Genomic DNA, 72,089 nt, shown 5'->3' with positions numbered 1-72,089 from the left:
CTGCTGCATTTTACTGAAGAAACCTCAAGAGCAAGAATGTGTATGAAATGTGATAAATATGATTTCTTCTTTGGACTCAATGGAAATTCTTGTTTTTGAATAAAACCTCGGGAAAAACAAAAACCAAGTCATGTACATCTCACCTTAAATTATCTGATTCTGTTTCTCTCAAAATGTTTGTTGTGCTCTCACTTCTCTCGGCAGGTCAGACTAGAGAAACTTTAAAGTGTTTTGTATCTGCCACCCCTGTAAGAGGTTGAATTGTTGCTGTCATAGGATTGTCTAAAAAAACCCACTAAATCTCAGTGAGGAATAAGACAGAAAACAAAAAGAAAAAACAGGCAAGACAGGCAGCAGGCGTAATTGAAATGTGCATATAAATAAAAGAAAAACCTACTCTTTTCCTCTTATCTTCATTTACATGTTTCATACAAATTGCATAACAAACTTTCTTCAACGGTCCCTAGAGACATGAGAAAGAATTGTATAGTTTTTTGGGTTTTTTTTACTTTAAAGTCAACAGATTATTTAAGAAATATTTTTAGTGAATTCATGTGAGGCTCTGAACAAAAATCACAAGAGACCAACCACACTGACGCAAAACCATGAAGATGTCAGATTGACAGACACGGCGGCTATCTCTTTATCCTGACACTCTCCAGAGATGTTTCCCTGTTACTTCCTTTTCAGGTAGAATTTAAGTCTGTTTCATTTATTGATTTTATACAAAGCATATGAGCTGTCATGGTCGTCATACTCAGTAATGTTACCCCTCACTTGATCATATGACATAATCCTTTGTTTCTATTTCATTCTTAGGCCCAGTTTGCCTTACATAAGGGAAAATTCTGCCATTCTGGAATTAAATACCAATTTAACAAAAATTCTCCCACTAGCATAAGTCAAACTCAGGGATGACTTATGCTACAGTTTTATATCCTGTAGTACCAGGAAGTGGAAGTGCACCAATATATGACCCAGTGTCAGCAATTTGATTCGACTATGAGACCTGGCTGCATGTGGTAATCCACACAAATCTCTCTTCAGAAGTCTATTTAAGCTACTCTTTGCTCTTGTTTCGATTTTCTTATGAATTTGTCATCTTTTACTGCATAATAGCTTGAAGATAAAGCTGTAAACAATGACTTGGGTGACTTTAGTTACTGTTGTAAAAGTATTTTGGGTATTTCATCTTTTGTTATTATTGTTTTGGTCATGAAAGTCATCCGAACACTAAAATCAATTCATGCTGGAATCTGATATTTTAAAGCAGTCACGTTTCTTTTAAAGGAGCCTTGGGATGTTTAAAATACAATTAAATGAATAACAGTGTAAATACAACATGATCCCAGAAAGTGGTAATGAACCAGAAAAAACAACCCTGGATGACGCTGGGTGTTATCTGCAGTGAGAAATACTTCCTATTTTCCAGTGTAATCTCTTAAAATATCCACATTATGCACAATAATAATCATTAATAATCAGCATTTCATCCCGAAGCCTTGTAAACATGTTGTTTATGTCACAACAATGTTTCCAGAGTTAAATCCAATTATCTGCATTATCACCAGTCAGGCCTTTAATTTTTCCATCTCAGTGTGCAGATCAGTTGAATATAGAGCAACAGTTGGAATCTTGATTAAAACTAAAAAAAAAAAAAAAAACAGAGCGAAGCATTTGAACAGGAGCAAACAAATGAATGCAGTAAATTACAGATTCCCTCAGGGGTACAACAAACACAAAATGTACAGTATGAGTTATAAAAAATGGTCTCAGTATTAAAGTAAAGAAATAAACACTTGCAAATCGTGATCCAGTTTGTAGTAATTAATTAATGAGCTGCTCCCACACCAGATGGAGAATAATCCCTGTCTGTTGTAGAAGAAAGAATAAAGAGGTATACTGGCTGGAAAGAAAATTCAGTTTTCCTTGAAGTTCCTGCCAAACAATTTGGAACACACTGTGTTATAGAGGAAATCCCAGCTTTAATGATGCATGAAAGCCGACGTACACAAACAAAAAACAGGACTTTGACTCCATATTTTCACATGAAATAAATCATCTCAAAACAAGTCAGAGGTCAATGTCTGATACAGTATATCACAACTTTAGTAATTTAGTAATTATTGAAGCCTTGGAGAAATTAGTGTGACAGAAATGATTTTTTTATATGGCTTGATTTTTATTCAAAATTGAGGCAGAGTTCAAGAAACCTAACAGTGTATGAACCAGTGCAAGCGAGTCTCTTCTATAGGCTATGTGGTGTGCAGAATGTAGACCCACTCGCAGGATTTGGGAAACAGGAATAAACTACAAAATCAGCTTTAATGCTGTAGCCTGACAGTATACAAAAATCCAACACACTTGCAAGTCAGGAGCAGAGAAAGTGAAAACTAGGAGACACAACCGCGAGGAACAAATTTGCCATAGAATGCCAGTATTGGCAGGTCCACCACTGGCACTCTGTGCTTTTCATAGATAAAAGCAGGTTCACATCAAACACACATGACAGATGTGGAAGGGTCTGGAGAAGCTATGGAGAACATTTAGCTTCCTGTAATATCAGTCAGTGTGACCTCCAGGTGTTGGATCAATGATGGTCTGGGGAGGGATATCCATGGAGGACACATAGACCTTTACAGGCTGGGAAAAAGCACCTTGACTGCCTTTAGGTCTTGAGATTAAATCCTTAATACTTAAACCATTGTCAGACTCAATATTGGTGCAGTGGGTCCTGTGTTCCTCTTGGTACATGACAATGCCCAGCCCCTTTTTAGTGAGAGTATGCAGGCAGTTTCTAGAGGATAAAGGAATTGATACCACTGACTGGCCCTTATGGTCGACTGACTAAATCCAACAGAACACCTCTGAGACATTATGCTTTGGTCCAGCGGATGCTGCCAGGTTACCAGTGATGGCTCGGTCTGATCTCAGAGGAGTTCCTGCAGGACTCCTTTTTCCTATTGAGATCAGATGTGTTTTCAAAATGTTCTTTTAATTCTTTTGAGCCGTATATCAAGTTTGCATGTAGATATCAATGTGTTAAGCCCATTTGAACATTAACTTAATGGTATAACCAGTGTAATCCATCAGCATCTCTCATGTCTTAATGACACAGCTGTAAAGTTGCACACTCAGCATTTGTGTCGACCTTCCTTCCCAGTTTCAAAAGGGCTAAACTTTATTAACAGTTTATAACCACCTTCCCCTTCTTAGACTGATTGCTGATGTTAGTTTAAGTGAAGCCTCATAATGGAAAGTATAAGTTGATTCCAATATGTTGAACTTGTCTTATAGTCCAGGTCCCGGTCTACTTTAGAAATATTTATTGTGTGTATTGTTACAGAGATCAATCACTCATGTTTTCTGGTCACACTATTAACCATTTCTGAAGCCTGTCCAGTCACAGGAAGCATTTGTACTGTAAGTTTGTTAGTCTTTGCTCCTTCTTGCTGATAATTTGATGTCTACTCTTCCACCTTCTGCCTGCTTGAATAACCTTCAGTCTTTTACATTTTATCTCAAATGATTTTCTATTACTGTAACTTGCTAAGTAAAGCTAACACAATTCAGACTTGCACATTTAGAGCAAATAATTTAAAACGCACATCAGCAATGTGTCTGACCTGGGTTAGACACATGTCAGATACTGCCAGATTTTATGAAGAGATTTGGAAAATGGAGGGAAAATGATATGATACATTAAATTTATTTTCATTACTGGGAATAAACAGTTAGTGGAAACTGATTAATACGAAGGGGTCAAATGCAGACTGTGTGAAAGGGCCATGGTTTAACGTTTGCTTGAGAAGAATGGAGAATCAGGGATGTTTAAATGTACTTTTGTTTCAAAGAAGGTTTTTACCATAAAAATAAGAAAACAGAGCTTGTGAAAAGCAGGTTCAGGATATTATTTTTCTGAGTAGCCCATAGTTGGCTGCTGAGCAGTACTACAGCTTCTTAAAAGAAGTTAGACTGGTGAGAATAAGAATAGCCATTTACCAATTTGAGCAAGTCAAAGTGCTTTGAATTGAAATGCATGACCCCATCCATTGAGGGATGTTGTTCTACTGTCAGCAGAGTGTGGCTGGATTTAAAGCAGAGCTAGAAAGTGGTGGGTTGATTCATTGTATTCCTCAGCTACAGTACCCCCGAACCCAATAAACCATACTGTGATACCAAATAAGGTCCAGGTTTTTCAGATTTTTACTCTGTTTGCTTGAAGTAATCTCACAGCCTTTAATTAAAAGTTGCCCAGTGATTAAATGCCTGCACACATGCACTCTTACATACAACGTTGCTCTTACACAGTTTCCCTGGTCGACGTTCCTTGACAGAGGCCATTTGCTAAATCCTAATGGAATTCATTAGTTTCTTCATTTGTGTTCCTGGAGGCTGGGAAACCTGATGATGCACAGTTAATCACCTCTCGGGCCTGACCAGCAGTCAGTCTTTGGATTGTGCAAGCAGATATGTAAAAATCAGTTCTTTTTAAAATTTTGAGACGAATTTATTCTGTACATGCATATGGTAAATGTAAAAATACATGCATACACACACTCACATAGTATGCAAACAAAAACAAACAAACCCAAAACTAAAAAATTAGATATGCACTTCTAAAAGCTTTCCAAGAAGAGGGAGACTGGGTCCCCCGCCTGCAGCTGGACCCAGAAGGGGGGCTTGCTGTTGAACATGTGGTGTTTGGCATTGAAAACATTAGGTCAGAACACCAAAAACTTGTAAAACAGATGATTAAAAATGTAGTAGTAAGAAAATGATATCTGGTGGTTTGAGGATCATAAATGTTTTTGGTATTAATAACTAGAAACTGAATACTTTAAGGCTTTGAAATCTGAAATATTCACCCTGACTCTGGTGTGGTAAAACAAATAAATTAAACATTTTTCTCTATTTTCTAATATTTTACCTGACAAAAAAGTGACTGTGAGATTTATTTAAAACTATTCACATCTTTAATATGGGTATCCAGCACTCTAACAGCAGAAAACAAGGACAAACCCTTTCAATCTGATCTTTCTGACTAAGCTAAGAGAGTGATGAAATACATTGTAATAAAAACAATAAGTAATAAAAATTAATCTACTAAGCTCTGAAACTAGACTGCTTGTACACTCTGTACGTATAGTAGACACATGTGCACAGACACACAGGTGTATATGCCTGAGTATATATGCCTGAGTATATTTCCCCATGCTCTCCATCCCTGGTAATTTGTGCAGAGACAGTCTGGCTCCATTTCGGCTGTTTTTATTGCTTTAACTGAGTAAGACTGGACTTCCCATTTAGACTCGAGTATTTCCTGCAGCTTTATTTCTCCTTGGTATTAGAGTGCAGGAGTAACAGCAGACTTCCCTATTGATAATGATAAATCAGTGTGCTCTTGCTAGAACTTTTCTTTTCACAGTAAATGCAGCAAGATTAAAATAAAAAAGTGAAAATGAGTTCTGTTGATGAATTATGCTGTCTTATAGGAACTAATTAAGCCTCTTCTGTATCAGTTGCAATGTTCTTTTTGCTTCCATGTAATGTATGCTGTGTTTTCACTTTCCACCTATTAAAATTTTGAGGTCAAAAAGATCAAAATGAATTCTCTTGTTAGAGATCAGTTCTTAAATCGCTCATGTTTTCTATATTGCTTTTGAATAGAGAGAGTTCTGTGCCAATTTATTTTAATTGGTATATTCTTCCAAGGTAAGTAGTAACTTGTTACGGCCCTGGCCACAATGTATTTTGGTGGCTGTTTCTTTTCCTGTGTCTTTAAGTCTCTGCAGATCCCTGAGTGGATAAGGCAAGGCAAGGCAAGGCAAGTTTATTTGTATAGCACAAGCTGACAAGGATAAGCTGACGGCTGCTGATTGGTCCCCTGAGCACGTGGTCGCTTTCAAAATCCCTCACCAGCAGTTGTCCCGGGGCAGCAACTGACAGCAGCAGCAGACCTGACCCTGGCCTCCAAACTCTGTAACTTGTGATTCTCATGACCAGGTGAACTTGTATATAGTGTGTAAATTAGCTTTCTCTTGTAAATAGCACCTTGTAAATCAGGGGTGTCAAACTCAAATATACAGTGGGCCAAATTTCAAAACTGGAACAAAGTCGCGGGATAACATTAATATTTATTGAAAAAAAAATCTTCCTCCAGATATAAGAATGAATCTTTTCTTATGGACTCAAACACGTTTTGCTGAAAAACTGAATATGGAACAAGCAAAGCTTAATACTAAACAATATATATATTAGCTGTATAATACCAGTAGGCCAGCTCTAATAGTAATTTGGTATGGCTTCGCGGGCCAAATGTAATTAGGCTGCGGGCCAAATCTGGCCCGCGGGCCAGAGTTTGACACCTATGTTGTAAATAGCCACTGAAGCCGAAGGGGTGAGCTGCCTCGTTGTTTTCTGTATTGTTTCCTCCTGTTTATTCAGTTAGGGAGTTAGGTGTAGCATTTGTCTTTTGTTTGTTCTTTTCATCACGTAGGGTTTAGGTAGCACCTCTTTGACTGATTAAGCTGGTTTTGTTTGTTATTTTGGCCTTTGTTCACCCCGGAGTCACGCTTCAGTTTAGACAATAAACCACTGTTCACTAAGAAACTGGTTTTTCTGTGTATGGTTTTGGGGACCAGGGCGGGGTCACTTCCTTTTTTTTGAAGTCTTATGTTGCGTACCGGTACCCCTAGACTGGAGCGTAACATACTGTAGCTCTATATGGATTAGCTATCATTCACGGCTGGTAAAATCTATAAGGAAATACTTATCACACAAAACCTTAAACAAAGATTTAAGCAAAGGATAACATGACAAGAATACTGTAGAAGATTATTTTATATGATAGCAAACGTGTTGGTGTTATAAATATTAACATTACAGAGTCACTGGCCACAAGTAAATATGTAAGCATTATTTTGTCTAAACAAAAATAAAGATAAATGCAAAAAATACAATAAAGGGAATAACTGGACACATACTACGTCTCTACCTCTGATTAAGTGTGTTCTGTACCATGAACCCTCCTGCAATTTTAGACCCCAGTCACACAGGCCTACTGACCTGTTGGCAACGATCTTTCCTTCACAACCACCAGTCAGGAAGGAAAAATTTGTATTCCTCAACTGGTTGGTTGCCAGAGACGTCTGGCAGTCTCTGTGAAATTGATTGCTTAAGCCTTAGTTGCTCAGGACTAGAGATCAGTCAGTCACCCACTGGCAACCTCAGGTTTGTGGGAAAAATGTGTACTCCCTGAGTGAGTGACAAATGTTTGTAGGCATTCACAAGGTGAAATTGGTCCCAAAGAGAGTACTGCAACTAAAACCTCCTTGGCTGGCCTGTTGCCTGTAGTTTGTAGTTGTCACAATTGAGAGTGATTCTTCAGATTAGCAATAGGTGGATCTCAGCTTCCCAATTTCAATTAAAATCAAAAACACAAAAAATCACAGGAGAGGAGCAAAGTTCTATGCCAGCTGTTTTATTGAACAGTGAAGCTCAGTAAAACAGAAGGAAAAGCAAAGCTCCCCTAGGGTGTTCGCCGTAAGCGCATGCAGGTTGGGACCAACCCCAACGGACAGACAGCAGGAAAAAGCCACGAGGGCTTTCCCAGGCCTCCTTTTAAGGGTACAGGTAGTCCCACCTCCTGCTGCTGAGTAACTTTCCCACGCGCCCAGGAACAGCAGGTGCAGGGTCAAGTACGGGCCAGGGTTCAGGCAGGGCTCTGGCTGAGGGCCCTGCCCGAAGGGACACCCTAAGGTTAACCCTTTGCTTTACCTTCTGACAATAGGTCACAACATGGTCAAAGGTCAAACATTAGTACAGCAAATAGCATAGTTTTTGTGATAATCTTATAATATTCATGTGAATAATACTTGACCTAACTACATCAAATATATGAATTAAATGCTTTACATAAAAATAAACACTCCAGTGTAGGTTTATAGTGTGTGTGTGTACATGACAGTGATTTCATTATGTTGTTTTCAGTATCTCTGTTACCAAGAGATATGTAACATTCATTGTGTGCGCGCATATATATATATATATATATATATATATATATATATATATATAACACCCAGCACGCCCCTGCGGGCGGTTTATCCTTCGGAACCGCTACATCGATCACTACGGCCGTCTGCTTCTGTTTGTCTACCACCACTATATCCGGTTGGTTAGCCACCACCATTTTGTCCGTCTGTATCTGGAAGTCCCACAGGATCTTAGCTCGGTCATTCTCCACCACCCTTGGGGGCATCTCCCATTTTGACCTCGGGACTTCCAGGTTATACTCGGCACAGATGTTCCTGTACATATATATGTATATATATGTATATATGTATATATATATATATGTATATATATATATATGTATATATATACATATATATGTATATATATATATATATACGTATATATATATATATATACGTATATATATACATATATGTATATATATGTATATATATACATATATGTATATATATGTATATATATACATATATGTATATATATGTATATGTATATAAGTATGTATATATATATATATGTATATATATGTATATATATATATGTGTATATATATAAACATATATATATATATACGTATATATATGTATATATATATATATATATATATATATATATATATATATATATATATATATATATATATATATATATATATACATATATATATACATATATATACATAAAAAAACACCCAGCACGCCCCTGCGGGCGGTTCATCCTTCAAGCTCGGGTCCTCTACCAGAGGCCTGGGAGCTTGAGGGTCCTGCGCAGTATCTTAGCTGTTCCCAGGACTGCGCTCTTCTGGACAGAGATCTCCGATGTTATTCCCGGGATCTGCTGGAGCCACTCGCCTAGCTTGGGAGTCACCGCACCTAGTGCTCCGATTACCACGGGGACCACCGTTACCTTCACCCTCCACATCCTCTCGAGCTCTTCTCTGAGCCCTTGGTATTTCTCCAGCTTCTCGTGTTCCTTCTTCCTGATATTGCTGTCATTCGGAACCGCTACATCAATCACTACGGCCGTCTTCTTCTGTTTGTCTACCACCACTATGTCCGGTTGGTTAGCCACCACCATTTTGTCTGTCTGTATCTGGAAGTCCCACAGGATCTTAGCTCGGTCATTCTCCACCACCCTTGGGGGCATCTCCCATTTTGACCTCGGGACTTCCAGGTTATACTCGGCACAGATGTTCCTGTACACTATGCCGGCCACTTGGTTATGGCGTTCCATGTATGCCTTGCCTGCTAGCATCTTGCACCCTGCTGTTATGTGCTGGATTGTCTCTGGGGCATCTTTACACAGCCTACACCTGGGGTCTTGCCTGGTGTGATAGACCCCAGCCTCTATGGATCTTGTGCTCAGAGCTTGTTCTTGTGCTGCCATGATTAGTGCCTCTGTGCTGTCTTTCAGTCCAGCTTTGTCCAGCCACTGGTAAGATTTCTGGATATCAGCCACCTCCTCTATCTGCCGGTGGTACATACCGTGCAGGGGCCTGTCCTTCCATGATGGTTCCTCGTCTCCCTCCTCTTTCTTGGGTTTCTGCTGCCTGAGGTATTCACTGAGCACTCGGTCAGTTGGGGCCATCTTCCCAATGTATTCTTGGATGTTCGTTGTCTCATCCTGGACTGTGGTGCTGACACTCACCAGTCCCCGGCCCCCTTCCTTCCGCTTAGCGTACAGCCTCAGGGTGCTGGACCTGGGGTGAAACCCTCCATGCATGGTAAGGAGCTTTCTTGTCTTTATGTCAGTGGCTTCTATCTCCTCCTTTGGCCAGCCTATTACCCCAGCAGGGTACCTGATCACGGGCAGGGCGTACGTGTTGATGGCCCGGATCTTGTTCTTACCATTCAGCTGACTCCTCAGGACTTGCCTGACCCTCTGCAGGTACTCGGTGGTTGCAGCTTTTCTAGCGGCCTCTTCATGGTTCCCATTTGCCTGCGGGATCCCCAGGTACTTGTAACTGTCCTCTATGTCTGCAATGTTGCCTTCTGGTAGTTCAATCCCCTCAGTTCTGACTACCTTCCCTCTCTTTGTTACCATCCGACTACACTTCTCTAGTCCGAACGACATTCCAATGTCATTGCTGTATAGCCTGGTAGTGTGGATCAGTGAATCGATGTCTCGTTCACTCTTGGCATACAGCTTGATGTCATCCATGTACAGGAGGTGGCTGACAACTGCTCCGTTCCGTAGTCGGTATCCGTAGCCAGTCTTGTTAATGATCTCACTGAGGGGGTTCAGGCCTATGCAGAACAGCAGTGGGGACAGAGCATCTCCTTGGTAGATCCCGCACTTGATGGTGACTTGTGCTATGGGCTTGGAGTTGACCTCTAGTGTTGTACGCCACATCCCCATTGAGTTCCTGATGAAGGCTCTTAGGGTCCCATTGATCTTGTACAATTCTAGGCATTCCAGTATCCAGCTGTGGGGCATTGAGTCATAGGCCTTCTTGTAATCAATCCAGGCAGTGCACAGGTTGGTCAGTCTGGTCTTGCAGTCTCGGCTGATTGTTCTGTCTACCAGTAGCTGGTGTTTTGCGCCTCTGGTATTCTTGCCAATTCCTTTCTGTGTCCCGCTCATGTATTGACCCATGTGCCTGTTCATCTTAGCCGATATGATGCCTGACAGGAGCTTCCATGTAGTACTGAGGCAGGTTATTGGTCAGTAGTTGGAGGGGACCGGTCCCTTCTTGGGGTCCTTGGGGATCAGGACCGTCCGGCCTTCGGTTAGCCATTCCGGGTGTCTCTCGTTAACTAGCAGCTGGTTCATTTGTGCTGCCAGACGCTCGTGGAGTGCAGTCAGCTTCTTCAGCCAGTAGGCGTGAACCATGTCGGGCCCTGGTGCTGTCCAACTCTTCATACTGGAGACCCTTTCTCAGTGCGCATGTGCCAACCAGCGTGCAGCCTGTTACAGTCGCTCCTGCTTTTCTCTTAGTTTAGCTCTTTTTTCTTACGTATTCTTTTTTTTTCTGACTTGTATTTTCCTCCGTTTTCTATCTCTTACTCAATCATGTGGATTGAGAGAGTTTTTGTTCTTCTGGTGGCCGTGGAACTGTTACTTTTATCATGGAACGGGACCGCGGCACATCTCCTACACGCACGGACTGTTTACTCCAGAGATCAGCTGATCGCCCTGATGCCGGCCGGCTCGCTGGCCAGGCCCGCAGAAGTACCAGCTGAAATTTGGAGGAAAACACATCGGGGATGCAGAGGTCAAGGACAGAAGAGAAGAAAAAAGGTGACGGTGAGACAGCGGAGGCTCGAAGCGAGGAGGAGGTTTAAACCGTGTCTGCCGTCTATCGTGATGGGAAATGTGCGATCGTTGGCAATTAAAATCGACGAGCTCTCAGCACTGGTACGGAGTCAGAGGGAATACCGAGAGTGTAGCCTGATGTGTTTCACCGAATCATGGCTGCACCAGGTCATTCCCGATGAGAATGCTTCTGTGGAAGGCTTCCACACTGTTCGGGCGGACAGGGACAGCATCGCTAGTGGTAAGCGTAAAGGAGGTGGGCTTGCTGTTTTAGTTAACAACCGGTGGTGTAACCCTGCCAACATAACAATCAAAGAAAGGATTTGTTGCCCGGACACTGAACTGTGTGCTGTTGGACTCAGGCCGTATTATTTACCCAGGGAATTCTCTCACGTCATCTTGGTGGCTGTCTATGTTCCCCCCTCTGCTAACCCCACAGCTGCATGTGACACTATCCACTCTGCCATAGCTCGGCTACAGACTCAGCACCCGAGTGCCTTTATTGTGATCTCGGGTGACTTCAACCATGTATCACTGGACAATACACTACCAACATTCAAACAATATGTGGACTGTCCCACCAGGGGAGAGAAAACTTTAGACTTACTGTATGCTAACGTCAAGGATGCATACAGCTCCTCCTCCCTCCCCCCACTTGGTAGGTCAGATCATAACCTGATTCACCTCACCCCCCGCTATGTGCCAATTGTGAGGAGGGAACCTGTGACCACCAGGACTGTTAGGAGATGGTCAGAGGAGGCAATAGCGGAACTACAGGGCTGTTTCGAGGTGACCGACTGGGAAACACTCTGTGAGCCTCACGCCGAGGACATCAATGGGCTTACTGAGTGTATCACAGGCTACATAACTTTCTGCACCGACTCCATTGTTCCAGCTCAGACTGTTCATTGTTACCCAAATAACAAGCCGTGGGTGACTAAGGACATCAAAGCCCTCCTCAACAATTAGAAGAGGGCTTTCAGAGGGGGCAACAAAGAGGAGGTGAGGAAGATCCAGGTGTTACTAAAGGACAAGATCAGAGAGGCTAAGGACAATTACAGGAGGAAGCTGGAGTGGAAACTCCAGCAGAACAGCATGAGAGAGGTGTGGAGGGCCATGAAGACCATCACTGGATTCAGGCCAACCAACAGCAGGGGAGCTGAGGGAGGTGAGAATAGAGCCGACGAGTTGAATCTGTTTTTCAATAGATTCGACACCACAGTGTCTGCTCCCACCCCCACAACCTCACCTGCAGTCAGCCTGGAATCCAGAGCCACACCACTGTGCCAGCCTCTCTCTTCACATGTTGCCTCCTGTGAGATTCCTGACACCCCTCCCGCACCCATCACCTTCACTCAATACCAGGTTGAGATGCAAATGAGGAGACTTCACTCAGGCAAGTCTGCTGGACCAGACGGAGTGAGTCCCCTTGTCCTCAAGACCTGTGCCCCCCAGCTGTGTGGAGTCTTTCATAAACTGTTTATGCTGAGTCTGAGTCTGCAGAGGGTCCCGGTGATGTGGAAGACATCATGCCTCGTCCCTGTACCAAAGACGCCTCGTCCCAGTGGCCCCCAGGATTACAGGCCCGTGGCACTGACCTCCCACATCATGAAGACCCTGGAAAGGCTCATCCTGGACCAGCTGCGACCCATAGTAAGACCACATCTGGATCCCCTTCAGTTCGCTTATCAGCCTCGTCTCGGAACAGAGGACGCCATCATCTACCTGCTCAATCGTGTCTACACCCATCTGGACCAGCCGGCGAGCACTGTGAGGGTCATGTTTTTTGACTTTTCCAGTGCTTTCAACACCATCAGGCCGACCCTCCTGGGTGATAAGTTAGCAGCGATGCAGGTGGATGCTTCTCTGGTGTCCTGGATTGTTGATTACCTGACAGGAAGACCACAATATGTACGTCTCCCACAGTGTGTGTCTGACAAGGTGATTAGCAACACAGGGGCACCACAGGGGACTGTCCTCTCCCCCTTCCTCTTCACCCTCTACACCACAGACTTCAGCCACTGCACAGAGACCTGCCATCTTCAGAAGTTTTCTGATGACTCTGCGGTGGTTGGATGCATCAGCAGGGATGATGAGACAGAGTACCGGGCTGTGGTCGACTCCTTTGTCACGTGGTGTGAGCAGAATCATCTGCAGCTCAACGTGGCAAAGACCAAGGAACTGATCGTGGACTTCAGGAAGACCAGGAAACACTTGACCCCTGTTTCAATCCAGGGGGTCAGTGTTGACATTGTGGAGGACTATAATCAGAATCAGAAACTTTATTGTCATTGTCATGAGAACAACGAAATTAAGAATGGTCCCCGATCATTGCATCATCCCTAGCAATATCAAAATATAAATAAAACAATAAAATTCAATAAATAAAATAGATAGAATACTTAAAATACTAATAAGATATAACAGTAAAACATTCACATACATTCCCACACACATGCTTCAGACCGTGCATAGATTAACACAAGAGTGGCGTGATGGACATTTTTTTGTAGTATTCAGATGTGTTATTGCAGTTGGATAACAGCTGTGTTTGAGTCTATTAGTCCTTGCTCTGATTGCCCTGTACCGTCTGCCTGAGGGCAACAGTTCGAACAGGGAGTGGCCAGGATGTGAGGTGTCTTTTATGATGTTTTGGGCCTTTTTAAAACAGTGGGCGTTGTGTAGAACTTCCAGTGTGGGGAGAGGGCAGCCAGTGATCTTTTGGGTGGTGTTAATGATCCCTTGGAGTGCTTTCCTCTGAGCCCCTGTGCAGCTAGTGTACCAGATGCATATGCAGTAAGTTAGAACACTCTCAATGGTGGCTCTGTAGAAGGACACCAGCAGTCTCTGTGTGATGTTATTCCCCCTGAGAATTCTCAGGAAGTACAGTCTCTGTACTTCCTGTGTACCTTGGAGTACACATTGACAATAAACTGGACTGGGCTAAAAACACCACAGCACTTTACAGGAAGGGCCAGAGTCGTCTCTATTTTTTGAGGCGACTGAGGTCCTTCAACATCTGCCAGAAAATGCTGAGGATTTTCTATGAGTCTGTTGTGGCCAGTGCGATCCTCTATGCTGTTGCATGCTGGGGGAGCAGGCTGAGGGTCGCAGATGCCAACAGACTTAATAAACTGATCCGTAAGGCCAGCAATGTTGTGGGGATGGAGCTGGACTCCCTCAAGGTGGTGTCGGAGAGGCGGATGCTGTCCAAGATAAAGACAATGTTGGATAACACCTCCCACCCACTCCATGACATGTTGGTCAGTCACAGGAGCTCGTTCAGTGAGAGACTGAGATTACCGAAAAGCACCACTGAACGACACAGGAAATCATTCCTGCCTGTGGCCATCTCCCTGTACAACGCATCCACTTAACACACTGTTTGCTGCTACAGCTACACATGTTTCTTTTCCAAATATTTATTTATAAGTGACTTATGTATGTATGTATGTATATATATGTATATATTGTACTATTCTTAGTTAGCGTATTGTCTGTCTTGTCTTAATGTTGGTTTAAAATGGAGCACTGTAACAAAAAATAATTTCCCCCAGGGATCAATAAAGTATTCTGATTCAGATATCTGCCACTGTGATGGTTACTGGACCCTGTTCAGGGAGGTCGCTGTGGTCTGCCCTCAGATCCTCTAGCCACTGAGCATTGCCGTTATGGGTTGCATCCTTCTCCCATATGCTCTTCCAGTATTGCTCCGTCTCCAGCCTTGGTGGTGCTGTTCTCTTATTGTTCCCTTGCCACTGAGAGTACACATCTGCTGGTTCTGTGGAGAACAGCTGGTTTATTCTACTGCCTTCTATCTCTCTGGTGTACCTCCTCAAGCGGCTGGCCAAGGCTGTGAGTCTTTGCTTGGCAGTTTCCAAGGCCTCAGGTATGGACAGCTTGCTGTATTTCTTAGGCACCTTACTTGTCGCACCTTTCTGCAACTCCGTTAGTTGGCTAACCTCCCTCCGTGCTACTTTGATCTTGCCCTCTAGCCTCCTTCTCCATGGGGGGTACTGCACCTTGTGGCCGTTCAACTTGTAGCCAAGCATCTCACTGATCACTGCTGCCGTATTGTAGATCAGCTTGTTAGTGTCGGTAATCGTGGTTGTAGGTATTGCCCGTAGTGCTGCATTAACATCATCTAGCAGACCTTCTGAGGGTACTTCACGTAATCTTGGTAACCGGCTACGGGGGATCCAGGTTTCAAGCTTGGCCCTGATCCTATTTTTCAGGTCAGTTCCTTTCGCACTCAATATATATATATATATATATATATATATATACACATATATATACATATATGTATATATACATTATTGTACATTATTGTACTTTATTGAGCCCCGTGGGGAAATTGCTCTCTGCATTTAACCCATTCACTCAGTGAAGCAGTGGGCAGCCATTGGGCGCCCGGGGAGCAGTGTGTAGGGACGGTACCTTGCTCAGGGGTACCTCAGGGTAGCTGTTAAGGGGAATCGAACCCCCGACCTTCCGATCATGGGGCAACCACTCTACCTACTGAGCTATCCCTGCCCCAATATACGTATATATATATATATATATATATATATATATATATATATATATATATATATATATATATATATATATATATATATATATATATATATATATATATATATATATATATATATATATATATATTTGGTATTTGTATTTGGTCACCTCAAACAAGGAAAATCTCTGGCTCTCACAGACCTGTAACGTCTTCTGTAAGAAGCTTTTCTGTCCCCCACTCGTTACCTGTATGAATGGCACCTGTTTGAACTCATCATCTGTATAAAAGACACCTGTCCACAGCCTCAAACAGTCAGACTCCAAACTCCGCCATGGCCAAGACCAAAGAGCTTTCGAAGGACACCAGGAAAAGTATTGTAGACCTGCACCAGACTGGGAAGAGTGAATCTACAATAGGCAAGCAGCTTGGTGTGAAAAAATCATCAGAAAATGGAAGACATACAAGACCACTGATAATCTCCCTCGATCTGGGGCTCCACGCAAGATCTCATCCCGTGGGGTCAAAATGATCATGAGAACGGTGAGCAAAGATCCCAGAACCACACGGGGGGACCTGGTGAATGACCTGCAGAGAGCTGGGACCAAAGTAACAAAGGTCACCATCAGTAACACACTACAACAGCAGGGAATCAAATCCCGCAGTGCCAGACGTGTTCCGCTGCTGAAGCCAGTGCATGTCCAGGCCCGTCTGAAGTTTGCCAGAGAGCACATGGATGATACAGCAGAGGATTGGGAGAATGTCATGTGGTCAGATGAAACCAAAGTAGAACTTTTTGGTATAAACTCAACTCGTGGTGTTTGGAGGAAGAAGAATACTGAGTTGCATCCCAAGAACACCATACCTGCTGTGAAGCATGGGGGTGGAAACATCATGCTATGGGGCTGTTTTTCTGCCAAGGGGACAGGACGACTGATCCGTGTTAAGGACAGAATGAATGGGGCCATGTATCGTGAGATTTTGAGCCAAAACCTCCTTCCATCAGTGAGAACTTTGAAGATGAAACGAGGCTGGGTCTTCCAACATGACAATGATCCAAAACACACCGCCCGGGCAACAAAGGAGTGGCTCCGTAAGAAGCATTTGAAAGTCCTGGAGTGGCCTAGCCAGTCTCCAGACCTCAACCCCATAGAAAATCTGTGGCGGGAGTTGAAAGTCCGTGTTTCTCGGCGACAGCCCCAAAACATCACTGCTCTCGAGAAGATCTGCATGGAGGAATGGGCCAAAATACCAGCTACTGTGTGTGCAAACCTGGTAAAGACCTATAGTAAACGTTTGACCTCTGTTATTGCCAACAAAGGTTATGTTACAAAGTATTGAGTTGTATTTTTGTTATTGACCAAATACTTATTTTCCACCCTGATTTACGAATAAATTCTTTACAAATCCTACCATGTGGATTCATGGATTTTTTTTTCACATTCTGTCTCTCACAGTTGAAGTGTACCTCTGGTGCAAATTACTGACCTCTGTCATCATTTTAGGTGGGGGAACTTGCACAATCGGTGGCTGACTAAATACTTTTTTGCCCCACTGTATGTGTATGTATGTATATGTGTATATATGTATATATGTATATATGTATATGTGTATATATGTATATGTGTATATATATGTGTGTATATATGTATATATATATATGTGTGTGTGTATATATGTATATATGTGTATATATGTGTATATGTATATATGTGTATATATGTATGTATATGTGTATGTATGTATATGTGTATATATATGTATATGTGTATATATATGTATGTGTGTATATATATGTATGTATATATATGTATGTATATGTATATATATATGTATGTATGTGTATGTATATATATGTATGTATGTATATATATGTATAGGTACAAAAATCCACCACATTAGATATATAGGTATACATGTCATACAAAAATCCACTACAAGTTTGTATGGAAGACATCCACTCATCTGCAATCACTTGCTAGCATCTCTCAGAGTGATGTTGAAACTGTGAAAAGTGTGACACAACACGAAGCTGAGTATTGCCTTCAAAATAACAGCTGCACCTTTTTGGAAATATGCTGGCAGCAGTGAATTACACTTTGACTTTAAAGGCGAACATACTCGGTATCGGCTTTGTGTCGTGCATTTTCTCATTTTAGTAACAATCACTATTACCATTCAGATAGTTGTCTAGGCCTGTCTCAGTTAACTAATCTTTGGTGTGAAATTGAATATTTGTTGACCAAAACTGTGCCTAAAATGTGAACTAATTAATTTAAAAAACAAAACAAAACCCAAAAATTAAGAATAAATACAAAATCTACATTGAATTGGAAAAGAAAGAAAAACTTTTTGAACTGAGATGCCATTTATACCTGAATATTTCACTCACATATCACATATTCCTGCTGCTTGGTGGGTCAAAGGCACTGATGAAACCAAAAAAAACTTTGTGTGTCTCTTTAATAAAAAGGTCATATTTGGCACCTGGGTAATGAGAATGGATTAATTTTTCAGTATGTGTACACATAACATTAAGAATACATTAAGACTACTTAATGTGCATAATTTATAGAAAGAGTTCTAAAGGTAATATTCTTAGTCTTTCTCACTCCACCCATAAATCTAATTTTTTTCTCAAACATTGTGTTGTAATCGCTTCCTTCCTTTCTAGACAAAAGGCTTTTTGTTCCACATCACCATTGCTTGTTAACATCCACTTTCGACTCTGCAGTTGTCCTAGCAACCATGGTCCACGGTGACGCCGCATTTAGCGTGTGGACAAATTTTCTAAAGGGTTGGAAGTGTAGTCATTCACAAACGCTAGATCAGTCCTCTCACCAACCAGCAGTCCTCAGCAACACTCACAGAATTGTTAAGTGTCCGGCAGGTACCCCTCCATTGCAGCATAATATGAATCGTCTCGCCATGCATCAAAGCTGGAAGCTGTGCAGATGGCTCCAAATCATACATAATTCAAGGCTCATTGGTGTAGTGCCTATGTCAGGAAGTCCATTACTATAATGTTAAGATCTGAGGTGTTCTTTGCTGCCCCTAACCACTCACTAGCCACTTTTTTTTAAAGTCGTAGTCTAATGGGAGAGGTGTTGCCTTGATGTCAAGTGCAATTTTTAGGCTTGTGCCTTTGAATTATGTTCTGTTATCTCTCAAACAGAGAGGGCTATAAGTGAGTGTGCAGCTGGAGGATAGGGGTTGTTACTGTAGATTATTCTGCATGAATGGTTGACATCAAAATGACATATAAATGTGTCAGTGGGTGAAAACCATAGATCACACATAAAATATGGATGTAGTTTCCAGATCTGACAAGTGAAGCCAGAGCAGGTGTATCTCGAACCTGTTCATTATAGTTCTAGCATACCATTAACCCACGGACATGCCTGATTTGCAATGTATAAACATCATGCCCACATATATCAGATATGATATATTATTACATTTACATTAATATAATACTTCCACATTGGGATCTATAATGAATACTGTTACAGTAATATTGCTCACCATAGAATACATAAAATGTTTGGTTTTATTTCTTTTAATAGTCATTATATAATCAAAACATGTAATAATATAATTGTCTTTATTTATGATATTGTAGTTAATGCTATTATCATTACACTACTATTTACAATCATTTATATAATTTATGTTATGTATAATAAATAGAAATGAATGTATATTTTAACACACATTATTCTCCTCCTTTATTATTCTTATAAATACATTTTTTCTAGTAGTCCTAGTCTGTGTTTCTCCAACATCAAGGTCATTTGGCTGACTTCCTCTGTGCCATACAGAAATTAATTGACCATTGACTAGCCTAATAAAAAGGTTCCCTCCTCAAGGTCTCTCGGCTGCTTTTGATGGTGGCCGTGTGCTAATACAGCTCCCCCTGTTCAGGTTTGGGTGCAAATCTGGAGCTGTGTAAACACCCAACTGAAGCCAAACATTGTAACTTTTTAAACTGTCTCTAATTACTACATGTAGTCCAAAATAGTTTGTTTTTTAATTTAAAATGTTTTAATCTTGTCTCAGTGTCATGCCACTGACTCAGGATGGATGAAACATTAGATCAAGAGTTTCCTTGTAATAGAAGTCCAGTTTTATTTATTGTGGTCTAAGAGAAATGACCTCGAACTGCCCCACTGAATTTATGACTTCAGTTACCATCTTCTTAATGAGTTTGTAGCCTCAATTGATGGTTTCATGTTCATTTCCTAAATCATCGCCCCATTAAGAGTAAAGAGTAAAAGACAGAGGATTGAAGATGGGCTTACCTTGATTGTTCAGTGTTGTTGATTTCTCAATTAAATCTCATGACTGGTTTAAGAAAAAGAAAAAGAACAAAACAATAGACAGTATAGTTGATATTTTAGTGTTTTCTACACAATAATAAAAATACAGAGAAGTTGCAGTAACAGCAGGCTAAGCAGACGTCCATGTATTCTAGACATCCTGCTTCCCAGCAACACTTCCCTGCGGGATCCCCAGGCGTTCCCAGGCCAGTTCTGCCTGGAGATCCAAAGTTAGACCCAAAACCCAGTCAATAAAAACTCAACAAACTCTGACAAATAAATATCCAAAGTGTCTGTTACATCCCTACAGTAAGATGTTAAACCTTTTGTGAATAAACCGTTTTACTTAAAATGTTCTGATGCATGCTTATTAAGTCACTTGGATGAGCGATGAAACATTTCTTCCATTGAAAATGCTGAACAGAATCAACCCATTCGGGACGTTTTGCTTAAAGGAAAGACTTTATCAGCACTTGCTAGCATCTAAATGACATCAATATATGAATGTAAACACACCTTATAATGCTAATAATGATATGCAATGCTACAGAATAAAAACAAGAATTCGAGAGTGGATGGGCATGTTGGGGTTTAAAAAAATCTGTCTTTTTCTTCAAACAAAGTAAAATGCACGTGTCGGTTTTCTCCTTTCATTCAGGTGATGGTGTACACTGTGGATTACAACCTGTACAAAAGTCTATCAGCCATTCAAGTAAATTGATTGCCCTTTCTGCTCCTGTCCACTCTGATCTTTTGTTTTAGTGTAATAAAGGTTTTCTTGCTTATATGCAACATGAGATTATTATATAATTCCCAGTTTCAGGAGTGTCCCAGCTAGACACTCAACCCTTTGTTTGATTTATCAGTCTGGAAAATCAGTTGCAATTAGGAGAGAAGTTTGGAGTCTGCAGCAAAAAAAGGAGCATTGAGAAAAGGCCTTTTTTAAAGATCCCCAGAGGTCTGTTTTCAGTGTTTGCCACATTTCAGTGGCTTATGGATTTAACAAACAGTTCAAAATCATACAGCATGGAAAAGGCCACTTTCTTGATTCATCGTAAAGGGAAATCAGCCTCTGTCAAGACCAGTGTCAAATAAAAAAAGTTAATTGTGCTATAAACTTGGATGTCACATAAAAAAATGAACGTAACATGAAAGTAACTATTCAGGTAGTTCAACAGAACTACCTGAATATTTATCGGCTGCAAAAGACGACTTAGATTAATTACATTGTTCTTATTCTGTTGTCATTGTTGCATTATTACTCGTGTTTAATAACCTTCTTGTATTTGTGTCGTGCTGAATAAAATTCAGTTCATCCAAACTTCAGAAACATTCTTTTGTTTTGTCATTTTGTTCCTTTTAGTAACAAGAGATTTCTCCCTCGCTTTATTTCATTATAGTTTTTATTAGTTGTGAGGGGTAAAAACCAGAGGAAGTCTGTTGCAAATAATAAAGCCATTTTGTTTGTTATCAACATACTCTCTGCAGTCTCTAATTAATTTTGTAAACCCAGGGCAATCCATGCCTGAGGATATAACTGTGGCTTTACTTTATGCTTTGGACTCTAATTTTATCTATTAGATCTAATTGGAAGGTAATTTCCGCCTGCTGCCACAGGAGACTTCTGAAATCAAACACTGTGCAAACTCCCAACATCACCGTCTAACCAGATGGTGTTGGATCATGAAAACATGAATGTTTCAGTGCACGATGCCGGTACCCCCATGCATGGTGGAGAGAAGGAATGTTTAAAAGGCAGATGTATCCCCTTTGGTTCTTATGTTAGCAAAGTTTTGTAACTCACTGTCTGGGACTTACAGGGATATAATGTTTATAATATAACCTTCTACGGCAAGAATGTTATTTTTTGGAGAAACTAAATTTCTGGCCTATTTTTGGGGGAGGTTGGGGATCTCTGAGGATATATCAATAAACAAATTTGTCCTTCCCCACTCTCCCTCACCAGAATTTGTTTTGTTGCCCCATGGAGGCTGCTTACAAGTTCAGTTCAGGATATACAAAAAGATGGAACCTTGACATGAAACTATTGTTGGGTATCAGTGTCAGAAAATCCCAACAATGAATATTTGAAGTGTTTTTAGTGACATCACCTAAGAATAGACTTTAACCTGATGGCCAAACTGCCTGAAGACAACCTTTTTGAGTTGTGGTTTGTGCAGGTCATTAAAAAGTTGGTTACCAGGTGATGAACAGGTGCTGAGAAAGACAAGAACCACCCATAACCACCTGTCAGAGAAGGAACCCCAAACATAACCCTAACCATGACACATTCATACTTGTTCCACAACCATCTACACAAAATGATGTAGTGAAACAAAGGTCAGATGTTTTTCAATAAAAGCACTCATCCAAATCGATATGAGGGTCAAGCTGAAAAAGTATGCATGCCAGGAATTGTGCAACATGGATAATTAGGACATAACAAATTAATACAAGTACACACCAACCTCGACATGAGATTCAAGCTGCAAAGGCATGCATATCTTCTGTCTGCTGCCTGAACATGACCCTAAATGAGACTTCCTTTATAAGAAACTTTCAAATTTCACATTTTTCAATTTCACCTTATCCTATCCTCTTTCTTTCTCTACAGCAGCCGTCTTTTTTATTTAGAATCAGAATACTTTATTAATCCGTAAGGAAATTATGTTGTTACAGCTAAGATAATAAAAACAGCAACAGACTGAACAACATTTCATGAACAATATTACAAAGATACAAAATATAAGAAATCGAATATATACAGATAGCTAATTTATAAATATCCAGAATATTATACAGCTTAAATGTATATTATTGACTTAGGGATTTATGATTTTTATATTAATGTGCACATATTTATTAAAATAATAAGTTTGATTTTTTTATGTTGCAAACTGAGGTTACCCAGGCTGAGATTTTTGTTTCAAATAATGTACTATAGTGAGTGCAATACTCTGCATGATGTGAATTATATGTAACTGTGGCAGCTGATTATTGCATGGTCAGTGATGGTTATATTCCTCAGTCACATTATCTACTTCACCACAAGTTCCATCAAACATCTGAACTAAAAGCCACTAAATGGTCTTAAGCCTGCTGCTTCAGCACCATGGACAGCACCAGTGCAATGCTGGCTGGGCAGTGACTGCAAAAGCTGATTGTATCTTTCACTAATAGCAGAGAGATGCGGGATAGTTGTAGGTTACTTTGTAGTTTGGTGATCCAGATGATTGACAGCCAGAACATAAGAGGCCCTACCACACCAGCTTTGTGTGTGTGTGTGTGTGTGCGTGCGTGCGTGCGTGCGTGCGTGCGTGTGCGTGCTTGTGTGTGTGTGACAGACAGTAACAGAAAGAACAACAAGATGAACAAGTAATCACAGTGTAGTCTACTGCAGGCAATGTTTCTGTAGCAACTTATTGTCACGGCGGGGTGCGCCGGTGTGTGTGTGGAAACAGGACCCAAAAGCAGATGACGATGAGGAGTAGTAAGGTTTTAACAGAAGGTGAAGCTTTATTGCGATGCCGGCAGGAAATAAACCAAGAGACCAAAAACACTAAACTGGCAAGACACTAAGAAACAAAACACTAAAGGTACTAAGACCAAAAAACTATAACTATGACTGAGGTGATGTAAACAGACGAACCGACAATGGCATGGAGAAAACAAAAGGCTTAAATACAGACATGAGGTGATCAGGGGAAGTGGCGACACATGGGGGAAAAACAGCTGACAGACATAAACCTAATGACAGGACCAGGAGAGGAAAGCTAAATACAATAAACAAAGAACACATGACATTGCCAGAATAAAACAGGAAATACTAAAACATGACAACACAACTTAACAGACCTAATACGTGATGAATAATTACAGAACCCCAAAACATAGAAAACCAAGAACAATAACTGCCTAAACTAAAGGAAAATAGGAAATAACACAAAACTGATCACATAACAAAATGAGACAAATACAAAGAAAACTCAGAGTGCTGGGTCGGAGACCCAGCCTGTGACAGAGCCCCCCCCTCAAGGGCGGATTCCAGACGCCCGAAAACACCCAGAAAACAAAACCACAACAACCCACCAAGGGCGGGCGGCGGGGGCCCAGGACGGAGGGCCAGAAACAAGGCCACAAAAAACAAAGAAACGAAAACACACAGAGCAAACACAACAATGGCACAAAAAGTCCGAGACCCGACTTCAGGAGGGCGACCATGAACCCGGCAGAACAGGAGCGAATGGCGAAGCGGTTCAGGTGGCCGCCCCGGAGGCCGACAACAAAACAAAAGACAGTTCAAAAATTCAGGAGGCCGACCAGGAGGCCAATGGTCCAGCAGTCCAAAATCCATGAGCTCAGGGGGCCGACCCGGAGGCCAACGGTCCAAGAGCCCAGAAAACAGTTCAGGAGGCCGACCGGGCGGGAGGCAGCGACGGCGACCGAGCAGGTCAGGAGGCCGGCCGGGCGGGAGGCACTGGTGGCGTAGCAGTTCAGGGGGCCGTCCATGACGGCGTAGCAGTTCAGGGGGCCGTCCATGACGGCGTAGCAGTTCAGGGGGCTGTCCATGACGGCAACGACGTCCAGTCATCGGCCGGACAGAACGTGCAGGACGAGCAGGCCGGACCGGACGAGCAGGCCGGACAGGACGAGCAGGCCGGACAGGACGAGCAGGCCGGACAGGACGAGCAGGACGAGCAGGACGTGCAGGCCGGACAGGACGAGCAGGCCAGACAGGACGTGCAGGAGCAGACGAAGCTGCACAGGCCGAGGCCGCACCAGGCGGAGCTGCACAGGCCGAGGCCGCACCAGGCGGAGCTGCACAGGCCGAGGCCGCACCAGGCGGAGCTGCACAGGCCGAGGCCGCACCAGGCGAAGCAGAAGCACAGGCCGGAGCTGGACCAGGCGAAGCAGAAGCACAGGCCGGAGCTGAACCAGGCGAAGCAGAAGCACAGGCCGAAGCTGGACCAGGCGAAGCAGAAGCACAGGCCGAAGCTGGACCAGGCGAAGCACAGGCTGAAGCTGGAACAGGCGTAGCAGAAGCAGAAGGTGGCTGGACGAGCTCCTCGGGCCCGCCAGCAGACGTGGCATGAGGCTGGAGGGGTTCTCCTGAACCCCCAGCAGACGTGGCATGAGGCTGGACGGGCACCTCGGGCCCTCCAGCAGACGAAGCACGAAGCTGGCTGGATTCTTCTGAAACTCCAGCAGACGAAGCACGTAGCTGGCTGGATTCTCCTGAACCTCCAGCAGACGAAACAGGAGGCTGGCTGGGTTCTCCTGAACCTCCAGCAGACGAAACAGGAGGCTGGCTGGGTTCTCCTGAACCTCCAGCAGACGAAACAGGAGGCTGGCTGGGTTCTCCTGAACCTCCAGCAGACGAAACAGGAGGCTGGCTGGGTTCTCCTGAACCTCCAGCAGACGAAACAGGAGGCTGGCTGGGTTCTCCTGAACCTCCAGCAGACGAAACATGAGGCTGGCTGGGTTCTCCTGAACCTCCAGCAAACGAAACATGAGGCCGGACGGGCTCCCCGGGCCCTCCGACTGACACTGAAATTGGCTGCACCAGCTGTACCTCCGTCTCCAAACCGGCCTGGATAGCAGTCCCACAGCAGCTTAGCTGAGCCTGATGGCTAGCTTTTCCAGGGCAAACAGTCTCTGTATAGCCGGGCTCATTAACCGGAAAAGTAGTGTCAGTTTCCATAACCTCCGGAGAAAAAACATGAGGTGCCAAGATATAGTCACTCACTTGTGTTTGTGTAATGGAGCGTCGGCGGCGCGCACGCCGCTTTTTCTTAGGAGTGGAAGACGGCGGTGAAATAGGTGGAAGTCCCTGGTAACTCCGAGGTCCCCCGAGAGCCAGTCGAGTTCCCCGGAAAGAGTGCTCGTGCTCCGGAATGAGCCACGGCTTCCACCGGAGCTCCTCCTCCAAGAGAGCGCAGAATATAGACTGGCGCTCGTCGTCGTCCAAGTCTATGGTGTCCGGCGCTTCCTCGCGCTGAACTGTGACAGGAGTATGGCGAAACTGTGATGAGGGCGTGGAAACTGGTGAGCTGAGAGGTGGTGACGCTGCGGCGAATCTCAGCGAACCGACACGAACACACTCAGGTTCCGGAGGCAGCAATGGAGATGACTGATTGTGGGGTTGTTGTGACTGGTGGGTGCTGGAAGCCTTTTCCTGACTCGACAATCCCTGGGCCTGCAGCATCTCCTTTATCTTTGTAAAGGCATCAAGTATGGCAGGTGAGTCCGGGAGCTGGAGAAGGCGGGGATCCCTCTCCATGATAGCTTCAGCAACGCTAATCATTACCTGCTTGCTCTTTAAATCGGGCGCTGTAAGGATGCGGTCGAGGATCACTTGGATCCGAGCAGTCTCCTCCAGACACTCGGTGAGAGCAGCATCCGCTGGGTCCATACTGGTCGGTTCGTTCTGTCACGGCGGGGTGCGCCGGTGTGTGTGTGGAAACAGGACCCAAAAGCAGATGACGATGAGGAGTAGTAAGGTTTTAACAGAAGGTGAAGCTTTATTGCGATGCCGGCAGGAAATAAACCAAGAGACCAAAAACACTAAACTGGCAAGACACTAAGAAACAAAACACTAAAGGTACTAAGACCAAAAAACTATAACTATGACTGAGGTGATGTAAACAGACGAACCGACAATGGCATGGAGAAAACAAAAGGCTTAAATACAGACATGAGGTGATCAGGGGAAGTGGCGACACATGGGGGAAAAACAGCTGACAGACATAAACCTAATGACAGGACCAGGAGAGGAAAGCTAAATACAATAAACAAAGAACACATGACATTGCCAGAATAAAACAGGAAATACTAAAACATGACAACACAACTTAACAGACCTAATACGTGATGAATAATTACAGAACCCCAAAACATAGAAAACCAAGAACAATAACTGCCTAAACTAAAGGAAAATAGGAAATAACACAAAACTGATCACATAACAAAATGAGACAAATACAAAGAAAACTCAGAGTGCTGGGTCGGAGACCCAGCCTGTGACACTTATTTATAACCCAGTAAGAATAATGCTTTGTCACTTTTTGTAGCCACTCCAAATAAACTTGGTAAATTCAATTTATGATGTAAGCCAGCTCTGAGAGCTTTTTTCCGCTCTTCAAAAAAATCAACACTACATTGTAATCATTTATTGCTACCACTAGAGTGATATGAAAAAAATGTAGTACAATTTCAATGTTCTAGTGTCTTCAGATTACACATGATGTCCTTGTTGCAGCCGTAGCCTGAAAGCGTATTCTCAGCGGCCAGCTGTCAGGTCTTATGCAGACCATGGATCGATGTGCCAAATAATTAAGTGTACTGTGAATAATTAGCACAGCAGGCCCTGTGAAGCAAGTTAGTTCCTTACCTTTCCTCTCTCCAAGTTTCCTTTCATGTATGAGTTGGCCTGGGGGTCTGAGCTGTATTTCTGAGAATCATTAGCCACAGTCAGGTCCTTTGAGATGACTCCGATTGCAGCTCTATGAAATATTAGACACCAAGTGTTACTTTTTTGTCACTTGAGCTGATGAGAGTGAATTGAAGAGGGGGGAAAAAGAGGGGAGGGAGGTAATGACAGGAGCAGAGTATAAGAAAGGAGAGAGAGAATGAGAAAGGAATGACTCAGGCTGGCAGGAAGGGAGGGTTGGAGCCTTTTAAACGATCTATTGGAACTAATGGATAATGTCAGAGAGAGCACCAGACCTTACGGAGAGTGCATTTGCGTGCTGGGCTTGCAGATGATTCTGGTAAAAACCAATAGATCTAAATGGTAAATGGAGGACTCAGTGCTACACAGCCATGACTGATCCACAGAATAAACCGGTCTTTATGTCTTCTTTTTAAAAAAGAGTAAAACACAATGAAAAATCTCAGGTCCTTGCACTTTTTAACTTCTGATCTTTTGCCCTTCATCTTCTCCAGGCTCTACTAATTGCTTGATTTTAACTCGCGTGGTTCCTTCCTGTCTGCTATCATCCGTTCTTTGAAACCAGAAATCATTTATCTGGATGTGTCTTTCTCCTCTTCCTTCTGTCTCTATTCTCATTTCCTTTCCTCCAACCTTTCTTTGATCCAAAGCACCATCTACTATATTTTCTTTCTTTTTTGCTGACCGCTGCAGAAGCTTTTGTCTCTGCTTCTCGTTCCAAGCTAAGTAAGCCTGCATCTTATCTCTTTCTAATTACTGAACGCTGCCTCGTCTACTGTATGTCGCCGCTGTAGTGGAGGGGAAGACATAGGACATAGAACAAAGAATGAAAATTAAATTCTTGGATGCTGAAACAAAAGAAAATTCTAGCAAGGGCAGTTCTAAGACACTCTGTGTAAACCTGAAGCAAGTTGAGCATTAAAGAAAGATGAACCTGGAGTCTGCATGTGCTGGTAGGTTGAAAACGACAGCATGTGACACTCTCTCAAATGTACATGGTAAAGTCTGTTGTTCATCTTGCAAGCAATTTCTAAATAAAGATTGCTTGAGAGATGAAAAAGGGAAGTTGGGGATTCAGTCTTATTTAATGATTAATTACTTTCTGTATAGGCGGAAAACAACCCAAACACATAAACAAAACTTTATTTTGAGGATGAGTTCAGCATTCTTGTGCCAGATAAATGCCACACTGAGCACTGTGGGCCCCACTTTGTGATTTAAGCTGGTAATACATTTTTATTTGTACATAAAATCTTGGTTAGTGTCACTTTAAGCCTTGGAGCAGCTCTGGTTCTTCGCCTTTGTAGGCAGCAGAGATTTTTCTGTCACAAGCCACCACTTCCCCTCGCCAGCTGGCCCCCAATGTCAGATCAATCAATATCTCCAAACACAGATGCACTCTGCTGAGCTCCACATGAAACCTCAATAACCAGCCACACAGAGACAAAGATGTAGACAAAACAAGACAACTCTAACACACATAGATGACATAAGTATGCTAAGAGTGAACACTTTCTTCGCTTCCATTTGATTATTTTCACAGTTATTGGACAGAGTAACAAAAAGCAGGCAGGGAGGGGAGATCAGATAATACAAAAAAACAGATAAAGAAAAAAATATCAAGGGAAATAAAGTTTATTTAGTGTGTGTTTCCATGTGTATAGAACATATTTCTTTATGAAATTTCCTTTCAGGACCGATACAGAATAAATCCAAAGTATGGCACCGCAGGGTCAATGTGCTTCCACTATTTCTCAACTGTGAAAAATTTAATTACAAAGAGCAGCGTGCATGGAAAATGTGAAACACCTTTATAGATGTACATTCAGGTCTTTTACTTTATATATTTCTCAGTGGAGAATGAGACCTAATTATACATATATCACACTACACTCCTAAAGGGGAAGTTATTTTCCGTTTCCACTCACGTGATTTCCAGTAACCCTCAATTAATCGGCAGCAATGCCTGATAACTGGGTCTATATTAATCATCTCAATATACAGTACTTCTCAACATGCAGTGTGCAACTGAGAGTATTACATTAGGTTTAATGGCATGTATTAATGCATTTGTTTTCCAGTACCCTGATGTACAGCACTACTTTTCTACACTTTCATCCCACAAACCCTTAATAGTTCTTTCCCATTAAACAAAAACAAATAACAACAAAAGTGTGAGGCAGTAATTAGCAGTTTATTTCCGCTTGTTCCCGATACTTGCTAGCCACTGGTGTTTGTTGAGTTTGCAGTCATAACAGCATGAGATAATTTGATTTGGTGTAATTAGATTGTGCTTTTCCAACACAATGCACTTTACCATCATACTCACTCTTCAGCCTTGGTTCCTGCTTGAGCTGAACTGATAAGTCAATTCACATACACACACACACACACACACACACACACACACACACACACACACACACACACACACACACACACAAAAGCCACAGCATTTATTCATTTTTGTTAACAAAAAAACAACACACACACACACACACGTATATATATATATATATATCTATATATATATATAGATATATATATATATATATATAGATATATCTATATATATATATATATATATATATATATATATATATATATAGATATAGATATAGATTTATCTATCTATCTATCTATATATATATATATATATATATAGATAGATAGATATATAGATATATATATAGATATTAGGTTTTCTGGCTTCTTGGGCTGTATTCATTCATTCAAATTGAGCCCTGTTTTGTTTTCCCTTTTGTTGCTTGGCTTCATGGTTCATTTTGCACATGTGAACATGGTAATCACACTCAAGTGCAGACCATAACGGACCCTTTGGTGGAAGTGCTCTTGTTCCAAATCAGCTACAAAACAGTTTATTGCGAGAACTGGATCCAATCTTAATCCAGACCCAACTACCAGATGTCCTCTGGATGTTTTAGCTTAGCACCTTCAGCCTTCCCATTATCATTGATGTGCCTGAGTCTACTAAGTCTATTAAGTAGCTGTAAAATCAAGTGAATCATCCATGTTATCCACTAGTCCAGACCACCTTCTTCCAATATTTACTTTTTGTTTCAGGTTAGTACGAAGTCTGAACCTTCTGCTGTGGTTTCTAGTGCATTTTGGTTCCCTTGGAATTCACATGGAGATTTCTGTATTTGAACATAAACCAAACCACAGGAAAGTTAATAAACATGTTCATCTGGATTATATTTGAGAACTTGAGAAAGTGCTGAGTAGCTCTTTTCTGAATTGTCTGTTTTATCCAGAGACCAGCTGTCACACACATAGTTTGGTTAGTATATCGCTTGCTCCCTCATCATATTTGACTGGCTAATTTTTGATGCCTTTCAGCCTTTTGGCATTATTAAAATGACTTGCTGAAATAAATAAATTATAACAGTGTTCCTTCGACACCTTTCGTAATTGTGGCACTTAGTAAATCTGGTCCAAAATATCTAAAAAAAAAAAGAAAAGTATTTATTCCATCAGGCCAACCCCAACCTTCAGCCACAGCTGTAAGTCTGGGTGCAAAGCACAGCTGTGCATTTTAATGGTGCAGCTAGGAGTAGCATAAAAGGAGAAGCTATATCAAATTTAGAACTGAGTACTCAACATTTCACCTGTATTCATGGATCCTCACAACAATGTAGCAACAGTCTAACAGGATCTATATTAGTGATTCAGTCTTGTGTGTGACAGGAGCCATAGCAGCCACAGAAAAGTGTATACCATTAGCTGTATTTACCCCACCTGCAGCAGATTAGCTGAGACTCCACTAGAGTACTTACTGAGAGGGAAGAGAGCTCAGATAAAGTGGGTCTCTAACTGTGGCTACACTGGTGTCATTGCCACAGTTATCGTTGTTACAGTTATATTGTGACACCTGCAGTTGAGTGATATGTTTATACTGTAAATTAGCAAAATCAAACAAACAATATTACCCAATTTAACTAACTAGTAATGGACCCACTCAATCACCAATAGTTCAGTGGCACCACCCAGGTATGTAATGATCAGATTAACCAGTCCTTAAAACTGAACCTTTTAATTTATGCCTAAAATAAACATAAATTACAAAGTTGTTATTTAAGAGACAAATGAGTAATTTCTATGAAGGCATCTTCTACATTGCAATGTCTACATTTCTTTTCTCTTTTATTATTTTCTTTTAACCTGCTACCTGTTTCTGCACTGCAGTAATGTGAGTTTTATTGTATTTCTTATTGAAAATCACAGTGCCTATATCTATTTTTTGTTATCTTTCCCCCCAGTGAAAATAAATGTCTTTGTTCACGATAAAATCTGAATCAAAATATTGTTTGTCATGACCTTGAATGTAAACACTTCTATGGTTGTTACCAAACCTATCACAATACAGGGAGGTGCAGCTGTGAGGCATCCCCTCAGCACAAAAAAAAGAATTTATAGATATTGAATGATGAGCAACTACAGGGACAGAAATAAATAGTACTGTGCTAGAAGATGAATGTTTTGCTGACTTACAAATGCCAACTGCAAGCCTCCCCTCCATGCTTTCTCATTCTAAGTGATACCTCCTTATTGACCAGTGTGGTGCTTCGAGATCTGAGAAAACTACATCGGCAACATGAGGTCTTTTTATGTTCTCCCATCTGCACAGCTGGTTCAGGTTCTGCGTGTCAGGGTGTATGTTGGACCATTTTTCCGAGAAGTCTGCTAATTATGGCAGACTAAAACAATGAAAAGAAGATTGCCACAAGGCCTACAGATTCCTAGTACATGAAAAAAAAAAAGCGTGCACACACACAAACAGTGACAATTATCTCATTGCTCTGAGCACAGCTGCTTAGGCTCATCAGCAACCTGAAGAAGATAAGTTGTGACAGAACGAGGAGTGAGGAGGGAAAAAATAACCAAAAAGGAAAACAAGGCAAATTCATTTCTAACTTCACAGGGAGCTGGAAACATTCAGGCCATCTGCCGCAAACAAACAACTTTGCTGTATTGATGAAAGTGACACAGATGTGTCAGTGAGGAGTTGGATTCAGTGAGCAGCACTATCAGGGAAATGAGAAGGAAGCGGTGTAATGGAGAAAAGAAAATCCTGGGGAGAGGTGACTTTCGAGGTCACTGTTGTTACAGATTTTCATGTTTCAAGGAGTTAAATTCAAAATATTTTCATCTGTCTACTTTCCAGTCAGTCTCAGGGTGAGCAGAGCATACAAAAAGTTATTTTTTTCCCTGACAGCTCCCCTAAGGAGCTTAGGCCAAGTATGAGGATTTACACCTCAAACTTATACTGGGTCTGCTTCAGGTTCTACTTCAAGCCTGTCTGGTACACCTCTACAGGTTAATTCCCAAAAGGACGTCCAAAAAAGCAAACCAACCACATCAGCTGGTTCCTAAAGTGGACGTAGCAGGTCCATTGGAATCAAATTTAAGACTAATTTTAGGCAGCAAGTTAAGTTAATGTGCACATGACAATATTACATTATCTATATTACCAAAAGTATTTCTCAGTGCATCATTACTTAAATGGTGATTCTAAAATTGGCCGTGAACCAGAAGCCAAAAAGTGCTTAAACAGTATAGGATATACAGTACTATATGACTGCATGGTTAAATGGGGCGTATAGTCAAAAGCTCTTTGTGTGGTCACTATATAAATTCTAGTCAAGTCCATTCACAGTTTATTACACTAACAGAAAATGTACTTTTAATAAAAATGGTTAGACTGATTCTCATCTAAATTACATGTTTCATGCAAAGCTCGGTTTATATACATTCATGTGAAAAGGAGAGTTTTCACGGAGTCATCTTAAAAATTAAATGCATCCCATGACTCAATGGCTTGTGTTACCACCTTTAGTGGGAATACATTGCTATACAGATGAGTTTAAGGTTGACTCAAGGTGCCAAGGTCGTCATCTGTCCAACACCATGCAGAGATCTGGTACGTGATGTTTGTGCAGACATGCTTTGTTTGGTTTCTGACAAATTATGGCCAAACCTCTGCCCCTCTAACGTATCTGTCCAAAGGACATTGTTCACAAAGTCTTCTATTCTGTTCAAATACAACTTTGCAAACCTAAGCCGTGTTGCCATGTTCCTTTTAGGGAAAAGAGGCCTCCTTCAAAACAAGCTAAACTTGTTCAGTCTTTTTCTCATTGTACTGTCATAAACGTTAATTTTTAACATACCAACTGAGGCCTTCAGAGTCTGAGATGGAGCTCTTTTACAATAAAAATTTTACAATTTCTCTGAGCATTGCACGGTCTGATCTTTGGATGAATTTGCTGGGACATTCGCTCCACGGAACAATGTGGCGTTGTATCAATTGAATCCTTCAGACCTGCATACTGCAAAGCCTTCTGCCTTTACAGATTCTCTCGCATTTCTTAGCTTCTTAATTCCTATGGAAGCAGTAAGTGTATACTTTCTTTTTCACGTGACTCTACTGTAGTTATCATGAAACTAGCTACAGCCATGAACCGATCTCTTAATTTCTCTGCCATGGGGGTCAATAACTAATCCAACTCAGTAATTAATGCATTGAGAGATCAATAATAGTGGCATGGTATCTGGTGAGGTTGCATCACATTATGGGAGGATGAACCTTGATATGAGACGTGTACATTTGTGTTGTGATTCTGATCTTGGGTTCAAGTAAGAAGACTAATCAAATGGTGCTAAGTGTCACTACATCTGACATATTATCTGAAAGTGTATTACAATTGATTAAACTGCAACACAACCACTTTAGAATTCCCCACACAAAAGGTGACGGCAGCAGAAATCTTAGAAATCTTGGGTTTAAAATGCAATAGAAAAGTTTGGAGTGTTCCTGGATAGCCTCACTTGTCATTAAATCAAGTTTGGCACCAGGTCTTGAAGACTCTGAAGAGAAAAGAGAAATGGGTAACACAAAGCCAAATCAATGGAAATGGCAGTTCAGAGCGCTCTGCAATTTTCTACAACAGTCAGTTCCCTTTAGTAGAAAGCAGAGCTTGTGGCGCCTGCTAATTCAGCTACTAAAGTTTTGCTGTTTACCACCCACTCTCAGTTCTATTACGCAGACCAACTGGAGATTTATCAGCTTGATAATACCCACAGCTGTGATGCAGTGAAGTAGTAGTTTAACTTCACTTTGTATGGAAATACTTAGGGATTTGCATAGTGATTCCAAAGTCCACTTTGGAAAGGTCACTTTATTGAATTTGTGTGTCATTAACCAGTAAAGCTACAAACAGTGTTAGCTGTAAAAGGCTGATGAGGTATCGTTTTCACCCTGTTGGGCGGGCGGGTTTGTGAATGCAGGTAACTTGTGAATCCCAACATAGGATTTTGAAATTGATACCAAATGTTTATCAACTAAAAATCTCACATGGGCTTAAATTTCAGTGAGAAGTTTTCTGAAAATCTTGTGAATGCTATCCTCAAAGGGACAGTAAATTAGTTATCAATGTAGATTCATATATTAAAGAAATATTGATTTTCTTTTTACATTCATTGATACTGGAGCCTTTCTATGAGCATAACACAATGGCACATAGTGTCAGTGATGTTAACCAACTACCTATGCTTCTGTTACAAGCAATACAGGACCAGAACAACTCTTTCTACAAGCTTAGTGATGAGAAGATTATAGTGGTTATCTTTCACCTGCAAGCGGTGTTTTTATCTTCAGGTCACATGTTGCAGTTTTATGGAAGAAAGGTGGTATTTCATTTTTAAGGGTTACTTGCATCTACCAGTGCAGACCTCTTACTCTGTTGTGCTATATATAATGCTAGAAAGTGGATGTAACATCACTGATATCCAAGCATGTTTTTGTGTCACCTGAAAGCCCACCATAAAGCTACAGCAGCCACTGATGCTTTCTCTTAAGTGCATGGATACAGAAACCTGAGATAGCTTCAGGATTTATCAATCATATCTGTCACATATTTCAGTGCTATCTGTATACCTGCACTTCTCCAGAGCAATTTGTTCTTGCAGTGTGTGAGCACACTATGATAACACCTCATTCACTCACTCTGATGGAGGAGACACTATACACAAACTCAGGTCTGCGCAGTTTGAGATTAAGATAAATTTTATTGCGCCTGCATGGATATTTGTCCTGTGCACTGAAGGTGCACCAAGGACAAGAAAAGGTACAAATCAAAGTTACAATCAGCAGTCCAGGTTGTTCCGAAAGCCTTGCAGTGAACTTAATAATTGACTCTCTGTAGAAGGGGGAAAAGAAGTGATCAGGATTATTTTCAGTGAATCTTTGACTGGACAGCTTACTAATCCAAACCAATAAAGGCTGCTGCTAATTTATGAATAGTTTTTAAGTCTATTATTTTAATATTTTTAATTATATTTAGGGAGTTGTCAGACATATGCAATCTGACTATTAAAGAAAGAGCAAATGGAAATTTGTATTTATTCCCATCCTCATTTACCAGCACCCCCCTCCTGCCCTCATACTCCCCCACTTCCCTCCAAATCCTCTTCCCTTCCACAAAATTTGAGCAAGATATTCAGTGCTGAGTGTGCTGTTTACAGTGACTGTTGAGCTAGAAGCAACAAAGCATAAACCAGTCAGGGTGTTTGGCTGAGAAGCAAAGGCTGTATGTAGCAAGCTCATAAATAACCCCAAGGTTGGCAGCAAACACCCACTAAAGCATGTCTGTTTATCCCAGCGCTGCATGCTTAACAGTGAAGGACGGACTATAAACATTTGCTGCTTTCACATTAGGGTCAGCCTGCCAGTGGTTTCTGAAGGCTGACATTTCAATGCTATATACATATTTTTGGATCCCTCCTTTGTATCAGTATGTGAACACACCACTTCTCCTGTCTAGTGTTGTAATGTAGTGCTGTACCAATGGAGAGTTACTGATTAGTCGCTGAAATTCAAAACGCACATTAAAGCAAGCTCATTATTTCGTGTATTTAGGCACACCCACAGTGGCTTGGGTAGGGCATTGCGCTCTCCCAGCTGTATGTGTTTCTTACACTTTTCCTTTACTTTGTAATAGGGCTGGGCGATATGGCCCAAAATTCATATCTTGATATTCTTTAGTTGGATGGTGATATACGATATATATCTATTTTTTTAAAGCCATGAAGTAAGAACAAAAAGACAGTTCTTAGTCAAAGCTGTGTCCCAGATGTCGCACAGGCACTTTTATTAACATACAGCGTAGATGGACATAAAAGAATTACTCAGAAATAAATTATCAGCATTTATTAAAATAATGATGCAGAAATAAAATAAAACAATGTTGTTTTTGTGCATAACAAAGAGCTCACAATTGTGCAGTCAAACTGTAAACTAAAAGACGCTGAGATTTCACAGCTGCTCTGATCCCAAGTTCTACTGCGTGACTGACAGCCTTGAGTTTGAAAGCCTCTTTGTAACCGTGTCTCTTAACAGGTGCCATTTGTGCTCCTTCCATCCATCCATTTTCATCCGCTTTGTCCGGGGCCGGGTCGCGGGGGCAGCAGCCTAAGCAAAGCCATTTGTGCTCCTTATACACACACATTACGGTAATATTACGTTGAAGCACAGTACATATCACTCCGCGAGGCTCCTCGGTAGCCGTAATGCTTCAACAATCCATCAAGCGGTGCAGCACCGTAGCTTACCAAAGTCGTACCAAAACATTTTTCGACAGATTGCTGAGCGCCGTGTACCACATAAAATTGGTTTGCAGTCAGTAAGCACAACCAGAATTCATACATAAGGCGCGCTCTCAATTTATGAGAAAATTAAATGATTTTAGGCCGTGCAGACCCCGTGCGTGGGGCCCGATCCGAGGTAACTCGTTAACGGAGATTCGCGCCCTTATGGCGTTAACGTCATTTTAACGAGATTAACGCTAACAGCATTAAAATAGTTGCTGCTCTTTTTACCGACCATCTCCTCTTTGATAGGAGCCGTGTCCATCTTTTTGTTGCCTGCAGATGAAGCGATGGGGGAGGGGGAGTTGTGTTCAGTGAAGGAGAGAGGCGAGGCAGAGTAACGTTGCATAGAGACAAGTGGATGAAAGAGCGGCAAACTAGCGGCTCCACAAGTATAATTATAACGTAACATAGACTATATCAATGTAAACCTTGTGTCAGTTTTGACTTTACTATCTATGTGACTGTATCTTTGTCTCCCCTGCATGTGGACCTGGATCTGGAACATCAGCAGAGGTGGGTAGTAACGAGTTACATTTACTCCGTAAATTTACTTGAGTAAGTTTTTGAAAAAAATGCACTTTTAAAGTACCTTTTTTGGACGATACTTTTTACTTTTACTTGAGTACATTTGTGAAGAAGAAACGGTACTTTTACTCCGCTACATTTGCAAAATTCGACTCTTACTTTTTAAAAAAATAATTAGTTTAACACATTAGATAACATGCCGCCAGTGGAGTTTCCGGTAACTTTTTTTTACCAATCAGATGTGGCCATGCAGTCACATGACCAGTACTGTGAAACTGTAAATGTGAATATGTAAATATAAATATTATATTGTACGGACATGATAATATATTGTTAGAACAATAAACAATAAACTTTTCACGTTATAACGTGATATAGCTCTATTTTTCTTTTGCCTGGGTGGCAGCTCTACGCTTACGCACTCGGATGAGCTTGCCAAATTTCTACAAGTTGTGCCTCCATCTCTTTTGTGCAGATCACACGCTTCACTGCCGTGCTGCTCCACCATTTCACTTTCATTTCTGTACTTGTGCGTGCACAGTGTGAGAGGCTGCATTGAGGGGCGACAGGATTTCAAACAGGTTTGATTATCTTGCAACCATACGATTGATGATTGGGAGCTGGTCGTGAGGTGTTAACTGCTTTTCGTTACCCCTTGTATACGACACGATGCACAACACATGATTAAGGCAAAACTCGGGCAGATCCCCAAAACGGTTGCGCGACTGAAAAATCAGCTCAAAATGGGCCAAAAATCGCACAGTGTATGCCCAGCTTTTGGAGGCTAGCTCTAAACAAAAATCCGCAGCTTGGCAGTGTATACAGCACTATAATGACCAGACCTAATTCTTTTGCAAACGTTACATCTTTCCACAGGTCTCAACTTTATCAGACATCACGTAGACTAAGTACCTTTCATGTCCATTCACTGGAGGTGTGGATTTATTGCATGGCTTTCCTCACATCAAGAAGCTGTCGATCAAAATCAATACTGCTCTTCCTGCATCTGGAGCTTGTGAAGGACTCCTGTTCACTGCTGAACAGTTACAGCTTCACAGAAAGAACCTTGAGAGCAAACTGCTGCTGAAGCTTAACCATCACCTCACTGAGTCAAGAAATGGCACATTTTTGCTAAATATGCAGGACTAAATGTACACCCGTACAATATAAGGTAAACTGAGCTCCCTTGTATGTACATATGTTGAAGATGCCTCATTCGAATGTTTCTCTGAGGCTGCTGTGGAATTTGGAGCAAAAATGAATATAAAGTTTACAGCATGTCTTGTCACTGGGAATTGTTTGCACTGTTTACATATTTATATTATTTATTGTAGGTATTAGTGAAAAAAGCTTTATGTTGTGAAAAACTGAAATCTGGAAATTAGAATTGTTGTGCCTTATTTTGTTGATGTTTTTACATATATTCCTTTTGAAAATACTAAAAAAGATTTTGACGACTACTTTTCACTTTTACTTGAGTAATAATATTTTAAAGTAATGCTAATCTTACTTGAGTACAATTTTTGGATACTCGACCCACCTCTGAACATCAGTGAAACTAACCATTTTCTTCCATTAGTGGGTGTGGTCCAGGAAAGAGCCAAGCAAACACACCTGTTTCCCATCTTCAACCACTTTCAGTATTTAAAAACAGCTCACATCACTGCCCATTGCCAGGTTATTAATGTGCTCCATGTGGGAATGTTGCTTGGGCTGTTTATAGGTCAGATTTATGATTTACGATTTGCTTACTTGTCTTTTAGTCTTGTACTCATGCTCATATTTCCTCCTCAAAGTGAGTCCTGTTTGTGGTGCCTGCCGGAATACTAACTTGTGTATCTGCCAAAGCAGGTATGTTTTCCATGGGGAGCAGGAAAACATACCTGTTTTTGCAGACTTGGAGGCCCAGAGCTGACCTTGTGTAGAGTAAGGAGGACGGAGAGCAAAGTAAAAAAATTGCTCTCGTGAGCTTTCAGCCTTGAGAAAGTTCCAGAAAATATACCTGTTCTATTACAAGCTACTTACCTATGATCAGAATTTTACTTTAAAGAAAATTATAAAAGATTTCACTTCCTATGTGAAAACCTTAATAGTGTGTGACATCCAGCTTTTGAGAAAATCATTAATTACCTAAAATCCAATTTTTTTCTAATGAACAAAAAGTTTATTCACGTTCCCTGAGTTTTTCCAGCAAGATGGTGCACCACCACATTATGGGTGCCAGGTCCGAGCATTCCTAGATGAACAGTTTCCTGGAAAGTGGATTTGATTGTCGTGGGCCAGTCGAATGGCCCCCAAGGTCTGACCCCCTTAGATTTTTATCTTTGGGGTCATCTGAAGGCAATTGTCTATGGTGTGAAGATACGAGATGTGCAGCATCTGAAACTACGGATACTGGATGCCTGTGCTGGCATTTCTCCTGCGGTGTTGCTATCAGTGTGTGAAGAGTGGGAGAAGAGGGTTGCATTGACAATCCAACACAATGGGCAGCACATTGAACACATTTTATAAGTGGTCAGAAACTTGTAAATAACTCATGAAAGAATAAAGTTACGTTGAAACCAAGCACACCATTGTTTTTCTTGTGACATTACCAATAAGTTTGATGTGTCACATGGCCCTCTTCCTATTGAAAAAACAAAAGTTGTATCCAAGACGGCCGACTTCTAAATGGCCACCATGGTCACCACCCATTTTGAGGAGTTTGCCCCCTCACATATACTAATGTGCCACAAACAGGACTTTAATATCACCAACCATTCCCATTTTATTACAGTGTATCCATATAAATGGCCCACCCTGTACTTTGGTAAGTTTCAAGTATCACAATAAGCAAAGTGCTCTGTTAGGATAATGTGATACTGTGAGGTCTTTATAATAGCTTAGAAGTAAGAAATGAATAAACTAGCTTTTCCAGAATTACCCTGAGTCTGGACATTTCTAATTTTAGAGGTATTACACAGATGGCTGAAAGCGCATCCTGTTCAAAAATGACTGCAGTATTCCTCACAGCGCTGCTCGAGGCCAGGTAATGCCATCTAGACCAAGTGTCTGGTTAGGTGCCATGTTTCTGAGGTTTCTTAGGCTCAAATATGATAATCTCAGTCTTGTCTGAATTTAGTGCGTTTTATGATGATAATTTCAACAAATGTTTTTCGATATCCACTTTAAAAGTCCTTCTTGGACAAGCCACACAGCTGCTTCACTGATCTGTTACTGGCAAATACATAATGTTGAGTATCACTTCCTGGGCTCAGTGAAGTATTCAGTTTCCTAAATTCAATAAAGAGCAGAACAGAGTCGCAAAAATTACCTTAATCCTTGATTGTGGCTTTTGGCTTTACAGGAGAAAACATTATTTTGTAATCTTACAGTCCACTGTAATAATAATCAAAATGTATCATGCTTAGGAAGTAATGCAACAATAGCTAATAGATAGACGAGCAGAAAGAGCCTTTTACTGATTTTACCGCAAGAGAAAATGATTGTGCTACAGACATATGTATGTGGAATCTCATGCCTGACAGGTGTGTTCACCTGTCACAGAGTTATTGTATTGTTATCCTAGAATCAACAGCTTCTATTAATCAGGGGTATAGCAGTCAGTCAGTCAACACAGTACCAATAAAAAATGTAATGAAAAAATTAGATGTAAGTTGCATGACTCTGCATTTCCCTTTAAGAGAAACCCACATCCAGACTCTCACATCTCAATGTATCAGTCCAGCCTTAATTCACATTGATTTATGGACAAGTGCATGCACACAATTGCAGCTACTCAGATAACTCAAGGATCAAGACGCCTTAGCGCTCATATAATTACATGCGCGCAAAACTCTTTTCCAGCTCATTTTGCAGCCGGAAAAACATGGGATTTGAGTAAAGCACTTTCACACAATCATTAAGGAGCCTGACCTAAATAAGTGAGGACAACTAGCTAATACGTGGATGGAAATATTAAAGCCGTTTCTGCTTCTTTCCACAAAAAAATTAAGTATCGTGACGATGAGTGAGAAATGACTGCCTGCTGCTCGCAGCCCCCATTGGAGCATTTCCCTGTTTAATGTCATTGTGCGGCTATGCTTCACGCTACCTGCTCATATGTTTATAATTGATGGAGTGTATTTAGCTAGTATATCATTTGAGACAGGCAAGTCCCATCTTTTTTTATTAACTTGTTTTTGTTGTTTTCTTTGCCTCTGTTGCTCCTTACACTTGTATTTGGAGTGGTTTGACATTTTTTCCAGAAGCCAAATGGATTTTACCCAAATCACACTTGAGTAAATTGCAGAAAGAACAAGAACATACTGCAGGGATTCTGCCCAGGAGATTTCATTATAATATCCAAGCTGGAGTTTGAGAATTCGGCCATTCATCCGTTCAGTGTTAAAGCTTGCAAACATCTGTACTGACAGGTGCATTAACTTATTATCTATAGTGAAATTATATATGTTTAAATACCAGGTCAATTGTAGGTAACTGAAAGCTGAAAAGGTTTTCTGAGGTGCAAATGATGAAAACTCTGTTTGCAGAATTGATTGATGTGCGTAGGAGACCTTTAGAAACTAGGACACGTGCGACATGGATTTTGTTTTTTCGTTGGAGGTTGGTTTTTTTTCTATTCCTAAACCAGCAGCAACCTCTTGAGCCGGAAATACTAAGCCAGTGTGAAAACATGCCAAAAACTTCATTACCTCATATAAACCCCAACTCAGAGAACTCTATGTTAAGCCAAGCCAAGACAACTTTATTTAAAAACCACTGACAAAGTGTTAAACATAGCAATAAAAATATGTTACAATACATTTTTAATAAAAATATACATACAAATACATCTAAAAATATAAGTAAATTTAAAAAAAAAACATGTGTGACGCAGTGCAGATAAAGCCAGCCAAAAACTCACAAAAACAAACAAGTAGTGATGCAATCAAGAACAACTGGACTGCAACTTGTCTGAGTTCGCCTATGGCAATAAAGCTGTGTGGACTGTGATTGATCATTGATTTCTTGTAAACCAAGTGGAGCTTCTGTCAGATGTTTAATCATTTACAAAGGTGCTGCAAGTGAATATGTGTTTGTATTGTTCCTAGACCACAACTTCTATTTAAAAAAAACGATGCAATCTGACATCAACTTAAAAATTCACAGAAAATAGATAAATAATAGAAATTAAATAACAGACGAATAAAGGATTTTTTTTTGCACGTGTAGACTCTAAAGCTTTATAACAAATACAATGGGGCTGGAGATGAGGGGTTTAAATCATGAAGCTTGAAGTTGCATTACTTTGGGCGTGGCCACTGACCTTTCGGCGTGGCCACGGACCACATGGAGTAATAGGTGACTGCTGACAGAGGTGGCTGAAGCTAACTGTCGGCATTTTGCCAATGCAGTAAATGCTAAAGCGATTGGTTCTTATGAAGCGATTTTATACCTTATTTAAACACTTAAAGTGCTTTCTTATTACAAGTGTCATTCCCTCAGTGACAGGCCATTTTCTGAAACTAGCTTGTTGTGGACAACAGTCTGTACTGACAGAATTGTTTTTTTTTTTTTGGGGGGGGGGGGGGGGGGGTTGTTTTAGTGCATAAAATTGTACTCTTATTTCATTACATATATTTTCAGAGCAATAGAGGCACCTATGGATATACCTTGCTAATCACCTCCCACTAGCAATCCACCTTTTCCTCCACAAGTGGTTATGTATAGCTAAAAAATTAAGCTGTTGACAAAAAAAAAAAACACGTTAAAATCAATGCTCCATAATGTAGTTTACCAAATACAGCCTATGTCAGGTTTGTCTGGATGGAGATCATTTTAGTTTTTTTTGTTTTGTTTTTTTTCGCCTGTCCCATTTGGTTCTTTAGCCATCAGAATTGTTGTCTGAAGACCAACAAGGATACCCAATGGATTTACTTTGCCAAATGGATCATCGTGGCATTGCCGTATTGGTCCATTTGGTCGATCTTTGTTTTTATTATTTATTATATTTTATTTTCAGATGTTACAGACGGGACAGACATGAGTGAGGGATAGGAAAGGGAGAAAGAAAGAGGAAGGAAAGGAAAAACAGAAGGGGAGAGGGACAGTGAGAAAGGGGGGGAGAAAAAAAAATAAAAATCTCCTGGATCACCTGTTGAGAGAAGAATAGAAAACAAGCAAAAAAAGACAAAAAAAACAAACAAAGCAACATACTAAACACAACACCATCGCATTAATCTAGCTAAGTGTAAACAGCAGTAAATACTAAATATTCAATGTTGTTGTGCAGCACGCAGGACAGATGTGCTTCGAAGTAGCAGCCAAGAAAGGTGTAATTTGGGTCTACGAGCAGTGAACACCCGTGTGCATACCTGTGTGGATCAGCGCGCTTGTATTCCAAAGGTTTCTCCATGTAACGATCTGCTAGGGAGTGTGGGGGGGCCACAGCCCCGTCCTCCAGGGTGTGAAGCAGGTATGGAGGAGATCAAAACTCCAGACATCCAGAGGCCCCCAGAACACAAGAGGCCATGGAAGACCAACAGAGGGGCAGCCGCGCCACTGTTCCAGTAAGAGCTGAGGAGAGTCCCAGATGAGGGTTCACTCAGCAGCCGCGGAGCAGAAGCCAGGGGGAGTTGCAGTGACGCGCCCGTGAGCTCCGCCGGCCGCCAGCTGTGCCTGAGTGACCGAGCCCCAGACCGAGAGGCCGGGGGCACCCCACCCCCGAAGGGGCCCGAGCGAGCCCCAGGCTCCAGGCCCCGATAAGCGGCCGCCAAGGAGTGAGCCGGTGTGTACCTGGACGCCCACCCCCAGACACAAAGAACCACCAACGCACCGACACCTGAGGGAGTCCGCCACCGGCAGAGGAAGTGGTGGTGGGGGGAGATAGGCCTCCAAACCTTGGAGGGCCTAAGGTGTCCCCAGAGAGGTGGCGTCTGATACCCAGCCTGACATATAGACACAGACATACAGGCACACACAGACACAAACATCCATTCCCCCCCTCATGCTCTCATATGCACTCACTCCACACTCAACCAACGTGGAGACAGACATAAAGAGACGCTGTACACACGATCACACTCCCCAAGCGTACTCTACAAACCGGGTCTAGGTACCCTTGCCCCTGGAGGGGGGAACTGCACCCAGACCCAGGTGGTGTTACCCTTTTCCCTGCGGTGGGGAGAGGCAGACCACCCCGACTCCGTAGCAGCAGGGAGGCCCCACACCCCAGACCGCAGTCAGACGGCCAACTCCACCTAGCCCCCCCGCTCCAGCAGGCCGCAGAGAATGGGGGTGGGAGAAGACTCCAAACCTCCCTCCACCCGCTCATTGTAGTGTTGATGCATGTGTGTTCTAAGGTGCAATTAAAACCCAGGAGGGCATGGAGCTACCTGCCAGAGAGCAGCAGGTAAGCGCATAGTCCCTCCTGATAGCCCTCAATGTCTAAGTGTATTTAAAATTGAGAGGTGGGCAACGACGCCAGGGGTGAGGTGTACACCCTGATGGTAATTTGGACTCCGTGATTGTGCCCACCCCCAAGATCCTATATGTATGTGTAATGAGAGTGTGAATGATGTAAATGTCTAAGTTGTGGGATAAAATTGAGGCAGAGGCAGCCAGAAGGGGACAGGGGGGGGGGGGGGGGGTAGCCTCCTCTGCACCCTGGTGACATACCCCTACTCCAAGGCCCTGCATGTGTGGGTGGTTGTGGTGGAGCGGGAAGAGGGAGGCAGCTGGAGATGGGGAGGGAAGGAAGGGAGGGGCAGGTAACCCCTCCCTGGGGCCAGCTCCCCCGCTGACCCCAGTAGGCACTCCCACACTCCGCGACCCGCCAGGGAAGGGGGCCCAGGCCCATCCAGACCGGGGCCCAGTGCAGCAGCGCCTCCCGGCCCCACAGAGCCCGGGACAGTCCACCCAACCCCACCACAGAGAAAACTGCACCCACCCCACCATCCACTCATCTTCCAGACTACATAAGACAGTAAACGCCCAGGCTGAGATCTTCCTCCACCTCTCCTGTATCTCCCCCTCCTGCAGAGAGAGTTCCTGAAGAGAGGAAAGCTCCTGCAAGATGTGACCATCTCCCCCACCAGTTGAAGAGCCCCCCAGGCGGTTCAACGCACCGGCGGCACCCTGCTCCAGGGCCGGGCCCCCATGCACCCACCCGCCCACAACCCCGGCAACACACCAACCAGGATCCAAGCCCCCGAGGCCCGGCCCGGGCCCCAGCCCAGAGATGGAGCGCCCCCAGAACCTCACGCCCATCCCGGACCCACCCAGGGCCAGCCAGGCTACCAGGTCAGTAACCCACGTCCGTCAGCACAGACCCTCCCCTAGCCCCGCTGCACGCAGCCGCGAGGAAACAGTCACCTGAGAGCCAACAGAGCCCCCAACCGGACATGACCGCTACCCCGGGTTGATCCCCCAAGGAAGATGCCTCCGGGGAACCCCCCGACGCCCTAAGCCTGTCCCTACCCCCACACCAATCACAACAGTGAAGGCGGGACCAAACTATGACCCCCCACCCCCACTAGGTGATGGAGCTGATAAAAGGAGTCCAGAGCAATTGATCTGATGTGGTGGCAGAGGCTGTGTCAAGACTAATGTAATCTAATAGATAATTTCTATATTGGTTAGAATTAAGATTATTTTTATTTTTCCAGTTCATGAGGACTGTTTTCTTGGCTATGCATAGGGCAGTGAAAACCATATGGGCGATATTCTTTTCTGAAGTGACATTATCTAAGCTGCCCAGTAAACACACTAAGGGGGAAGTTGGAATGTTACATTTCAGACACTTTGATAAGTCTTCACATATCTCGCGCCAAAACTTTTGCACTGGTGGACAGAACCAAAGAGCATGGATGTAATTGTCTGGTGTATTGCCTTGACAGTGTGAGCAGTTGTTGGAAGATGTAAAGCCCATCTTGAACATCCGATGACCTGTATAGTGCACTCTATGAAGTATTTTGTATTGTATTAATTGCAGACTGGGATTTTTAATTAATTTAAAAGTTTTTAAGCAAATCTGAGACCAGAAGTTTTGGTCTAGGTTGACTGATAAATCTGCGTCCCACTTTGCAGTAGGAAGGGATATTGATTCATCTAATTTAGAAAGTGTTCTGTATATTTTAGATAATAATTTGGGGGATTTAAGAGTAAGAAAATGTGCCGCACTTAGTGGTGTTTATAATTCAACTTGACTGAGGTTAAATTTCTTTTTTACTATGGATTTAATTTGTTGATATTCTAAAAATCTTGTCTTGTTGATCCCATATTGTGCAACTAGTCTGTCAAATGGAATAAATTCTGTTCCCTCTAATATATGTTCTAAGTATTTAATTCCTTTACAACTCCATTCTGGGAAATTAATCATATTATTGTTTTGTAATATGTCAGGGTTATTCCAGATAGGTGTACGTTTGCATGGGATTAATGAAGACTCCGTTATTTTTAGAAACTCCCACCATGCTGTCAGAGAAAAGCTGATGTTGATACTTTTAAAGCATTCATGTCTTTTGATGTTTGAGCTAATAAATGGTAGGTCTGAAATCTCTAGATCCTTGCATAGTGCCTGTTCAACATCTAGCCAGGGCTCAACTAAGAAGGTATGTTTTAACCATTCTGAGATGAACTGAAGCCTGTTGGCTAAGAAGTATTGGTGAAAATTAGGCAGATCTAATCCTCCTCATCCTTGGTTCTTTGTAGCGTTTTTAAGCTGATACGCGGGGGTTTATCTTTCCAAAGGAATTTGGAAATATATGAATCCAGAGATCTGAACCAATCTTGTGATGGTTTGTTAGGGATCATCAAAAATAAGTAATTTATTTTTGGTAAGATCATCATTTTTATAGTGGCGACCCTTCCCATGAGTGATATGGGTAAAGATTTCCATCTAGTCAGATCGCCTTCTACTTTCTTTAGAAGTGGGATGTGGTTTAATTTAGTTAAGTCTGAAAGCTTAGGAGAGACATTAATACCTAAATATTTAATATTTCCGGATTGCAGTGGGGCAGAGGAAGAATTATGGAAGGAGCAGTTAATGGGGAGAACTGTAGATTTTGGCCAGTTAATTGAATAATCTGAAACTCTTGAAAACCAGTTTATTAAAGTAATTACCTCAGAGAGGTTGGTTTGTGTGTTTTGCAGAAAAAGCAACACATCATCCGCATAGAGACTGATTTTATGTTCTATGTTCTTACATTTTATGCCCTTAATTGTTGTAGCCTGTCTAAATGCTGCTGCTAGAGGTTCGATAAAAATTGCATCCCTGTCTGGTGCCCCTCAGGAGATAGAAGCTGGAAGATGTCTGGTCATTTGTTCTGATACGAGCTGTTGGGGAATTGTATAATATTCTTATCCAGTTTATGAAAGAGTTTCCAAAACCAAATTTGTGTAAAGTTGCGAATAAAAATTTCCAGTTAACTCTGTCAAATGCTTTTTCTGCATCTAGAGATAATATTATGGTTTCGATGTTTTTATCGTATGAGTGGTCTATTAAATTAAGTAATCTACGAGTGTTTGTTGAGGAGTGCCGACCTTTTATGAAACCAGTTTGGTCAGGATGAATTAAGAGGGGGGTCATTTTCTCTAATCTCTTTGAGAGAGCTTTGCAGATTATTTTAAGGTCTACATTTAAAAGAGAAATTGGACGATAGCTTGAGGGAAATAAAGGGTCTTTGCCTGGTTTTAGCAGGAGACTAATGTTGGCAGAATTCATATTTGGTGGTAGTCTGCCATTTTCCTCGATTTCCTGCAACATGCCGTGGAATACTGGTGCCAAAATTATCCAGAATTCTTTGTAGAATTCTGCAGGGAAGCCGTCTGGACCTGGAGCCTTATTATTGGGCATACTTATCAGGGCTTCCTGGAGTTCACTTGGCGTCAGTGGCGAATCCAGTTCCATTGCTTGACTGTCTAGTAATTTTGGAAGAGTTACGTTGTCAAGAAACAGATCAATTTCATTTTTAGATGGGTTTATTTGTGGTGAGTATAAAGTTTCATAGAAATCCCTAAAACTGTTGTTTATTCTTCCAGGATCATATATTGTGTTCCCCGATAAATCTTTAGCAGCACATATAGTTGTTTTTTCTTTCTTTATTTTTAGCTGGTTAGCTAGAAATCGACCTGATTTGTTACTGTGTTCAAAATTCTGCAAGCGAAGTCTTTGTATAAGGAATTGTGATTTTTTATTAATAATTTCATTTAATTCTAGTTTTGTTTTGCATATTTTGTTCAATGTTTCCTGATCTTGGTTGCACGCGTAGGCTTCTTCTAGTGATTTGATGTTTTTTTCTAATTCCTGAGTATTTTTGTTTTCTTCTTTCTTTTTGTGTGATGAGAAAGAAATTATTTTACCTCTCATCACAGCTTTCCCTGCTTCCCATAGAACAGAAGCAGATATTCCGGGAGTGTCATTAAAGTCTAAATATGAAGTCCACTCTTTTTTAAAATATTTAATAAAGTCTTCATCTTTAAGTAGTGATATATTAAATCTCCAGTTTTTTCTTGGCGTAGTATTATTCTTGTGCATTAGTGTTAAAGATACAGGAGCATGATCGCTGACAGCTATAGGATGAATCTCAGTGTCTGAAATGTCACACAGCAGTGAGCTGCTGACCAGAAAATAATCCAGACGAGAGTAAGAGTGATGAACATGCGAGAAAAAAGTATATTCCTTACTGGTGGGGTGAAGAGAGCGCCATGCATCGCAAAGACCAAAGTCACTCATATACTGTTTGATTATATTTGTGGACTGCCAATTGCGCTGAGTTCCTGTTGTGTTGAGCCTATCCATGTCTTCATTTAGTCCAAGGTTGAGGTCACCGCCAAGAATGAGTGTGCAATCAATGTGTTCAGAGAGTGCACTAAAAAATCCGTGGAAGAATGAGGGTTCATCAACATTTGGACCGTATATGCTTACAATACATAGTTTTTTGTTCAATATTGATAGTTTAATAATTAGAAATCTACCTTCTGGATCTATAACTGTATCGAGTACTGTAAAATTAACATTTTTATGTATTCAAATTGCTACTCCCCGTTGTCTAGAATTATAACAGGCTGCAAACACGTTAGGAAACTCGGGTGTTTTAAGTTCGTTTAAACCTGTGACAGGTCTGTGAGTTTCTTGTAATAAAACAACATCTGCCTGTAGTTTTTTAAGCTGGTTAAATATCTTTAACCTCTTTCCTCTGGTGCCAGCTCCATTTACATTCCATGTGACAAACCTCAGCATGCCCATAATTGTGTGTGTATGTCTAATGAAGTATGCTGGGTGTTTCGTTTAGACAGGTGGAGAGAATGTGGAAACATCCCTTGTTTGTAAATAGAAAGAGAAAAAGAAGTGTGGTGAGAGGCTCCATAAGTCTGACTATGTGTGTGTGAATATTCACTAATATGAACAAGCGTGGCTTGCTTATGTGTCCTGCAAGTCTGTGCGTGCTGTGAGGCTGTTGTGAATGTGCTGCCGTTGAGCTGATGTGTTTGCGTGATCGTGGTGTGAAAATATGGAGAAATAGAGGGTGTTGTTTGTAGGTGAGTGGGGAAGTAGGTGATCACAGCAGTGAAAGACAAGAGAAAGAAAGAAACCACATGAACTGTGAGCAACAACAACAAAAAAGAAACGAAACGGACCGCACGCCCCCCAAGCGATGTACTCTATCGAAGTTGATGTTCTTTACGGTGTCCTCCGGCAGCTTCAGGTGGATTTTGATGAAGTTTTTCACCGTTGCCTCTGCGTCCTCTCCGGCAGTTTCTGGAATACCAGAAAACACAAGATTATCTCTCATGCTACGGGCTTGTAGATCCATAACGGACTCTTTTATTTTTTTTATTTTCAATGTTTAGCTGGGTCACGTTATCGGTGAGAGATTTGACCGACTCCCGTAGCGTGGCATTTTCAGCGGCAAGCGTTTCCACCTGCTGCTGGCTGAATTCCAGGGATTCTCTCAGAGATTTAAATTCCCGGTGTAAAATCTCCACCAGGGACAGCCTCGCATCGAAACTGGACAATCGCTTGTCAATTGACTCCAGGATGTCTGCGATGTCTTTGCCGGCAGGCGATGTTGTACCGGGGGAGTCTCTTCGATGACGGCGTCTCAATTTTGGCCGGGGAAGATGCACTCTGGGCCTTCTTCATTACTAAATCTTGAAAACAGCGGTCGATGTAATCTTGGAGAGCGTCTAAACTCTCCCCGTTGTCCTCCAGGGTGTTAGAGATGATAAAACAGATGTTGTTAGTTATATGACAATTGATTAGTATATTTGGTAATACTGAAGCTTGAAAAACCTTTGTTAAACTCTATGCTACCATTTGCTTTTTCTCCGCCAAAATCTCCGGCGTCTGACGTCACCTACAACATGGGTCGCTTACCTTGTCCGTCACTTCCGTCACTTACCTCCTTCATTTTAGTTTTAAATGAAAAGGTATTGTTGTATATGTAGCCTCTCCTCCTATTTTCCAGCAGCTTTACCTCCTATTTTTTTGGGACGTGGTTGTCGTGCTAATATACCTTCAGCTCTCCTTGACTCACCTCTGTGATTTGATTTCCAGAATTCTCTAATATATTTTTTCCTTGATACATGTAGTTTGTGTAGTGCATACATGCCCGTGGTTTATGCGTATGTCACAGTAGAAGAGAGAATCTGTTTCACAATTACGTGGAGCCGAGCGAGGTGGGCTGACTGACAGGCTCCGCTTGTCTCTCAAAGAGGCAGCGAGAATTGAGTAGCAGTAATCCACCACGCACTACTGGGATTTCACGCTGTGACTTCATGCCTATACTCTGAATTATTTGCTGCCAAGGGAATTTCACAGTCACACCAGGGGTCCCTCTGCACTTAAACTGTGCGTATGTGTCTCTGTACAGTGAGAGCAATTAAATGATTGATGGTGATTGATGTGGCTGGGATAAAAGAACACACACGCGCACACACACACTAAATAGCCCTTCCCCCATCTCCTCACCATCCAGGCCAATCACCATTAATCGGCTAATTGCTTTGCAGTTCAGCTCACTGAGTTTGAGGACTGAATCACTATTCAATTAGAAAATAGAACTGCTTTCCATTCTCCCAAGGCTCCCACTTCTTTCTGTTTGTCTCTATCCCCACTCGGTAGCCATGGTGATTCTGACATGAATGGGTCATGAGTGTGATCAGTGAGATTATTCCTCCTCCTCTGACATATGGAGGTGTGTCACTAGGCAGGAGGGGTAAGTACACAGTCATGTCTTTTGGAAGTATAAACTGTAGACAAAAGATGAACATTGGCTCCAGGTGTATTTGTAAAGCCAATCTGGAAACTTCTTTCTGAGGGCCAGCAGGGGGGTGACTCAGCTGTAGCAAAAAGATGTATAAAAGGTTTTGAGAAAATGAAAGTACTTCTCATTTCTCACTTCTTGTTTTGAGACCTCGGTAAATCCTCTCCCAGTTGGGTTTTGGTTTTAGTCCCTAATGTCAAGAATTATTTTATATAGCATTTGTTGATTTAATAAGTCAGATTTTGTTTAGAATGGTAGTAATAAAGCATCATACTGTATGGATTAGGGTGTGACTACGTACAGCTGTCAGAGTCCAAGTGAGAGTAATCCCTCGTTAACTGGATCTCGTTGAAAGAAACCACAGGTTTCAAAAAATAAAAAATAACAACAAAATATTTTGACCGTCAAAATACTTGAGGTGTTAAAACTGCAATCCACAAAACTGCAGTGCATAATATCATGTATTTCAAACATTTGGTAGTTCTAGCATGTCTGTGTGTGATACTCAACTCCTTTTCTTTGTTGTCCATTATAGCAAATACAATTTTACAGCTGAAGTGCGGATGCTGTTCAGACAAAAGCTTTCAGAAAGCTTTCGCTGCATTGTTTTTATAACAAGCAGCTGATAGTGGAACACAAGTGTCAGCACCACTGTTTTATCACAGAGGTGTGTTTGTTTCACTTTCTTTTATCTCAAAATCTTCAGTTACATCTTTGATGTTTCAGTTGACTTCAGTGCTTACATGTCATCTGCTTTTCTCTGTGATTTTGAGTCCTTAGATCCAAATCTTTTAAGCTTTCAGCCATTACGATTCAATTGATATCTAGTATCCCTACCTCTAACTGTGTGTCTGCTGTGTGGACAATTTCCAGAGCAGAAACAAAACTATGCTTCCACTTAATTCTTCCAAATTGTATTAAAAACACCAGCCATAAGAGGAGCTCCTGAATGGTGCTTATGAGATACCAAGAAAAGTAAAAACATATCAGCATTTTTTGTGTGCGCAGAAAAAGATCACTGTTATACACAGTTTTACTATTATACGCTTATTTGTGATTTCATTCGGTATAACTGCTGAACTGCCTATTAATGCATCTATTCAGCACTTGGTAAACACTAAAGGCATTTAGGCACTGGTCAAGACCAGTGTTGGTCAAGTTACTTGAAAATAGTAATTAGTTACTAACAGGGCTGGACTGGGACAAAAAATCGGCCTGGGCATTTTGGGAGACCGGCCCCCCAGGCATAATAGGAAAAACCATAAAGCCTTTGAATGAAAACAAACACTGTTGTGACAGTGATGTACACTGTCTTGTTGGTATATATGTATCAATCTAATAAACCTATTCTGGTATTCTACTTAGCAGAAACCAAAGACTGCTTGGTCGTGTTAACCTCCTGAACTATCTACAACACATGGTGGAAACCTGAAATTAAGACAGAAAACTAGAAGTGAGATATGATAATATTAAAATAAATAAATGATAGATTTAGTGATATTTTCATAAACTATTTATTTACCACATCAATTAACAGCATGACAGCACAAAATATTTTTCTAACATGGCAACCTTTAAAAAGTGAAAGTAGCCAGAAAGACAGGTGAGAAAGAATAAAACTTAATTGACTTGTTGATGGTATTTTAAACAGTACTGGTGCAGAATTTAGAAAATGTGGGAAAATACTGGCATCATATACAGCACTTACTTCTGAAGAAATTATGATGGGACCCTGAAAAAAATTACTATGTACAATAATGATTTCTATACATTTTACATCAGAAGAAAACTTTGGTTGTAAGATTCAGATAATTATCTAATAAAAGCGATGCATTTTAAATGAGAATAAGAAAGAAAAGTACTTCTTTGTGCCCCCCCTCTCGCTGTTAATGCCCTACCTGCCCCCCTGGCAAAACTTTGTTAGACCCGCCCCTGCACAGTTACCACTTGTCAGGTCCTAAGGATCCTGGTGTTATTTGTCTCTCAGAAACAGTTCATAACGTCCCTTCAACTCATTTATGTCACGTAAAGGTAAACCTGTTTCTCCATCACCTGTTCAGCTCTGATGATCCAGTAAGGACATCTCCTGGTTTCATCTTCATGGTTCCCTGCAGCAAACATCAGCTAGAAAGTAACATTAAATGAATTCTTTCAGCCTGATATTTTTATTAAAGTTTTTGCATCGACTTTTACAAAAGACAAATTGAACAATATGCCGTTTTCTTTTTAAAGAACATAAAGCAATATAAGACATACACTCCCACCTCATAATTATAGCAGTACCAGTGGGTGTACAAACAGAAAAAGGAAAAAATCCAATCTAATAATACTAGTAACAAACCCTAGGGTACAAGACAACAGTTCCTGAGTGTACAAGGGAGATGTGGAGAGTATCCAAAACCCCCACCTCCACACAGACACATAAAAACCAAAACACACAAAAAAAAAACAAAAAAAAAAAAAAAAACCCACACATGATAAATGGTCAACTTAGTTATAGGGATAAATCAATTCTGTTAGAGAAAAGAAATATGTATAAAGTAGTTAAATAAATACCATCATAGAGCGCAGGCACAATAGAATCCATATACTTAAACTTAGGCCTCTTACTTGAACATAAGATAAGAAAAAATAAAATACGATAGAGTCTGAGCTGGCTAATTGGGAGCATTGCGAGACCGCAAAGTCTGAACATGATCAAAAAAGGGTTGCCAGGTCTTAAAAAATTTGGCCGTAGACCCGCGTAGGGTAAATTTAATCTTTTCGAGTCTGCTAAAATGCAGAACGTCTCTGATCCAGATTTCCCAGGATGGGGCAGAAGGGGACTTCCAACATAGCAATATTCTGCATCTTGCCAATAAGGTGAGAAATGCGACCAGATCCGCTTGAGGCGTCGGCAAGGCAACTGAATCAGGAAGAACCCCAAACAAAGCAGTTAAGGGCACAGGTTGGAGGGTTAGCTGAATGATCTTAGATAAAATCAAGAAAATATTAATCCAGTATTGTTTGAGGGATGAACATGACCAAAACATATGCATTAAAGAGGCAGGTGTTTGATGACAACGGTCGCAGTCAGGGCTAAGATTGGGGTATATTTGAGCTAGTCTGGCCTTAGTCCAATGTACACGGTGCAGAATCTTACATTGAATCAGCCCATGTTTGGCACAGAATGAGGAGCCATGGACCCGGTAAAGAATTTTATCCCAAGAGTCATCCTGGATCACACGCCCCAGATCCTGCTCCCATGCCAATTTAATAGCCGAGATTGAAGAGTTGCCAAAGGAACATATTCTCCCATACAAACAGGAGATCAGGCCCTGTAATGAGGGCGGAGGCAATAGAAGGTTATCAAAGTCATGATAAGAAGGTCTAGATGGGAACTGAGAGGATTTCTCCTTAACAAAACTCCGGATTTGTAAATAGCGAAAAAAGTGACTTTTTGGAAGGCCAAATTTCAATGAGAGCTGTTCAAAGGAGGCAAATGTATTCTGAATGTATAGATCAGAAAAAGACCTGATACCCAAAGAGGCCCACAAATAAAAAGCACCATCAGCTAACGAAGGCTGAAAAGAGGGATTTTTCAAGATGGGTGATTGAAGGGGAAAAAAGGTCAACTTAAAATAACGACGAAATTGATACCATATTTTCAAGGTAACTTTGACAATAGAGTTATTATAAGAGCCTGTACTCGAAGGCTGCTTTTGGGCATAAATCAGGGCTGGTAAAGAGGCTGAGACACAGGAAGAAGTCTCCAAACTGAGCCAGGCCGGGGCATTATTCGTGTCTTCCCCCTGTAGCCAATACCTGAGAATACGAATATTACATGCCCAATAATAGAACATAAAGTTTGGTAAAGCCATCCCCCCCATCTTTTTCGGTCTTTGAAGATATGTCTTGCGTATTCTGGGTGTTTTTTTGTTCCAGATAAACCCAGACAGAATCTTGTCTAATTTAACAAAAAAGGAAATTGGAATAAATACAGGGACACACTGAAAAAGAAAAGAAAATCTGGGGAGGATATTCATTTTAATTGTATTTATGCGCCCTGCTACAGACAGATGGAGTAGAGACCATCTGTCCAAATCCTGCCTAACTTTCTCCACAAGTGGGTCGAAATTAAGCTTGAAAAGAGCATGAAAATGACTTGTAATTTTAACCCCTAAATATGTGAAGTTGTCTGATACAACTCGAAAAGGTAGTGCTGTGCACTGATATTTCTGTGCAGCAGCATTCAGGGGAAACAGTTCACTCTTGGCAAGATTCAGTTTATAGCCAGAAATAAGGCTAAACTGTTCAAGTATTGAAAGTACCAAAGGGAATGAGGATGCTGGCTCTGAGATATAAAGAAGCAAGTCATCTGCATATAAGGAGACTCTTTGTTCTATACCATTTCTAGAAACCCCGGTGATACCTAGGTTTGATCTTAGCGATATGGCTAAGGGCTCAATTACAATTGCAAATAGCAACGGCGACATAGGACAGCCCTGCCTGGTCCCCCTAAACAGAGGAAAGAAGTCAGAGCATGTGCCATTTGTTTTGACAGCGGCAAGCGGGGAGGTATAAAGAAGTTTCAACCAGGAGATGAATATTTTACCAAAGCCGAATTTATCTAAGACATAAAAGAGGTATCCCCACTCTACCCTGTCAAAAGCCTTCTCAGCATCTAGACTGATCCCAAACTCCGGGCTGTTGGAGTCTGAGGGATTGTAAAGAACATTAAACAAACGTCTAAGGTTAGAGAAGGCGTATCTCCCTTTAATAAAGCCTGTTTGGTCCGGGTTGATTACAGATGGTAAGACTGCTTCTACACGCATCGCTAGAAGTTTAGCAAGGATTTTATAATCCACATTTAACAAAGAAATGGGACGGTATGAGCCACATTGTAGTGGATCCTTATCCTTTTTTAAGATCAGGGATATAGATGCCTGCAGTAGAGAGGGTGGGAGGGATCCAACTTCCAGTGAGTGCTTATACATATTTATCATGAGCGGAGCCAGTTTAGGCATAAATTTACGATAGAACTCAACCGGAAACCCGTCCTGTCCGGGGCACTTAGAACACTGCAGTTTGCTGATAGCTTGCATGATCTCTTCTACAGTTACTGGTCCCTCCAGCTGGAGGCTGTGTGTCTGATCGATTGATGGGAGCTTAAGATGATTGAAAAATGAGTCCAAAGCCTCCGTATTAAATGCACACTCAGACGCATAGAGAGATGAATAAAAGTCTCGAAATTGGTCATTAATTATTCTAGGATCCGTAGAGACACCACTTAATGTCTGAATCCGAGGAATGGAGTGTGCAGCTGCTGCACTACGGAGCTGATGAGAAAGCAGTTTACTGGCCTTATCCCCATATTCATACTGGGAGTACTGACATTTCAGCAACATCTCTTCAGCCCGAGCAGAGGACAGGTGATCAAACTCAGTCTGCAAAGACAGCCTATCATTATAGACCTCTGGTGCCGGGCAAACAGCATACAACTCGTCTAATTGCGATATGCGTATTATGAGCTCGGACAATTTTGCTTTCCTTTGGTTTGCCTCAAAACCAGCATAAGATATAATATGTCCCCTGATAAAAGCCTTAAACGTTTCCCACAAAATAGAGGGTGATATTCCGGGTGTAATATTTGTCTCTATGAATAAGTCTATCTTGGAATTCAGAAATGTGGTAAACTTATCGTCTGACAGCAAGCGTGTATTCAAACGCCATGGAGCTGGCGGAGAACATTGGCCCACTGCCAAATCTAAAGTCAACGGAGCATGATCTGAAATGACAATAGCACTATGAGAGCAAGAGCGAATCTGTGAAGTAAGTCGACTGTCCAGTAGGAAATAATCAATACGAGTGTATGTATGATGAACAGGGGAGAAAAAGGTGTATTCTCTACGTGTAGGGTTGAGGAAACGCCAGGCATCAATAACAGAGAATTCTTTAAGGAACGTATTAATAATTTTGGAAGAGTTGGATTGCCTACCAGGCTTATTTGAGGATCGATCCAGCGGCCCGAGCCAGCAATTAAAATCGCCACCAAGAACCAAATAGTGGGAAGACAAATCAGAAATTTTAGTGAAAAGAATACTAAAAAAATTTGGATCGTCCCAATTGGGAGCATAAACATTGGCAAAAATGAATTTAGTGTTCCAAATACTACCACTCACAATAATAAATCTACCATTCTGGTCCGCTATAACCTTAGAAGAAACAAATGGCACTGATTTGTGTATTAAAATAGCAACACCACGAACTTTGGAATTAAATGTAGAGTGATAGAGTTGACCCACCCACCCCTTGCGAAGTCTAAAATGATCTGAAATTTTTAGGTGTGTTTCTTGTAAGAACACAACCTGGGCGCCCAAAAATTGCAAATGATGAAGGACCTTGCTCCTTTTAATAGGTTGGTTCAAGCCTTTACAATTCCAGCTACAGAACTTAAATGAGTAACCTGCTTGTTGAGTATTAATATTTAATTGCGATACCATGTTAAAACATAGGTTGAAAAAAGCCAAAGCTGACCAATGAAAAAAACGCAAAAAACAAAATCAGTGTACAGAGCAGTACAACATAAAAAACAAAAAACACCCAAACTTCCCCCTAAATGCTGAAGCATCTTCCCTAACAAGATGCGCGCACCCCTCGCTAAACACACCCCTGAGCACTTCCTCCCAACAATTCGAAGTCCCAGTTGAGTTCAAGCTCCATGCATTACAAGGCAAAGACAAATCAAGGATTATATGAGAATATATTAGAACGAGACACATCCTATAAATCAAAAAAAAAAAAAAAAAAAAAAAAAAAAAAAAAAATTATTTCAAAGAAATTAAGCAAAATGGACATATCAGCCCATGGACTAAGACACTTATGTACCCTGAGAGGCTGGGCCCCCCAGGATCTTATTGGCAAAGTCCGTGGCAGACGCAGGTTCAGTAAACTTACGTATAGCTCCATCTGGAAGTGTCACCCTCAGTTCCGCAGGATAGAACAGGCCGAACTTAATCCCAGGACAGGAATGCAGAAGGCGCTTGACACCAGTAAACTGTGAACGTTTTTTAGCCACTGCAGGTGTGAAGTCTGGAAAAATGGAAATCCTTCTGCCCTGGTAAAGTAGAGGAGAATTTGCCCCTGCAAGACGTAGCAGCTGTTCCTTGACATGGAAGTAATGGACTCTAATGAGAAGTGGGCGAGGAGGCGCTCCCTCTCTAGGCTTTGACCCAAGGGACCTGTGAACCCGATCTAACAAAGGTGCTTCATTCAGTTTCAGAAGATCTTGCAGGAGATGGGAAATAAACTCCCTAGGGTTGGAAGACTCCAAACCCTCGGGGATGCCAACAAGGCGAATATTGTTACGCCTTGATCTTCCTTCTAGGTCCTCACATTTAGCTTGGAGATGTCTGACCTCCTCCGTTAGGACCTTTACAGCAGATTGAAGAGAAGTCAGGTCGTCACTGCAGGTTGTAGCTGAAAGCTCCAAATCTTTAATGGTAGTCCCTTGAGCATTAACGGTGGCCTGTAGGGTGGTTATAGCAGCTTTAAACTCAGCCTTCACAGATGATATTTCTGACCGCAGTGTATGGGTAACCGTATCAATCTTGCATTCAAGCTTGTCGCAGATGTCCCGTTTCAGAGCCTCCAATGCTCTCGTAAATGTGACTTCACCAAGCGGTGCGCCCGCACCCTGCTCGTAGCTGCTCTCTGTGATAGCCGCGTCACGTTGGGATTCGCGGCCCAGCTCCGGGCTCTGAGAACCACCCGCGCCGGCTTGACCCCGTTTTCGACGGTGCTCCCTCTTATCTGCCATTGTACCAAAAGAAAAATAAAGAGCAAATGGTGAGGCTTTTAGTGAGAGAACTTGATTGCCCGGACGCAACTGCTACGGTCACCACAGCCAACCCGGAAAGAAGCTCCTACGGCCTTTCCCAGAAGTTGTCAAAAATAGGTTTCCCGACCTCAGAGAGTGAAAAAATAAAAAAAATAAATAAACGAGCGGATGCTCGGCGACAAGAACGGTTATTTAGAGCCTACAGGGCTGATATAGTAAGTGCGGATGCATCTTAAACCAATATTTTTGTCATTGCTTTGCGGAGCCCCGGGAGACACGTCTTCACACCATAGTCCCCCCCCTTCTGACATTAAATGAATTCTAACAACAGCTGATCAAGCTTAAATGCGCTGCTGTTGTTTAGATCGACACCTGCTGGTTTCCTCTTTCTGGCGCAAAGTGGGCGATAAACAAACAAGAGAGATGGGACTTGGTCAGAAAAGCCAATCAGCTGATCATCGATCAGTTTCGTGATTGAAGTAGCAACAGGAGAGGGAGGGGGGAGAGAATGAGAGAAGAAGAGACAGCTGACACAGAATAACTCCAGCTTTGTCTTTTTCCATTCTAGCTGAAGTACGGGACAAACTGCGTTCATTTTCACCACAATACAAAATCAATTTCTCTGAATACGGTCCGATTCCATTGGCAACTCTACTAACTAGCTTCTGAATAAACAAAAGTTCACTATCAGTAACATCATAGCATCCCGTAATGCTATAGCTAATATGCAGTATTATTGTAACTGACTGTAAAAAGTCAGCATAGCGAAAATAAACTTCACCTAAACTTGGTTTATATCTGACCCAGATAGACTGCAGGTCATAACTTCTTACCTGAAGTTCAGTTCACCTGACACTCGGACCGGCGGTCGTCTCGGGTCTCTGCTCCTCCTGCCTCCCTTTTCCCTCCTCCACCTGCTGGCCTCCACCACTTGCTAATGTTACTGAATCTGTGGAAGCTCCGCCATAGCCACCACCAAACAACTGAGTTATTTTTACACATCGGCCAGCATCTGGCCAATCCACCACCTTTCATTGTTTATACCGTTACAAAAAAAAACAAGCAACAAACAAAAAGACATCGACCCATAAAAATGAAAAATCACCATCGATGGCCAGTCCTGCTATGGTTACTAATTACTGATTACTTCTCCAAGAAAGTAATCCCTTTACTTTACTGATTACTTATTTTCAAAAGTAATTAGTTACTTTATTACTTAAATACTTTTTAAAAACATGATACACAACCTGAATAAGTAATAAAGCAGACCTTTCAGCCCAATTCTATTTTTATGCATAATCCATCATATAAAATTGAATCAAATACAAAAGTCTCTTTTTAAAAATTGTTTTATTAGTTTTAATCTTTTAACTTTATACACATTGCATTAAGCAAAAATTAAATTATGTGCGACAGTCTTGGACTTGAAGAAATTTTTCTAACATTTAAACTTATTTTCCTCAAAATCCAGCATGTAAAATAAAATAATGTTTTGTGTTTCATTCATTGAAATAGATGCGAGTAAAACACAGCAGAAAATAAATAAATAATAAATCAGCAGCACTAAATCCTGTCGCTCTTAAATCTATTTTTACCTGTTTAGCAGGAGTGGGGTCGGTGGAGGTTTGCCGGTGCTGCAGCAGTCATGTCAGTGGGGGAGATCCAGGGATTTCTCTGTGAATTTCACATTCCCGTGGCACCGTGCTCGGTGCTTGCTCAGATTTGAAGTTTAATTTTTCACTGTAGAAAGTTTTCTTCCCACGCAGAGTGTACAGCAGACACTAATGTTCCTGTCACTTTTTACGGAATCAAACTCAAAGTAATGTCAGTACTTCCACGCACTCGTTCTCTCTCTCGCACTCCCTATTATCCATTGTTGATCTACACACGTCTGCTGCTGCCCCCGACGTCACAGGCTCGTACGTCATTGTCATGAGACACTCTCACAAATAAAATAATGGTTTAGTAACCCAGTAATGTTGCCGGTTCGAGCCCCGGCTTGGACAGTCTTGGTCGTTGTGTCCTTGGGCAAGACACTTCACCCGTTGCCTACTGATGGTGGTCAGAGGGCCCGGTGGCGCCAGTGTCCGGCAGCCTCGCCTCTGTCAGTGCGCCCCAGGGTGGCTGTGGCTACAATGTAGCTTGCCATCACCAGTGTGTGAATGTGTGTGTGAATGGGTGGATGACTGGATATGTAAAGCGCTTTGGGGTCCTTAGGGACTAGTAAAGCGCTATATAAATACAGGCCATTTACCATTTACTTTTTTTTTTCAATAGTATCTCTTACTTTGTCCCTAACTTTACCTATTCCTTGAAAAAAGTAATTGGATTACAGTAACTTACTGCCCATCTCTGGTCAAGACAACCTGCTACAGTTCAAACCAGGCATCAGAATGGGGACTGTGAATGGGACATGACTTTGCCAAACCGACTGGTCAGAATCTGTTGATCTCGTGGGATTTTCCAGCACAACCACCTCTAAGGTTTGCAGAGAATGTTCTAAATAAAATAAAATATCCAGTGAGCAGCAGTTCTGTGGGTGAAAATGCCTTGTTGATGTTAGAGGTGAGAGACTAGACTGGCCACACTGCTTCAAGCTGATAGAAAAGCTCCAGTAGTTCAAATAACTGTCCGTTATGCAGACGAGCATCTCTGAATTCACAGCAGATGAAGCCTTCAAGCAGATGGTCTGCAGTATCAGATGATGACAGTGGGTGCCACACTTATCAACAAGAAACTGCAGGCTACAATTCACAGAGGCTTACCAATATTTGACAGATTGGAAGAATGTGTGATCTGATGAGTCCTGATTTCTCATGAAACATTCAGATGGTAGGGAAAAAATTTGGCATAAACAACATGAAAGCATGTATCCATCCTGCCTTGTGTCAATAGATCAAGCTGCTGGTGACGTAATGGTGTGGGAGACATCTTCTTGGCACACTTTGGACTCCTTAATACCAAATAAACATTGTTTAAACACAACAGCCTACCTGAATATTGTTGCTGACCATGCCTATCATTTAATGGCCACACTGTGCCCATCTTCTGATGACTGCTTCCGGCAGGATAACGAACCATGTCACAAAGCTCAAATCATCTCAAATTTTTCTTTTTCTTTCTGCTGCTTCTGTTAGGAGTTGCCACGGGGAATGATCTGTGTCAATCTCACCCTATTCCCAGCATCCTCCTCTGTCACACCAACCCTCTGCATGTCCTCCTTCAGTACATCCATGAATCCTACTAAAGTGTTCATGTGACTTTATGCCTTACATTGTCGTGATCTGAGTGCCAGAGTTTGGTGTATTTTTCCTGTCTTGCTCCTGAAGTTCTGTTTTTCAGCTCTGGGCGAAGTTCCACTTCCCCGCGTCCATCCCGCGTACTTGTACGCCTGCATTTTAATACTTCTTGTGTAAACCTTGGGCACCTTGTGTCTCCAGTGATCTGTACCTTGGATCACCATTCATACTCTCCAGTCACTCTTGGTTTCACTGACGCTGGTCTTCTCTACCTTTCAATACACTCACTGGTTTCCCCTGCTCACCCTTCCTCGGCTTTGTAAAAACAAACAAAGAGGTCAGATATCTCACGTGCCTGCCCTGCAGCTCCTGCCCTCCTGATCCTGGAAGAGAAAGGAAAAGTCAGACGTCTTGTTTTTTCTGCTCTGTCATGCTCTCTGACACTCACCTGGCAAAGCTCGCCCCTCTGGAACCTCAACTCGCCACTTCCTCTAAGTAAGCAAGCCACTCCTCACTGAAAAATATACTCACCATTGGTTTGGGCATCTTTTTATTATATAACTCATCTCTTTCTGTTGCAGTGGACTGCGCTCCCTGTGCCACCCTGACTACAATGATTCCTGCATTCAATAAAGTTTTGCGCTAAAGAAGTGACAAACCAAAGAGTAAACGCTTTTACACACAAGAAATGCACTGTTTTTAAGGCAGCCATTCACACACACCACTTATGTTACAGTCCAAGTTTTACATTTTAAGACTTTACCTTCCGTTGTTTTCAGCTGTTTTTTTCTCCTAACAAAACTACCTACAGAAATCTGAGAAAATGTATTTTAAAACATATCTAATTCAGCATGGGGACACTGAAATGTAATTATATAGGGGAGTCTTTTATGGAAGCTGATGATATGGACCTGAGATGAGCAATTATTATGTAAATTACTTCATAATTTAATTTTAATTACAAATGCAGATCAAACCGATCAGACAACTGCATTGAAAAACAGCACCTTGATGAAAATATTACGTGCTGCATAAGACTTTTAAAAAATATATGAAGCCAATTAGGATGGCAGCTTATTAGTCAGATGTCATTTTGAGCACTTTTTGTGTGTGATAATTATCAGAGTGCAACATAGTTAATTTATAACACAAACTGTATAGTCAGTTGTATTGAAACAGTTTAATATTAAAAAACATTATCTAAGCACCATGCTGCTCACTGTAAGACCGAATAGTAATAGTTTGATAAATGAAATGAGTTCCAACTACTTAAAAACCTGTTATAAGTTCATACACCTTTATTTTTTTGAGTAGTTTGAACAATTTTGTTTTTTCAAGTTATCAGTACTTGAATATATTGATTAGTTTCTAGCATTGCGCTCAAATAATTTGAGTTTTAACACTGACGTCACTTACGTGCCTACGTACGTACGTACGTGCGCCACCTGTTTCTTTATGAAGTGCTGGCAACCATCTTGGATTCCTCGCTTCGAGTGCGAATGCCCGCTCATTACCCCGAAAGAAACTTGTGGAACGTTAATATCCGAACAGAAATAAAAACATTTGTCAACGGGTTTTTTGCGGCATTGCCTTTGACGCTGGATAAAGGAGGGCATGCTATGGTATGTTACGGACTTTTGAACTGGAACAGCTAACGCTCTGCACTTGGCTAGCTGCATTTACCGCCTTCGCGGCATCTTCAGGAGCGCTTTGTGGTAAGTTTTATTTTTTCTGAAACTATAGTTCTCCGTTGTAATATGGGTTTTTATCGTCATAAATGTACAACTCTAGCAGGCATTTAAGAATTACATGCATGCGTCGTTTTATCCATGTCGGCTTGGCCCCAAAGTGTTTGCATGAATTATGCTAATACGCTCATATTTAGTATAACACATTATTAGTCCCTGGGACTAATAATGTGTTAATAACTTTTCTAATCTCTTACTATTTTAAAAGAAGTCTTTAGAAGGCATTTCTGGATTTGCAGATTATAAACTGCCTTGTGGTTAAATTGTTGAATCAATATGCACTGCTGCGCTGCTTCACACTTAGCGCATACGTGGATATTGATATTGGCTAGCCCATTTGCTAACTAGTGGAACTTAAAACTTACGTTTAGTTCTCTGGAGTTGTACATATTAAAACTGGGGCAGCAAAATTGTAGGCACAGGACATACTTACAAAAGCAGTGAATAATCATTACATAATTACGCGGTAGAACTTGGTTTACATTGCAAATAGTTATGTATACCAAGTTGAAATGTAGAATCTTCTGAACTGTAAAATTGTTGTGCCTGGTCTATTTTAGGTTAGCTTAAGGGTGAATCCATCAATAATATATTTACCAAACAGTTATTTTTTCGTTTTATTTTATTCTGATGCCCAGTGTTCATTAGTGAAAGACTTAGTTTTTTATCTGTCAGGGGCTGGGTCTGTGAACCAGCATTTTGAGTTTATTTTGTATTTTTGCTTTCTTATGTTATATTGAAATGAGGTGAAGTTCTTGTATTGTTGTTATTATTAGTTAAGGTTTAGTTGAGTTCTGGGCTGGTTATGTTTCATCTGTGTCTCCTTGGTTGTGTGTCTTTTCTGTTCTCTGTGTAGTCTGTCTTGTCTTCTGTGTTTTACTGTTATGTCCATGCCAGGGCAGAAGTAAATTTTCAGGGGTGAAGATGCTGTTTACCTTGACCAGCTAAGACTACAGATTGTAGATGAAGTCGAGAAAAGTGAAAAGAATCCTGATTACAAAGCTGATGCTCACAACTTTGGCCTTGCAATGCAAAGAGATCATCAATGATGACCTACCAGTAGGTCAGATCCTGGATTGCTGGCCTACTCTGAAATCCCAGTCCCAGGTAAGAATGTATATAGATGTATCTAACAAGATGTATTTTATATCAACCCCTGTTATCTGGCCTGTCTGAACAAATTATGCCTTTGGAGTGTAAGGATTTTGATGTATTTTGCAAAGATTTATAGACTAATTGAAACTTGTAAACACAAATGTATCCTGTGTGTTCAGATCTGTGCAGAATTCCACAGGATTACAAACCTCCACCTGAAGAACCACTTTTATGCTGTGCTGGACCAACATGCTCCCCGGCTCCAGAGCTTATTCAGAAAGAAAGCTGTTTGCACAGGGAACGTGTCTGATGTCCTGTCTCAGCTCTTCAGAAGCTATAATCTCCAGGTTAGTGAGTTTTTGTCTTGTTTTTTGAGCTTCATTTGATTTGATCAATTTTTCAATTTTAATTACCATTCTTGACTAGGTTAGCCAATAATTTAAAATAAAAATTTTCTTGTGATGTAGGAACAAGCTGATATCCATGCCCAAAGTGCTGGTGTGCTTCATGCCCTCTCTGCCTATTTGTACGAAGACACCTCTACCTTCATCAAAACATGGGATGTAAGTTTTGGACAAAGTTGTGAACAATATCTTAGTAGCATCCTTGTTTAGATTTCTCAAAACATTATGACACTTTGAGAGTTTGAGAAGCATCTCCATGCTTGGATCTGTCTACAACAGTGTCCATGTCACATAATGGAAACACTACATGTTTTTAATGTGCGTAGACCTTCTATAATGTTCCTAGCCCAACCATACATCACTGTACAAATGAAAAAAATATATAACTCCTATTGACTTTCTGTTGTTATTGCTACGAAGAGGTATGACTTTGCTTTACTAAAAGTACTATTTTTGTCAGTTTGTTTTCTCAAATCTTGGTGTGTTGTGGCTTTTTTGTTGTTCAAACAATTGATTTCTGAGCTAGTTATAATCCAGAAATGTGACTTGTATAGATGAAACTAAGAGAAATAGGAATTCACTAACATGTAGTAATTTTGTTTTCTGTAGATGATGCATTCTGATAGACCAGATATTAGTGAAGTGCCACTTGGACTCCTCCTGATCAGAGCCAATTCCAGCGATGCAACATTCTTCTGCCCTGAGAAGACTGCAGTTTTGGTCGAGGGTAACATGATCATTGTTTTCACCACCCTGGCTGATGCATTTCTAGTAATATTTGGACTGACTGACGTCCTGCACCTAAGCTACCCAAAATGTTTGGCCAACATTTTTGACTTTATTCAGAAAGTTTTGATGGGTCTGAAGGGTGGGAAGTTGAAGCCCAAAGTGCTGAGTCTTAAAAATGATCTTTTGGCAGCAGAATAATGTCCAGGATTCCTACACAGCCCTCAAGTGCCTGTTAAAGCAAGTAATTCAGTTTATCATGTTTCCAAGTCTGGATAAGTTTTTTATAAAAAGAGAGAATAGAATAAAGAAATCTTTGCAGACTCTGTTTCATACTTCATTATCTAAAAGCCACATCCAAAGTAAAAGGGGTGATTTTATTATTTTTATTTATTTTTTCCCCCCCATCATCACTTGTGTTTTAGTTGATTTTGATTGTGTTTTTAGTCAGATAACTGTAAATCTATAGAGAAAATGAAGGACAATCTCATTTCTGGCTTCTAGGTGGGATCTTGAATGTCACTTAAGGAACGTTCCTCCTGAACTACTCATAACTGACATAAGGCGCTAAGGAGGTTTATAACACTTTGTTTATGTTTCTAAAGAAGTATTTTTCTATTTAAAATTTTATTGCTTTGTTGTTGAGACTGTGCTTGCACTCTACAAATGTGCATTTTGCATAACCACAGTACTGGCATATTAAAAAGGTTACCAATTATATTTCAGTGTATTAGCTGCACTATACTATTACTTTCATTCGGTTTTCCCACCTAATAATGCAGGATTTTCTTTTCCTTTTGTTTTTTTTAATAAAAAGGCCATACTCATGTGTTAATCAAATTTGAATACTCTTAAAACATGTTGTGAAATTCTTTATTTCTAATATTGTAACCTTGTGCCAAAATTTCTGACATTATTCCCTATAAAATGTGGTGGATTTATGTCTTTGGGCTTTTTGTGTCAAAGTAACTCAATAAATCTGTAACTTGAATTTATATTTTCTGTCTTATGTTTTTACAAGTGTAATTATTTTGGGCACTTTTTTTTTTAAAATCAAATTCAAAACACAGTAGATTTGGATATTACAAGCATTTGTATTTAAAATTTTTGAGTTGTATTAGCTTAAAATGGTTAACATTTTGAAACTAAAAATTAATTCCTTAAAGTTACTTGAGCTAGATTTGTACTTGAAACTCAAAATATCAAGTAGAGAGTACTAAACCAAAAATGTGGATATAACATTAAAACATTTATCAATGGTACTTAAAAATATTTATCTAAAGCTAATAAATAAAGTGTGTTTATTTAACTTTTATTTTTAAGTTTTAGTTACTTAAAATATTTTATGTAATCAGTTTCACCAAAAGTTTTGAGTAAAATTAACTTATTGGGTTTTACAGTGTGTAACACTATGCACTGTTTTCTTTCCGAGTTTGTTTCTCCCCCTTTTTTGCATAAGCAGTAAAAAAAAAAAAAAAATAGACAATACAATCACCATGTACATTTACTTAAAGCAACATGACTTGACTTGATAAGATGCATTTCTGTCAGAGCTTTGTCTCCATGCATCAGCCAGCAGGACCGCAGAGCCACACACAAGCAAATTTCCCGACATGATGATTGGCAGGTGTAGGTCTCCGTGTCCTTTCTGATAAGGTCTTCAGCGTGGAGCCAATTTTTCTCGAGACTCAAAAGTCTACAGAGTGAATCTTCTAAAAAGTCAAACACATGACATGAATTTCAATAGAATTTGTTTTATCCTCTTCCCAATCTCTGAGTTGCTATAGGTTTCTGTAAAAACAGGGGACTATGTTTTGTAAGTATTTCGAAGTAATCAACTTAGTGTCAGGAACAATCCCTCTTTACAGTAATAAATGCTACCTGTAAGTATGCATGGCTATAAAAGCCACTATACAAGCTGAAGGTCTGGCAGTCTGCTGGTTTGAAGGTGTGTTTAACACAATGCCACAGTCTTCCCTGGAGTAAACGTTACAGCAAATTAATCCCAAAATCTGACCGTCTGATGCTCAAAGAAATTGTAGAATTGTAATAATAAAAGCACTCCATCGCAGACTGTACAGGCCTCAGTTAGTATGCTAAATATTACTGTTTATGACAGTACAATTGGAAAAAAGACTGAACAGGTATAAGTTGTTTGGAGTGGTTGCCAGGGGAAAAAATGGCAGAATGACATCTGGGAATGTGTGGCCATAATGCACAATACCGTGTGTGGTGAGCGTAACAGCACAAACACATACCAACTGGTCAGTATGATGGTGGAAGGATGATGATTTTGTCTTGTTTTCCAGCCACAGGAATGGGGGTACTTTGACTCAACCATCAACTCGTCTGTATACCAAAATACTCTAGAGTGAAATGTCCAACAGCGTCTCCAAAATTGGGTCATGCAGCAGGACAGTGCTTCCAATCTACATACAAGATAACTGGAACTCACATTTTGTATATATTCCAACAGTAGAACAGCCTGTTTCCATAATAAAAAAGCACCTGAGTACTAAATATAGATATTTTGAAATGGAAAAAATAAATCAATGTGGACCCTGAACTGCTGAATAAATGAAATCCCGTATCCAGGAAGAAAACATTTCACTTTTAAAACTACAACAATTAGTGTTGTTAGATGAAGAGGTAATGCAGCACAGTGGTAAACATGCCCCTTATTTGATACAGTGGGATCAAATTTAGAATGATCTTGTTTTTTAAAAGTGTTAGCTTTAAAATGCTTACACATCATTCCAATTTCTGTGAAAACTGGGCTGTAGATGACTCATTATTGCTGAACAACACACGTGGGAAGAAAAGCAAAAGCACCTTCTTTAACAGCTATTAATTTGCCTTTTTTCCCCAAAGAACCACTTCAGATTAAATCTAAGATTATTTATACTTGTGTTTCTTCAAAACACAACCTATCAAATATAAGATAACCCACTATATTTGAAATTACAGGAGCTCTACAATGGACATTTGTTCCCTCTGCGAGTACATGTATTTGTATCTGTGCCATTTTGACATTGAAAGTGGGCTGTGGCCTTGTAAGCTAAGTTCAATTAAAAAAGACATTTAGAACTCAAATTGTCAGAGAATATGGCTTATATTCATGCATTAATCAAGATTTCTTTTTAAGAGATACTAACATTACACTGGTTGGGCTTTACCTTACTTCCCCTTAAAGACTTGTCATTTCTAGTTAGAGTTTTCAGCTCTTTCTGCACATTCTGTGTTACTAATCACCTTTGTTAATCATGAAATTTGGCCCCAGTATGCATAATCTGAAAGATGTTTGAATGGTTTAGCTTAGGGGATGATGAACACTGTCTTTTTCCATTCTGTATGCTTTTGTCATTTTGTTTTTATAGAAACATCCGTGAATTAAACTTTCAGATTAAGACCCTAATGCATGAAAACTCTTTTTATTTAAGGATACGTGTGAACAGACACACAAACATGCTTTAATTTTCCATCCCTGGAAGCTGTAGTACAGTACATGTTGCAGTAGTCATAGATAATCCATTTAGCAATACATGGGTATTCATGTGGTGGAGTAACTCTCATGCCACGGTGCCACTCCCATTTTCAGTCAAAATGCATTCCTCTGCTGAATTCATAGACTTCACTAACATGAAATTCTCAGTGGGCTCGAGTAAGGAAGCCACTTTTTCAGAAATCTTTCAAATGAAATCTTGGCAAACATGCTCAGGTTTTACTTTTCTCACAAACAAAGAGAAACAAGAGAAATCGGTGGGCATTTATTAGTCTTTTAAGAGTTCAACGGTTCTTCCGTAGTGTGTTCTTATTTCCTGGTGCTTCTGAGAGAACCCATAGGAGGTGCAATGGAGAATATTGAGAAAGACCCACCTCTCCAAATCTTTTGCTTTGCTTTGCCTTTAGAAGCTTATTATCCCTGGGTTACTTATTTATGTCTTAGTCTTGATCTTGTCACCCCACAGTTGTCTTTCAGACCCTTAATGCTGTAACCTTTTGTCTCAGTTTGACACCCACATGTAAATAATAAAATCTTCACTGTTTGTCGTCCTCTCCCATCTGCTTTCGAACCAGTATCAATTTCAATTCACTTTCATTTATATAGTGCCAAATCACAACAACAGCTTCCACTAGGCACTTTATATTGTAAGAAGACACTACAATAATACAGAGAAATCAGAGAAAGCCCCAATAATCAGATGATCCCTTATCCGCAAGTACTTCTGGCAACAGTGGAAAGGAAAAACTCTCTTATAACAAGAAGAGACCTCAGGCAGCTGGCACCTGCCGTTAGCTCTCTCTGCGGTACACTATAAATGCCTTTTCAGTGGTTCAGAGTCAGCTTACCTTTACAGACTCAGTCTCTGGGCTGGTACACTTATTTATACAAACCACCACAGCAAACGCTGAGAAACAGGACTTGAAGTCATTTCATATTATCTGTCAAAGAAGAGTCAACAAATGACTCCTAATCATATCTCCAAGGTAGATATGAAAAAGATATGAAAAAAAAATTAGATAACAAATAAAAATGAAAGCATATGAGGATTTGTGTCAGTGAGTCGGCATATAGCCTGTGGTTTATATTGTTAACTGCTTTGTCAATTATGTAACCATTCACATCATCCTTTTCTAAATGTGTAACACAAAAGTAATGGCATGAGTACTGTCACAGTCTACTTCCTAGGGGGAGAAAATGAGTAACATAGTGCATTATTATTATTATAATTATTATAATGTTATTATTTAACTAACTTCTTTTGCATGACATTGCATTTTGCATGCAGGAGTTGATAGTCCAGACACCTCAGACAGATTCACACTTCTGGCTTGAGGCCGTGAGATTTAGGTGAGGGAGCTATCTGCACAGAGTGTGCAGGAAGCAACAGATTTGATGCTTACTTGCTAACAGTGAAGGTTTTGTCCTATTCACACCCTGGCACAATGTGACATCATGCAGACTTTGTAATAGGAAAATGACATGTTAAAGGCCAGGTGTTTGCTCTGTCATGCATCTCTGCTAGGTCATGGTTTA

At 41.1% G+C, this 72,089-nt stretch overlaps 1 protein-coding gene across 1 annotated transcript; it reads left to right on the top strand.

The window, feature by feature from the left end:
• Positions 1-64,535: 64,535 nt before the first annotated feature.
• LOC106674708 (uncharacterized) lies at positions 64,536-67,437 on the top strand. The gene is made up of 5 exons (XM_076874061.1): positions 64,536-64,793; positions 65,683-65,933; positions 66,101-66,268; positions 66,389-66,484; positions 66,935-67,437. Exons 2-5 carry the CDS (start codon positions 65,790-65,792, stop codon positions 67,250-67,252), a joined length of 726 nt encoding a protein of 241 aa, XP_076730176.1. The 5' UTR covers positions 64,536-64,793; positions 65,683-65,789; the 3' UTR covers positions 67,253-67,437.
• The last annotated feature ends 4,652 nt before the right edge of the window (positions 67,438-72,089 follow it).

The sequence above is a fragment of the Maylandia zebra genome, linkage group LG15, assembly GCF_041146795.1.
Source record: "Maylandia zebra isolate NMK-2024a linkage group LG15, Mzebra_GT3a, whole genome shotgun sequence".
Taxonomy (NCBI): domain Eukaryota; kingdom Metazoa; phylum Chordata; class Actinopteri; order Cichliformes; family Cichlidae; genus Maylandia; species Maylandia zebra.
This window is presented reverse-complemented; position numbering and strand designations above follow the sequence as displayed.

Coding starts and splice junctions, on each gene's coding strand:
- LOC106674708 (XM_076874061.1), top strand. CDS start 65,790: ATGAAGTCGAGAAAAGTGAAAAGAATCCTGATTACAAAGCTGATGCTC. Junction 66,269..66,388: donor TCAGAAGCTATAATCTCCAG/GTTAGTGAGTTT, acceptor CTTGTGATGTAG/GAACAAGCTGATATCCATGC. Junction 66,485..66,934: donor CCTTCATCAAAACATGGGAT/GTAAGTTTTGGA, acceptor TGTTTTCTGTAG/ATGATGCATTCTGATAGACC.